Consider the following 60,948-nt stretch of genomic DNA (forward strand, 5'->3'; position numbering starts at 1 on the left):
CGCATACCTTAGCGAGCGCAAATTCTTAAGATTTAAGAATTTTCTGTTTTCGTCTGATCTGAATGAATGCATCGAAAGGTATTGCTTTAAATGAGAGGGGGGAAAGTCTCATTTTCCATAGCATGCGTGCATAGGGTCCGAAATTCTGCCGTAGCGCTGCCGGCACTCATTTGCTCCCATTTTGCCTTATTAGACAGCCCAAACTTAACCCTGAAAACTTAACCACCATGGTGATGCATATCTGCATCATACCGATTTAGTTCAATTATTTTTTCGTGTGCGTAATAAAATGATCAAACATGAATTTGATGCAGTTCAACAACGTTCATTATTATACCCTTGCAGAGGGTATTATAATTTTGGTCAAAAGTGTGCAACGCAGTGAAGGAGACATCTCCGACCCTATAAAGTATTTATATCAGTATATATAAAGTATATATATATAAGTATATGTATATATATATATATATTCTTGATCAGGGTCACCTCCTGAGTTGGTGTGAGCATGTCCGTCTGTCCGTCTGTCTGTCTGTCTGTCCATATGTCTGTTACTACGCAAACTAGTCTCTCAGTTTTAATTAAAATTCAATTAAAATCCAATTATAACTCAGCTCTGCTTCTTCCCCGACATATCTCTATTTCTTAATTTTTCCTTTGCACTCTCTAAAGCTGCCGCTTTGGCTTCCCATTGGCACAGTGGTTCAAAGTATAGTGTTTTTTAACTTTTTATATATATTATTTTTTTATTTTTATTTAATAATATGGAATTAAAACTGGTCTGTTCTATGAAGTCCTGTAACAAGACAATCTCCTCATCCCAGCCTACCATCCATTGCTGGCTATGTGAAAACGTCGTGCACGCCAAGTGTGCCGGGTTCACTGCCTCAGTCTCGGATGCCATTTGCCGTAGGTCTGGTATTCATTATTGTTGTGAAACTTGTCGTGCTGTCTAAGACGAAATGAGGTCGCTCATGAGACAGACTAAGAATGGATTTGAAGAGTTGTTCACTGGTTTTCGTAAAATCAATAGCGCAGCCGCTCATATCTTCGGCCACCTAAAGGGCTAGAACTGAGAGCAATTCGCCGCCCGAATTTCTCAAGAAAAATGCCTTCAAGTGATACCACAGGTCCTTGTGAATGAAACCCCCGTCAGAGTCACCCAAAAGGGTATTTCACAGTCCGGACCACCGGCACCGCCTGATGTTGCAGTTATTGTACCTGCGACACCAAAAACCCTTACAGGTGATTTCTCCATCGAAACATATTTTTTTTTTCTCGGCTTGACCCTGATACTTCAGAGATTGATATTCGGAGCAACACCTTTGCTCTTCGATCATCTCTCCATTCAGCATATCTTCATTAAGCGTCGCTCCACCACCACGAATTTACTGAAGTTGACATCGCTTGTCATAGATGCCACTTATCATAGGCGGCTGAGGGATTCGCGGCAAAACTAGCGCCACGGTATGACGGTCCCTACACGGCTGTTGTCGCCGGTGATTGCCATCTTACGGCACGGCAGGACAAACAAAGAAAAGAGGGCGTACGTTAGTGAGCTTAAGTGCCATGATGTAGAATCACTGGCAAAGGAAGGATGAACACAAAACAAAAACATCAAACACTCAAAAGTGTATAAAAATATGGGTATACCTATATAGAGAAAAAAAGTAGACCCAAAGAGGAGGAAAACAAGTAACGGGAGCCTCAAAGGGATGTTTCCAGTAACGGCAACTGGATTTGCTATAAAAGTGGAGTGGATCTAAAGGATCAATGGCGGTCTCGTCCGACGAGAGCAATCTGGAGGTGGTCGGCGAGCCGTCGTGGAGCCTCCGGAAGGCGAAGACAGTGTGGGCAGTTGAGCGGACAGCGGCAGGACTGAAGTGGATACCCGTCGGATGCGGAAGAGCGATGGAAGAGCGAGGTGCTGGTCCTGTGCCAAAGAAAAGAGAGAGCCCGCCAGCGGCTGGCACCGATGAAGTCGGCTGTGGACCTGGCCAAGGGCAAAACTGGCGCAGACCGTCTGGTAGAGGAACTCTCGAAAGTGGGAGAGTATGAGGAAGAACGGGCGCGAACGAGCGCTGAGGGTGGAGGAGGAGGCTGAAGCAGCGGCGATCACGGCGGTCAGTGGAGTGGGCGAAGAAAAGGGCAATCGACGGAAGAAAAGTCCGACAGGCGACGCCCTGGCCCATGGTCCTAACGCCGCGCCCAAGGACGGAGAGTGAGGAAGAGGACCACGGCTCCATAAAGGGGCCATTGAAAAGGCGGGCGCCAGTGAGGCCGGGGTTCGGCCGGCAAAAAAAAAAAACAAAAAAAAAAGTAAATAAAAAGACAAAATATATATTATAAATGGGATGAAATAAGTATGAGTATAAGAAAGGGGGAGAAAAAAAAATAATATAACAGTTTGGGAAAAATAAAAAAATAAATAAATAAATATAGGCAAAACAAGAAAGGAAAGCTAACTTCGGGCGGAGCCGAAGTTGATATACCCTTGCAGCTAAAACCGGATATATCCGGTTTATATATATATATATATATATATATATCGCAAACATCGGATATAGTTGGCCGATCCTTATAAAAATATCATAATAAAACCAATTAATTTTAATACAAAATCTAAAAAAAAAAGTCCCAAGCTTGTTGATATATCTACCAAGTACCATTTCCGATCGTTCAGATATATGGCAGCTATAGGATATAGTCGGCCGATCCTAATGAAATTTGGTAGGTTGGATCAACTGACCAAAAATAGAATCTGTACTAAGTTTCAGCTTTCTATTTTCAAAAACACGAAAGTTGGGTCAATTCCGATCGTTCAGTTATATGGCAGCTATAGGATATAGTCGGCCGATCCCTAGGCAATTTGGCATGTCGTAATGTGTTTCCAAATATAGCTCCCGTGTCACTCTCTAACTCTAAAAACACCGAAGTTATACCATTTCCGATCAATCAGTTATATGGCAGCTACAGGACATAGTCGGCCGATCCCGGTCGTTCCGTCTTATATACTGCGTGCAAAGGAAAAAAGGGTGTGTGCAAAGTTTTAAGACGATAGCTTTAAAACTGAGAGACTAGTCTGCGTAGAAACAGACAGACAGACGGACCGACGGACAGTCGGACAGACGGACATGCTCATATCAACTCAGGAGGTGATCCTGATCAAGAATATATATACTTTATAGGGTCGGAGATGTCTCCCTCACTGCGTTGCACACTTATGGACAAAATTATAATACCCTCTGCAAGGGTATAAAAATAAAACACATTGTAAATATAGATTTAAACATTAAAAAACAAAACATTATAAATAAAGGGAAAAAAATGACAAGCACAGGCAGCTCCCAATCCTGGCGTTAATAACAAGGTGGTGATGGAGATGCCACAGGTCAAGCCGGTGAGGGCTATGAGTTAGTTAGCGCCAGTCGCTAGCGAGGGGCCTGCGAATGTAAGATCTATGATGGATCCTCCTCCGGCTCTGCTGTAGGCGTGCAGGTGTCCCTCGTTTAGTAAAACGAGATCGCGTGAGGCAAAGTTTTCTCTCACCACTCTTCCTCTTGCATTCGTTCTCGGGCAGCCCCAGTCCTGTGCCCAGGCATTGAAGTCCCCTGCTACAAGGACATCAGAACGTCCTGGTTTCATTTCCCAGGCAGTCCATAATGCTCTCGAAATCACTGTTGGTTAACCTAGGTGCCAGATAGCAGCTGTAAATCCATGCCCCGCCTATCCGAACCCTTTACACCTGCGGCCACCTGACCGCCTTATTGTCCTTTTTTCCACATTGGAAGCAGCAGCCGCTCCTGCCCTTTGAGCTCTTGCTAGCGCTTGCGATGCGCCCCATCCCTAGGCACCTATAGCAGCGAGCCACGACATCGATCTCCTTTCTATGGCATTATGTCCACTCAACCTTAACCTTACCTGACTATAAATAAGCATTTCAAATTAAAAAATTTTCCAAAAATTCGTCTTCTACATATATTTCTATTAAAACGGATTTTCAGAGTTAAAATCTAAATCACTATCACTATTGCTAGCATCAAAATCGGGAACATTGTTATTATATTGTTTGATGATTCCTAAGGTTCGATTACTTCTGCTGGTAGGGGTGGTTTATGTGCTTCAATATGTGTGAAAAAAGGGTTAATAAAATTTGTTTATGTATACATTGCACTTTAATGACACATAGTTACTTTTCCACTAGTTTTTTTTTTTTTTTTTATTTTAACGTTGCTTTTATTTCGTGAATTTTCTCTTTGCGAGACTAACAAGAGTTGTATCAAATCGTATATTTTTAACTTAACTAACAGTCATATTGACTGATACGGAGTTAGACGGCCCTAAAAATCGATTGCTGGGTTGGGAGGTCGTTGCGCCTAAGGCGGGATACGCTAGAAACCCGAGTCAATCCCCGAGCTAGAAAATTTGGGTGCGAAGACAGTTTTTCTTTGTATGACTCTTTTTGCTTCTGGATTTCGTCTTTCACTGCGAGGATGCCCAGATCCCGGTGGACGTTTTCGTTGCGAACATACCAAGGTGCCCCTGTGATAGTTCTCAAGATTTTTGATTGTGCGCGCTGTATGATGTCTATGTTGCTGCTGCTCGCGTTCCCCCATAGCTGGGAGCCATACGTCCAGATTGGCTTTAGGACTGAATTGTACAGTAGTAACTTGTAGTCCAGGCACAGTGGCGATCGTGAGTTTATGATCCAGTGGAGGCTGCTGGCTTTCAGTTTTAGGTGCATCTTTTGCATTCGATGTGCTTGCGCCAGGTAAGTCGTCTATCAAGGTGAACGCCAAGGTACGTTACGTCGGTAGCTTGAGGATCTGCATACCGTTTAGAAAAGCGGAGGGCATGTTTGTCTATTAAGAGTAAACGTTATATGCTTACACTTTTGTTCTTTTATTTTAATGCGCCAGATTAGCCAGTTGGGTTATTGCCTGCATTGGGCATCTGGAGCGACTAAGGATAGCGGTATCGTCGGCGAACGTTGAGGTTGTTAGTTGTGCGCTCGTAGGAATATCCGCAGTATACAAAACATATAGACACTGGCCGAGTGCGCTTCCTTATGGAACTCCAGCTTCGATGGTGTAGTCGCCCGAAGTAGCTGCGTTGCATCTCACTGAGAATACCCTATTGTAGAGGTATGATTCCAGTAGCTTGTGGGTGTATGTTGGCAAATACGTTTTAATTTTGTGCATGAGTCCGATGATGTGCATGGGGAGGACTTTGGCTGAATTACTGGCAGGAGGAATGAATTTGAGGCTGGGTTTGGCTGGAAGACACTTTGGAGATGTGTGGCGAATGTTTCAGCTCGGTCTTCGTCGCTGCGAGCCCAGCATCCCGAAGAGTTTCTTATCGGGGTGGTCGTTTCAATTGTGCTTGTTGGCGAGAGATTCTGGATGTACCTCAGCTGCGCATTTTCTTCCTGTTGGTGAAGAGCCTGGTCGAGTGATCGGGTTGCATCCTTAAGGCGTTGTTTTGAAGCTGGTGATCTGCTGTTTTGCCTTTTATATACTTTTTGTTTTTATTAATATCAACAACATTTAACATACATACATACATAAGTATAACCATACTAATAAGGGGGGGGGGGGGGGGGGGGGGGGGGGGAAAGGTGGTTGTTCATGGATGATGGATAGTGAGGGATTGAGTGCGGGCGGGACGACCGCTAGGCATTGCTTCGCCCGCCACAGGCCCCAACTCTCCACCCTACCGCCTCTCCTGCTCGATGCTCCTGAGCCTCTGCATTAATGCTGCAGCAAAAGTTGCTACTGCGTCCCAGAGCATCTGGTTCTCCAGCATTACCTCCACTAGGTTTCCCGGGTGGATTGATCTACCCGCCGTCATCTCCAGTCGGTGGCGCTCTCGTGCAAACCGCCGGCACTCAAAGACAACGTGCCTGGCGTCCTCGATTATCGAACTCCCGCACTCCGGGCACCAGTCATCCTCCGTGTGGCCAAAACGCTTCAGGTATTGCCGGAAGCAGCCATGTCCACTCAGGACCTGGGTCAGGTAAAAGTCGACCTGCCCATGGCTTCGCAGCACCCACCTTCTAAGGTTAGGAATGAGGGTGTGTGTCCAACGTCCCTTCGTCGACGCGTCCCAGCACTCCTGCCAGGCTGTGAGCGACCTCTCCTTGGCGTCCTCCTTTGCAGCTGTATTGGGGGTGCCGCCCGCACCCTCATTGCGAGCACGGGTTTCCTTGAGCTCCTTGAGCTCACGAGCGCGCTCCTTCAGCGGAACCATCCCCGCAATGACCAGAATGGCGTCGTCGGAGACTGTCCTGAAGCCGGACGCGACTCTTATAGCACCCAGCCTGTAGACTGCATCTACCCCTCTCCCGTAGCTGGGCGTATTCATCGCCTCAGCCCAGATGGGTGCTGCATACAAAATTTGCGCCGAGGCAACGCTCACGAGGAGCCTTCTCCTGTTCTGCTTGGGGCCTCTGGTGTTTAGAAGGATCCTGGCAAGGCCCCTGTTAGTGGCTGCAGCCTTGCCCTGGATATAATCAAGGTGCTCGCGGAAGGTGAGCCGGGCGTCGATCATCACGCCCAGGTATTTTATGGCCCGCTGGGAGGTTATGGCCATACCACCAACCCGGATTGTCGCCGTTTCCAGCACCTTGCGGCTGCTGACCAGCACCGCTTCGGTCTTTTGCGGGGCTAGGCTTAGACCGGCATTTTGGAGCCACATCTCCATTGTCTCGATAGCCTTGTTCGCCGCTCTCTCCGCTTCCTCCCTGTGCTTGGCCACTATCACCAACGCTACGTCGTCTGCGAAGCCGACGACGTCGCATCCCGCTGGGAGCTGCAGCCTCAGGATTCCGTCATACATGATGTTCCACAGCAGCGGTCCTAGGACCGATCCTTGGGGCACACCCGCCGTAACGTCATAGGACTCCGTGCCCATGTCCGTGTCGACCAGTAGCACTCTGGAGCTAAAGTAGCTACTGACGACGTTCATTATGGCACTGGGAACGTTGAACCGCCTTAGGGCTGCCAGTGTTTTGCTCCAGTCCGCCGTGTTGAAGGCGTTCCTGATGTCCAGGGTGACTATCAGGCAGTATTGCTTGGAGCCACCTTTCCACCTGGTTCCCGATATTGCGTTGCGAGCAATGCCGACCACCTCTGCTATGGCATCCACCGTTGACCTTCCCTTCCGGAATCCATACTGCTTGGGAGACAGCCCTCCCGCCTCCTCTATGGCAGCTTCGAGCCTCGCCGCGATCACCCTCTCGAAGACCTTGCCCGTTGCGTCCAGCAGGCAGATTGGCCTATAGGACGACGCCTCCTCCCTTGGTTTCCCTGGCTTGAGGAGCAGCAGGAGCTTCTGTACCTTCCACCTGGTGGGAAAAGTGCCTTCGCGGATACATTTATTGTAGAGCTCCGCAAAGCTGCCCGGCTGCAGAGCTAGAGCCAGCTTCAGGGCTCGGTTAGGAACCGAGTCCGGGCCGGGTGCTTTGTTCGGGGCCAGGCCTCTCCCTATGGCCAGTACTTCCTCTTCCGTTACCTCCTCATTCGCTTCATTGTCTGCTGGGGGGGTGGGAAGCTGGGTGACCTGGTTGCCGGCTGGGAACAGTGCTTGCACTATGGTCCTTAGCACGTTCGGGTCCGTGGGGGACTGGTTTCCTGCGCGCAGCCTCTTCACCACTATCCGGTACGCGTTGCCCCATGGATTTTCTTCCGCCGAGTCGCATAGCTCCAGGAAGCATTTCCTTTTGCTGTCTCGGATGGCCACCTTCAATGCTTTGCGCCGGTCCTTGAAGGCTAGGAGCCGCTCCTCAAAGGCGTCGCTGCCTCTCGCACGCTGCATGAGCCTCCTTGCTCTCATGCACTCAGCTCGGATGGAGCCGATCTCGACGCTCCACCAGTAAACGGGAGCGTGGTTCCTGCGGTAGCGGCTTCTCCGCTGCATGCTCGCCATGCACGCTGCCTCCAGCTTAGCAGCCAGGGTATCAGCCATTTCGTTGGCTCCGCTTGGTAAGATGTTGCCAATGTCGCGCGCTGCCTCGGTGAAGATCCTCGCTTGGAGCGTACCGACTCTGTAGCCTCGTGGTTTCGGGTCCCTCGGTCGTTCTTGAGGGTTACCAATTGAGCACAATATTGCTTCATGGTCGCTGGCCGTAAAGCTGCCGCTTATCCTCCAGTTAGCGCCATTCGCTAGCGAGGGGCTTGCGAACGTCAGGTCTATGATGGAACCTGCTCCGGCTCTGCTGAAGGTGTGCTGGTTTCCTTCGTTCAGCAGGACGAGATCGAGTGAGGCAAAGGTTTCTCTGACCACTCTCCCTCTCGCATTCGTCCTCGGGCAGCCCCAGTCCTGCGCCCATGCGTTGAAGTCCCCTGCTACAAGGACGTCAGAACGGCCTCTGATGTCATTTCCTAGGCAGTCCATCATGCGCTCAAACTCAATGGTGGTTAGGCTAGGTGCCATGTAGCAGCTGTACAGCCATGCCCCACCTATCCGAGCCCTTACAAATCCCTCCGCACTGTGCACTGAGTGCATTGTCGCGCCGGTTGCGCCGCAGCTCCAGATGGCGGCCTTCCCCGAAAGGTCAACTGCCCAGCGGTTGTCCGAGCCAGTCCTATGGGGCTCGCTTAGGAGCGCTATGTCCGCCTTCGTCTCCCTCGCCGTCTGCGACAGCACATCTTGGGCCGCCCTACAGTGGTTAAGGTTCAGCTGAAGCACTAACATCCTGTCGTCCTAGGTCCACCTTCTTTCGCTGACATGGGGCAACTTCTGCTTCCAGTCTGATGCCTCACATCCTTCCGGCCCTTATCTTCGCACGAGAAGCATCGTGGGTCCTTTTTGCAGGAGGCCGCCCTGTGGTCCGAGTCTCCGCAGCGGAAGCAACAGCCGCTCCTGTCCTTCGAGCTCTTGCAAGCGCTTGCGATGTGCCCCATCCCAAGGCACCTGTAGCAGCGAGCCACGACCTCCTTTTCCCTCATATGGCATACCGACCACCCAACCTTCACCTTGCCCACAGCAATGATGGTCTTGGCAAGGCTCGCGGGGAAAGCCACGATAGCGGTCTGCGTCTCGCCATAACTGCTTCTCAGCTTCTTTACCTTTAAGGCGCCTTGGTCCACCGCTGCCTGCTGCGCGATAGCCCCGACGATGTCCTCTGAAGTAGCTAGTGCGTCGAGTCCTCGTAGCTCGACGAGTGACTCCTTGGTCTCCTCCGAGTACGCACGCACCTCTGCCTTGCTCCCTAGGACCTCCTCGATGCAACCTTTAAGGGCCTTTGTGGAGTTCTCCTTCTTCCTGGCCAATTCCAGTAGCAGCCCGCCCTTGGCTGTCTTCCTCACCTTCTTGACGCACGGGCCAAGGTCGTCAAGCTTCCCGTCCTCCCTGCGAGTTACCATGCTTAGGATCTGACTGTACGTCATGCCTGCTGCTTGGATCACTATGGCGTCGGGTCTGGCTCGTCTCCTCTCGGGATTTCTCGGCTTGGCCTTCGTCCATTCGGACCTTCTCCTGATTGCTTCGCCGTCGCTTCCTTTGTCGGCACCCGGGTTCGCAACAGCTGGCTTGGACCTTGCCGCCTTGTTGGCCGTTGCTACTTTGGCGCCCGGGTCCCGGCGTGCACTCCGGGCTGTTTTGCCTATCACGACGCGTGCGCCTCTTTTCTCGCACGAGATGTTCGATTTGCTGATTAGATTTGAAGTGTTTGTTTCGGTCTACATCTTTCCTATGAGGAGTAGAGATTTTAGCTGCCGCAACGAGTACTTCTTCCAGGGCGCTCGTAGTGTAGTCGATGTCCGATTCCATGTTAAATTCCGGGGCGAGTTCTATGTGGGCACTCACGTCCTTTTTGTATTTTAGCCAGTCCGAGACTGCTTTGGCACTTATTAGATTGCGAGGTATGTTTTTTGTCACTGCAAAATCAATAAGGTCTGGGAGCTTTCGTGAGTCTGTTGGCCAGTATGTGGGACTTCCAGGGGAAACGTAGTCCAGTTTATTTTTCACTTTTATAATTGCATTGTACAATTGTCTTCCTTTGGGAGTCACTAGACGTGATCCCCAGTGCGTATGTTTGGCGTTGTAGTCTCCTGCGGCTATAAATCGATCCCCAAGTGAATTGGAGAAGTCCATAAATTGTCCTTCCGAGATTGAGAAACGAGGAGGGCAGTAAACGGCAGCGATTGAAAGGATTCCGTTGCTTGACTGAATTTGTATTGATGTGGCCTGCAAGAAGTTTGTTGCAAACCTTTTGTGAAAGTGGTGTTTAATGCGTTCTCTGATTAGAACTCCAGTTCTGCCGTGGGCTTTCCCATCTGGATGATCTGTGCGGTAGATTGTGTAGCCTCTTATATGAAAGTTGTATTAGTTTTTAAAATGCGTTTCCACTAGTAGCATAACGTCAATATGGTTTTCGGTCAAGAATTGTGACAATTCTAGTTAATGCCGTGAGGCACCATTGGCGTTCCACATTGATATTCGTAGCGCCTGCATAGATTATTTAGACTGTTGTTGTGCTACGAGCAGCTGTATCACCATGTTCTGGTTTTGAACAAGCGTTTGCATGGTCGTTTTCATGAATGACATAAGCTCCATCATACTTTGTTGGAGGGTAAGCATCATAGTTTCCGTTTTGCTGTGTGGCTGTTCTGGGGCCTGTTGAGCGCTTTGAGAGTTAAGCTGAATTGGAATTTCCTTTCCAGATCGCTGAGCATCGGAATAGGAGAAGCCGTTGGTGGTGTTTAGTGGACCGAATGAGGATCTCGCAGCTTTTGCGAAGAAGACGTCTGGCGTAGTTTTTGACGCAATGTACGCATTCTGTGGATTTTGGTTGCGCGTTTTGGTCGCTTGACGCATGCGACTCTTTAACTCCTTATACACCATACATCCTCTATAGTTTGCCGTATGGCTGCCTCCGCAGTTTCCACATTTCTTCACGGTACTGTCCTTGTTTGTAGTGCAGCAAGCGGACTTGTGGGCGTCCCCGCAGACTACACAGACAGCCCGAAGTGTGCAGTAAGACCTTGGGTGTCCATACTCTTGACAGTTAGTGCATTGCACTGGACCGTTGCGTTTATGTGGCTCTTCAACAGTGATTTTCCGATGCAAAAGATATTGCAGGTTGTAGATTGGGTGGACTTCGTTCATCTTCAGCGACCTGCTTTCTGGCTCGAGCTCGACCTTGAAGAGGGGTTGTGGCTTTTTATCTTTATTTAGAATGTTAATAACATTCTTGGCGGCGAAGCCCTTTTCTTTAAGGGCGGTTTTTATTTCCGCGGCGGTAACATCAGGTTCTATTCCCTTTACTACCACTTGTAGGCTTTTCAGCTGGTACGTGTAATAGTTTTTCTGTACAGTGTCCAGATATTTGGACACGATTCGGAAGTGCTCTTCATTCTTGGCTTGCACCTTTGTTTCATGGATGTTCCCTTTGATAAGCGAAACAACATGAAAGTTGTCACGTTCCTGATCCTGATCAAGAATATATATACTTTATAGGGTCGGAGATGTCTCCCTCACTGCGTTGCACACTTATGGACAAAATTATAATACCCTCTGCAAGGGTATAAAAATAAAACACATTGTAAATATAGATTTAAACATTAAAAAACAAAACATTTTAAATAAAGGGAAAAAAATGACAAGCACAGGCAGCTCCCAATCCTGGCGTTAATAACAAGGTGGTGATGGAGATGCCACAGGTCAAGCCGGTGAGGGCTATGAGTTAGTTAGCGCCAGTCGCTAGCGAGGGGCCTGCGAATGTAAGATCTATGATGGATCCTCCTCCGGCTCTGCTGTAGGCGTGCAGGTGTCCCTCGTTTAGTAAAACGAGATCGCGTGAGGCAAAGTTTTCTCTCACCACTCTTCCTCTTGCATTCGTTCTCGGGCAGCCCCAGTCCTGTGCCCAGGCATTGAAGTCCCCTGCTACAAGGACATCAGAACGTCCTGGTTTCATTTCCCAGGCAGTCCATAATGCTCTCGAAATCACTGTTGGTTAACCTAGGTGCCAGATAGCAGCTGTAAATCCATGCCCCGCCTATCCGAACCCTTTACACCTGCGGCCACCTGACCGCCTTATTGTCCTTTTTTCCACATTGGAAGCAGCAGCCGCTCCTGCCCTTTGAGCTCTTGCTAGCGCTTGCGATGCGCCCCATCCCTAGGCACCTATAGCAGCGAGCCACGACATCGATCTCCTTTCAATGGCATTATGTCCACTCAACCTTAACCTTACCTGACTATAAATAAGCATTTTAAATTAAAAAATTTTCCAAAAATTCGTCTTCTACATATATTTCTATTAAAACGGATTTTCAGAGTTAAAATCTAAATCACTATCACTATTGCTAGCATCAAAATCGGGAACATTGTTATTATATTGTTTGATGATTCCTAAGGTTCGATTACTTCTGCTGGTAGGGGTGGTTTATGTGCTTCAATATGTGTGAAAAAAGGGTTAATAAAATTTGTTTATGTATACATTGCACTTTAATGACACATAGTTACTTTTCCACTAGTTTTTTTTTTTTTTTTATTTTAACGTTGCTTTTATTTCGTGAATTTTCTCTTTGCGAGACTAACAAGAGTTGTATCAAATCATATATTTTTAACTTAACTAACAGTCATATTGACTGATACGGAGTTAGACGGCCCTAAAAATCGATTGCTGGGTTGGGAGGTCGTTGCGCCTAAGGCGGGATACGCTAGAAACCCGAGTCAATCCCCGAGCGAGAAAATTTGGGTGCGAAGACAGTTTTTCTTTGTATGACTCTTTTTGCTTCTGGATTTCGTCTTTCACTGCGAGGATGCCCAGATCCCGGTGGACGTTTTCGTTGCGAACATACCAAGGTGCCCCTGTGATAGTTCTCAAGATTTTTGATTGTGCGCGCTGTATGATGTCTATGTTGCTGCTGCTCGCGTTCCCCCATAGCTGGGAGCCATACGTCCAGATTGGCTTTAGGACTGAATTGTACAGTAGTAACTTGTAGTCCAGGCACAGTGGCGATCGTGAGTTTATGATCCAGTGGAGGCTGCTGGCTTTCAGTTTTAGGTGCATCTTTTGCATTCGATGTGCTTGCGCCAGGTAAGTCGTCTATCAAGGTGAACGCCAAGGTACGTTACGTCGGTAGCTTGAGGATCTGCATACCGTTTAGAAAAGCGGAGGGCATGTTTGTCTATTAAGAGTAAACGTTATATGCTTACACTTTTGTTCTTTTATTTTAATGCGCCAGATTAGCCAGTTGGGTTATTGCCTGCATTGGGCATCTGGAGCGACTAAGGATAGCGGTATCGTCGGCGAACGTTGAGGTTGTTAGTTGTGCGCTCGTAGGAATATCCGCAGTATACAAAACATATAGACACTGGCCGAGTGCGCTTCCTTATGGAACTCCAGCTTCGATGGTGTAGTCGCCCGAAGTAGCTGCGTTGCATCTCACTGAGAATACCCTATTGTAGAGGTATGATTCCAGTAGCTTGTGGGTGTATGTTGGCAAATACGTTTTAATTTTGTGCATGAGTCCGATGAGCCAAACTCGGTCGAAAGCTTGAGATACGTCGAGGAAAATAGCGCTGCAGTATTCGCTGCAGTTAACAAGCATTTTTCAAACAACTTAGACAAACAAGATAGAAGGCTTATTGGTCTGTATGATGGCGGAATTGTGTGGTCTTTTCCAAGGCTTCGGTATGATTATAATGATGGATTTCTTCCACTTTTTTGGGAAATAGCCAAGATTAATGATTCCATTAAATAGTTTGCAGACAACCTCTATAGCGCATTTTGGAAGTTCGATCAGCATCTTTGGGGTCAATAGGTCACCACCGGGAGCCTTTTTTGATTTTAGCCCACTTATGACTTTTTCAATCTCGTTCGTCCGGAATGAAGATGCGGCTGGCTGAGGGGAGGACTTTGGCTGAATTACTGGCAGGAGGAATGAATTTGAGGCTGGGTTTGGCTGGAAGACACTTTGGAGATGTGTGGCGAATGTTTCAGCTCGGTCTTCGTCGCTGCGAGCCCAGCATCCCGAAGAGTTTCTTATCGGGGTGGTCGTTTCAATTGTGCTTGTTGGCGAGAGATTCTGGATGTACCTCAGCTGCGCATTTTCTTCCTGTTGGTGAAGAGCCTGGTCGAGTGATCGGGTTGCATCCTTAAGGCGTTGTTTTGAAGCTGGTGATCTGCTGTTTTGCCTATCACGACGCGTGCGCCTCTTTTCTCGCACGAGATGTTCGATTTGCTGATTAGATTTGAAGTGTTTGTTTCGGTCTACATCTTTCCTATGAGGAGTAGAGATTTTAGCTGCCGCAACGAGTACTTCTTCCAGGGCGCTCGTAGTGTAGTCGATGTCCGATTCCATGTTAAATTCCGGGGCGAGTTCTATGTGGGCACTCACGTCCTTTTTGTATTTTAGCCAGTTCGTTTTTGGCGTCGTCAGGCTGAAGGGGTGTTCGGTTTTTTCTGGGCTTTGAAGAAGCGTTAGAAGCACAGGCGGGTGGTCAGATGATAAGTCCGAGACTGCTTTGGCACTTATTAGATTGCGAGGTATGTTTTTTGTCACTGCAAAATCAATAAGGTCTGGGAGCTTTCGTGAGTCTGTTGGCCAGTATGTGGGACTTCCAGGGGAAACGTAGTCCAGTTTATTTTTCACTTTTATAATTGCATTGTACAATTGTCTTCCTTTGGGAGTCACTAGACGTGATCCCCAGTGCGTATGTTTGGCGTTGTAGTCTCCTGCGGCTATAAATCGATCCCCAAGTGAATTGGAGAAGTCCATAAATTGTCCTTCCGAGATTGAGAAACGAGGAGGGCAGTAAACGGCAGCGATTGAAAGGATTCCGTGGCTTGACTGAATTTATATTGATGTGGCCTGCAAGAAGTTTGTTGCAAACCTTTTGTGAAAGTGGTGTTTAATGCGTTCTCTGATTAGAACTCCAGTTCCGCCGTGGGCTTTCCCATCTGGATGATCTGTGCGGTAGATTGTGTAGCCTCTTATATGAAAGTTGTATTAGTTTTTAAAATGCGTTTCCACTAGTAGCATAACGTCAATATGGTTTTCGGTCAAGAATTGTGACAATTCTAGTTAATGCCGTGAGGCACCATTGGCGTTCCACATTGATATTCGTAGCGCCTGCATAGATTATTTAGACTGTTGTTGTGCTACGAGCAGCTGTATCACCATGTTCTGGTTTTGAACAAGCGTTTGCATGGTCGTTTTCATGAATGACATAAGCTCCATCATACTTTGTTGGAGGGTAAGCATCATAGTTTCCGTTTTGCTGTGTGGCTGTTCTGGGGCCTGTTGAGCGCTTTGAGAGTTAAGCTGAATTGGAATTTCCTTTCCAGATCGCTGAGCATCGGAATAGGAGAAGCCGTTGGTGGTGTTTAGTGGACCGAATGAGGATCTCGCAGCTTTTGCGAAGAAGACGTCTGGCGTAGTTTTTGACGCAATGTACGCATTCTGTGGATTTTGGTTGCGCGTTTTGGTCGCTTGACGCATGCGACTCTTTAACTCCTTATACACCATACATCCTCTATAGTTTGCCGTATGGCTGCCTCCGCAGTTTCCACATTTCTTCACGGTACTGTCCTTGTTTGTAGTGCAGCAAGCGGACTTGTGGGCGTCCCCGCAGACTACACAGACAGCCCGAAGTGTGCAGTAAGACCTTGGGTGTCCATACTCTTGACAGTTAGTGCATTGCACTGGACCGTTGCGTTTATGTGGCTCTTCAACAGTGATTTTCCGATGCAAAAGATATTGCAGGTTGTAGATTGGGTGGACTTCGTTCATCTTCAGCGACCTGCTTTCTGGCTCGAGCTCGACCTTGAAGAGGGGTTGTGGCTTTTTATCTTTATTTAGAATGTTAATAACATTCTTGGCGGCGAAGCCCTTTTCTTTAAGGGCGGTTTTTATTTCCGCGGCGGTAACATCAGGTTCTATTCCCTTTACTACCACTTGTAGGCTTTTCAGCTGGTACGTGTAATAGTTTTTCTGTACAGTGTCCAGATATTTGGACACGATTCGGAAGTGCTCTTCAGTCTTGGCTTGCACCTTTGTTTCATGGATGTTCCCTTTGATAAGCGAAACAACATGAAAGTTGTCACGTTCCCGATCAACGACGCAATTTTGTTGACCAGGGCACTCGAGCTTTTTTCCCTAATATAGATTGGAGGGGGCTTGAGTTTTTTTGCGGTGTCTTGGGCTGGTTGGTTTTCCTCAACCTCCGCCAGTAGGGCAAATCTGTTAGTAGTGGATCTGCCTGGTTCTTTATCGATATTCAGGACACAGTTAATTTTTGTTTTATTGCCTGCCGGATTACTCTGTGGGCTAAGCTTGCGCTTAATTTGGATGTAGCGATCCATTCCAGTCTGTGTGGCCGTTGCCGCTTTGGTACTTTGTGAGGTTGTTGTTTTTGTACTCGCTGTAGTCGTTGACGTCGCGGTACTTTGAGTTGGAGAGGTTTTCGCTGTTGTTGCAGAAGTTGTAGCGCTGCTAGTTGTTGGTGCGAAATTTGTTTCCCATATTGGAGGGGGGATTTAACACTGCGAACTCCATGACGCGGGAGTCGGAGTGAGCAGAGCGGGTGAGCAAGACCGTGCCCTTTGGGTTTCAGCGGTCAGTAAAGCCGGGTTGCTTATAATCGCCGATTTTTCCACTTCGGTATCGCGGGTTGAAAAGTAAGAGTAGAAGCCGTTTCTTTGGCTCACTGAACTTCTACGCTCGTTCTTTTGATCGTTGCTCAATGGGCTCATTGCGTGGCTCTTACTTTTTTTTTAACAATGCACTAGTTTTGGTTTAGCACATAACAACTGCTATAAAAAGCTTTTCTGTCGCTTTTAGTAAATTGTAGTTCAGCGTCTTTTCGCTTATATTGGGTTACCCCAGTTTTTTTGATTAGCTGTATTATGGTGCAGTTTTCCCGGAGCTCGGACAAAGCACGTCCGCTCAGTTCGGTAGTTCGTATACGTATGCCACTAGATGGCACAAAATTTTTTATAATCCACAACAGACGGGTTAGTAGGTTAGCTTTTTTCTACCTTTGGACAACACCAATAAACGCATAAAAAGAACACGTTGTCAAGCTTGAACAAAGTCTTTTTTTAATAAAATTATTATACATACATACATTTGTCTTTCTTTTTTATAATTTAAGTCAAAATTTGAACCATGGAGAGATACACCATCCAACAACGTGTTAAAGTTATCCAGACTTATTTTGGAAATGGGCTTTCATATCAAAATGCATATCGTGCACTTCGTGTTTTTTTTGGTCAATTTGATCGTCCAAATGTGCGTACTATCGCAAAAATCGTGGAAAAATTCGAGCGAACCGGGTCTGAAGATGATGTGAGAACACCAGTGCATGCTGAGAGATGATAACGAACTTTTTATGGCCCGGACGATATGGATGTGGACGATTCTGGATTTAGCATGACGGTGCCACTTGCCACACAGCTAACGAAACAATGGCTCTTTTGCGCAACAAATTCAATGGCCGTGTTATCTCACGTAATGGCGATGTCAATTGGCCACCAAGATCATGTGATTTGACACCGTTGGACTTTTTTCTTTGGGGTTATTTAAAAGAAAAGGTGAGATAATTCGGCACATTAACGGCATAGAACCTCCATTATGCCTCAGGGACATCGAAAATTTGGACCATCGGATGGAGGTGTGCCGCCGTGGTCGCTGCGCCCATTTGGCCGATATTTTGTTCCATATATAATTGAATAATACCAATATATCATAATAAAAAAAATTACAATAATTTCCTAAATAGTTTGTGTTTTATTCAAAGTCAACATCGGCCCTTGAAATTTAACCACCCTTTACTATTAAATTTTTATACCCTTGCAGAGGGTATTACAATTTTGCCCAAAAGTGTGCAACGCAGTGAAGGAGACATCTCCGACTCTATAAAGTATATATATTTTTGATCAGGATCACCTCCTGAGTTGATATGAGCATGTCTGTCTGTCGGTCTGTCCATCTGTCTGTTTCTACGCAAACTAGTCTTTCAATTTCAAAGCTATCGACTTGAAACTTTGCACACATCCTTCGTTCCTTTGCACGCAGTATATAAGACGGAACGGCCGGGATCGGCAAACCAAATACTATAGCTGCCATATAACTGATTGATCGGAAATGGTAAAACTTCGGGGTAAAAATAAAACTTTGGTTTTTTTGAAGATAGGAATTTGGGAATTTTTTTTAAATTTTTTTATTGTAATAAATTGGTTATTTTATGATATTCTTATAATGATCGGCCTATTTCCGATTTTGGCGATATATAGTAAAATTGTTTACTCGAGTCGAACTAATTTCCCGTCAGTTGACTAAAGACAACGCTAAGAAGAATAAATTAACGAGCAACGAATTTAGTTTCACGTCTTTATTCAAATGAACTCAGCTTAAGACTAATTTCTTGTGACAAAAATCTTTCTTGTGCTGCCCTTTGTTTACAAAAGTATGGGAGCGATTGGGATATGGATTGTTCATAAGTTTGGGAGTAAGAGTGCCGCTCAGTTGTTTACATTGATTCAGCCTACGCTGCATATTCTTATGTTTTGGTACATAACTGAATATGTGAATATGTCACTTCCCTCCCCTTAAAAAGGGTTGCCTATGCTTGGGCTGGCATTTAAGGGTACAATGTAGGCAACTGGTCTCGTGCCGGTTCTGTTTCTTGTTGTGGTTCTTGATTATTTTTATCTTGTTTTCTAAATTTAGTACATAAAATGGTGAGTGGATTTAGTGTAACAAATTTTGATAGGGCAAGAAAAATAATAAGAACAATAACTACAATTATTATAATTACGTAAAACTAAGAAACTAACACTACACTAGTTTCTGAAATAAGTTTTAAAACGTCATTGTGTTCCACCATTTTTATCTTGGTTACATTAATCGGTGAATACAATGGTGTTAAATCAAATTCTAGACTTATCGAATTTTCGCTTAAAATAACATTTTAAAATAACATTATATTTTTAATACATTCATTATTAACTTCTTCATTATCTTGATTATAAATTTTATTCTCATCTTCAAAATATGATTATTGTTCTGAATAGTCTAGCTGATACCCATTATGGTCGGGATAAGGAATTATTTTAATCGTGTTAATGGTTTTGTGATTAATAGGGATATGTGAAATAAGTAGTAATTCATTATTTTTATAGTCAATCCAAGTTGATGTTTTAATTAAAAGTATGTTTTGACTGTCAATGCTTTCTAGTTTATCGTAGTTGAGCAACTTTGGATTAAAAAGTCCAAGACGGGAAAGTTGCATGCCCATTTCTATATCTTCAATATACTCAATAAATACTCAACAAGCGTGTCAATACTATTTTATTTGCGGTTATTTTCGTAATAAGTAAGTTTCTGTAATCCTTCATTCACAAACTTTATAACATCAGTTAATTTATGAAGTTGAATTGAATTTTCTGCAATTATATCTATTTTTTGTCAATTTTTATTCTATCATTTTCATCAAGTGTGCCAAAAAGAAATTTAATGGATGAACCTATTATGTCAAATAGTCCACGTTTCTGCCTATTTTGCTGATGAATAGTTATACCATTTAATTCTTTTAGTAGTTTATTGTACAAGTACTTCATTCTGGACGAGTCTGTGATTTTTTTACCGAAAGAGTTTGTGATAATATTGATTTCCGTTAAATTAATTCTTAGACAGTGATGTTCATATATTACCGGTATTTGAATTGGAATGCTTGAGAAGAGTAAATAGCCAAGGTCGGAATCTGGGTTGGTTATTTGAATTTGTTGAGTGTGGCCCGTGGTGAATAATAGAAACAACATCATTGTACAGAAGGTTCCTGTGGGAGTTTAACGGCATTAGTTATCTTTTGTTTCTTAAATTGTGTTTTGTAGTATTTGGTTTCTCTATTTCGATTAGTAATTTTGTAATGGTCTTCGTCTATTTTTTCCACATTTTTATTTGCTTTAAATGGATTTTCTAGTTTACCCTTTTGAATTGGTCCTTTTCTGTATCTGGTGTCAATGTTAAATTCCTGTCGATCTTCATTTAGTTTATCTATTTTCCTTTCTTTAATATTTGAGTGTCTAATATTGGATGCCCAGCCTATAAGAATATTTGAGCAGGTGTTTGTCCAGTGTTTGTCCTGTGTTCTGTTTTAGCCAGATTGCATATGTTGCATTCATTTATTATGTTCTGGATTAATAATTGGCTATTGGGAAAGAAGTGATTTTCTTTAAATACCAGGATGTAAGAGTTTTTCATGTGATTGAAGTATAATTTCTTTAAATTCGGCATATGAACAAACATTCTTTAAAAGGTAGAGGCTGCGAATTACTTTAGTGTCGGTGGTATTATTAATTTCTCTGTGTGCTCTTTGAATAAGTTCAAAATCTACATGGCTCTCATTGTTATTTGAATAATTTTCAAAAATTATTTGTTTCTTGAAATAATTTATTGGTTTTTCTGTTAAATGAATAAGGTTGCTATTGTCTTCGTCTGCACTATGTTGAGTAACTTCGCTATGATGATTTTCTTCAATTTTAATTCTTGATAATGAATCAGCCACTTAATTTTTTTTTCCCTTTAATATAGTCGATTTTAAATTGGTGTTCATTTAATTTAGCTCTCCATCTCTGTAACTTGGCATTTGGTTCTTTTAATGTATGCAGCCATCTAAGAGGTTGATGGTCACTAGCAATGAGGAAATGTCGTCCTAGTAAATAATGTCGAAAAGTTTTAGTGGCCGAAACTATGGCGAGTAACTCCTTTTCGATAGCACTGTAATTTAATTCGTGTTCATTGAGTGTTCTGCCAATAAAGGATATAGGATGGCCATTTTGAGAAAGCACGGCTCCAAGGGCTAAATTACTAGCATCTGTGGTTAAAGTGAAATTTTTTTCGAAATCGGGTAATTGAAGAATTGGTTCTCTAATAATTAAAGCTTTAAGTTTTTTGAATGCTTCTATGTAGTCGAGATTTTTTGTATCTATCTTTGCTCCTATTTTTAAACATTTGGTCATGGGTTTGGCTATGTCTGCGTAGTTTGGGATAAATTTACGATAATAGCCGGTTAATCCAAGGAATGCTCGGATCTCTTTTACTTTTGTTGGAATTGGATATGAAACTATAGCTTTAACTTTAAGGGGGTTTGGCTTTATGCCATTAGGGGTTACGATGTGACCAAGAAAGCTAGCTTCTTTTTTTAAGAATTCACATTTGTCTAACTGCAAGCTTCTGCAAGTTTAAAAAAAAAAACTAGTTGTAATGAATTTAAATGTTCAATAAGGGACGTGGAAAAAATTATAATATCATCTAAATATACTAAACAGTGTTTGTTAGGTAACGGTCGAAGAATATTATTCATGCACCTTTGAAAAGTAGCTGGTCCATTTCTAAGACCAAATGGCATTCGGAGGTATTCATAATGACCGCTTTTGGTGGAAAATGCGGTTTTAGATATTGATTCTGGGTCCATTTCTATTTGATGAAATCCCTTTGCTAAATCAATGGAGGAAAAAGAAAAAAAATAGTTGACTTATTGGTTTATTGTCGTTCTTTTAAGACCTCTAGAAGATCAATTAGGCTTGGTATTATTTTTAAAACGAGTAATTTCTGACCCCACCTCAAATTTGGATATCAAATTTTGCCGTCGGCAACAACAATTTTCGTTTTGGTGAACGACCGATAAGTTTGACACCATAAGTTATCGCCTAAGCTGCCATACTTTTGATAGAATAAAAAAGCAAGTTAAAAATACTTGTATAATCAAATGGATGGCGATAAATTTGTAGAAATTGGGTAAACTATGTTTTTAAAAATTAATTAATTTAATTTAATTAGTTATGTTCTAAAAGTGTATAAAAAAAATGTTGAAAACACCGGAATGAAATGAAAATGAAACCCATTGAAAAGGTGGCATCCCCTTAACTTGGCTTTTCTGGCTTTTCCCCTTAATTCTTTTGGCTACGAAAGATGTAATTGAATATAAAAAAGGCATTTTTTCGCGTTGTTTGCTGCTGACCAAACCTCAAATCACCTGTTTCGGCAGCAAGAAGTTATGAGTAATGAAACGTTTCGATAGCAAAACGATAACTAATAACTTGTGAAAACCGGAGCACCTAAAAACGAAAATCTCGGTTTTGGTCCCAAAACGAAAACGAAAACCGAAAGTGAAAACCGGAGCATGCCTGTATATTTAATTTTACCAGAAGCATCATTTTTTTTTGGTACTACCCAGGTAGGACCATTGTATGGTGAATTACTTTCTCTAATTAATCCCTGATTAAGCATTTCTTGCACATGGTTTTCGACTTCATTTTCGTGTGCTTGAGCAAGTGGGTACTGTTTTGAATAAATTGTGTTGTGTTGTATTTAGTACGTGTTTAATGGTGTTTGTAAATGTTAGATTGTCTCCTTCTTTATATTGAAGATTTTTGAATTTGTTTAATAAACCTATTAACCTTGTAGTTTCCTCCTGATTTAGGTGATCTAGTCGAAATAATTCAAAATCTATTTTTTTTATTGATTCCTAAGCTGAATTTTTATTTGTTTCTGGTGCCTTTTGAATATAAAAATTTTGGTTTTTATCTGATTTTGAAGTAATTAATTTGTATGTTTTATCAAAAAGGGTTACTGTGCTATTTTTATTATTTATAATTGATTGTGCATTTTTCAACAATTTTCTGCCAATTAGTATATCATAATTATTAGAAAAACTGTGTACATAAAATGGTTCATTTGTTATAAAAATACTATTGCTGGGTAACATAATCAAGTCGTTCAACGTAATAGGACCATTTGATGTCAAAACTTCACATCTAGTATTTTGTATAGGAAGATGAAATATATTTTTATTGGTTTTATTGTGGATCCTGTGTGTATAAGGTATTTGTATGTTATTTCTATGTACTGGTGTTGTCCGGGGCTGTTAACCGAAAATTTTCGTTTGGCTCTGAGCTATTTTGATATTGATAATTTGTATTTTGGATAGATTGTACCTGTTGTTGCCCTTCATTAATCATCCCATGGTATTGATTGTAATACTGTTGTTCATAATAATTGGGTTGTAAATTGAAATCTCAATTCGTCAATAGACATTTTAGTTTGCTCACTGTCCGATGGTCTTAGTCGTTTGGTAACCGGGAAGTTAGTTTTTTTAGAGGTGGAAGGTTGTTGCTGTTGAGGGTATATATTTCCTTTAAAATGTGCTGTTTGAGGAGTTTGAATTTTATTGGAATGTTGTGGGAAAGTATTTTTATGAGTTATCGGTTGTGTGTTCATGTATTGGTTGGGACCGAAATGATTTGGTATATGCCACATGGCTTGGTTGTAAGGAATTTGTTGTGTAAAGGTGGGTCTAAATCAGTGGTCGGCACCCCAATACATTGATATGATTTTACCGCATTAGTGTTAGTAACGAATAGCAGAAAGTGGGCTTTGAGCATGACGTTTCACACATTTATACTGTGTGTGTGTGGCAGAGCTCGGGCAGAGAAATTTCCTATGCCCCCGAGATAGGGCCGTGCCGACCTCTGGTCTAAATGATTGATATGGGATTTGGGTATTTGTATTAAATTTGTGTGATTTCGAATTCTGAGTAGGGTTTGCATTTTTGTTACGGTTTTCTGTATTTTTTAATATGTTCTTCATATATTCCCTCATTTTGTGCTATAGTTATTAATGATCTTAAATAGTTGTATTGGTAATTTTCTAACCAGTATTTTTATGGAATCTTTAATCGCCTGCACATAAATAAGAAATTCTGATTGGTTAGATGCAATTTTCCAGATGCAATTTTGAAATTAGTAGTTGACGTCGTCTTTCTGCTTCTTCGCAGAATGCTCTCAGATTTCCCTTATAAGGCGTCTCCCTGAAGTTCTCCAGTAATTTGTAGTTCGGTGTCTGCGGCTTAAATTCTCCAATTAGCCTTTACCTAAGAGTAGGCCAATCTTCGATGTTTTTAAGGCCTAATGATCGTGTTATGTGTCCGTCTAGGATTCTTTCAATAGCTCCAAGTAGAATCCTTTGTTGTCGTACATCATTCGTTTGGAAGAGTAACATTACATAGTCCACTCTGCTGATGAAGGTGTAGAGGGTTTCTGGATCACCCTTAAATGGCATGATGTCTTTAAGTAGCCGACGAGCTTCAGAAAGATTGTTGTCGTTTAGCGCCACGAAAATCGTTTTTATTTTTATAAATATTTTATTATTATTTTTATTTTGATTTCACTTATTTAAGTTTTAGTTTTGTTGTTTTTAATTTTTCTTTAATTTTTATATGTTACACTTATTTCTCTTTTTTAACTTATTTTGATTTCACTTCCACTTTTTGTTGGACAACCGAATTGGTATCCAATCCAAGTTGAAAGGGTTGAAGGGTCGCGTAATTGTTAATCGAGAACTGAATTATAGGTTCTTTTTTTAGGTTCTTTTTTTTGGATACTTTTTGTATCCTACCGACTGCGCCAGTAAAATTGTTTACTAATTTTATGAGTCGAACTAATGTCCCGTCAGTTGACTAAAGACAACGCTAAGAAGAATAAATTAACGAACAACGAATTTAATTTCACGTCTTTATTCAAATGAACTCAGCTTAAGACTAATTTCTTGTGACAAAAATCTTTCTTGTGCTGCCCTTTGTTTACAAAAGTATGGGAGCGATTGGGATATGGATTGTACATAAGTTTGGGAGTAAGAGTACCGCTCAGTTGTTTACATTGATTCAGCGTGGGATCGCCTACGCTGCATATTCTTATTTTTTAGTACATAACTGAATATGTGAATATGTCACTTTACATTGATTCAGCGTGGGATCGCCTACGCTGCATATTCTTATTTTTTGGTACATAACTGAATATGTGAATATGTCACTATATATCCAGTTATAACTGCAAGGGTATATCAACTTCCGCCCGAAATAAGCTTTCCTTTCTTGTTATTATTGAAATAGATTTACTGTCTATGAAAAATTTTAATTTTCGTCGAAAAATCGTCTGGCTGACCCAATATGCAATGCTTGAATTCAGATTCAAATAAATTTTGGGAAGCTCCGTAAGGCGCAACTTGAAAGTATCCCTTTTTTTTTTTTTTTGTTTTTTTAACGTTTTGAATGTTGAAATTTTATTCTTAAGATTAGCGCACTGCTACCAAATTGACAGTTTAATCTAATCGCTTTTTACAACTTTTTAACAATACTTAGTCTAAGCGTTACTTAGGGCAAGTGATTAAATGGTTTTTTTATTTTAACTTATTTTTATTTATGTTTATGCCAGGGTGACGATATGGCTAAGTCAAGATCCGGTTTGGTAGGTCTTGAGGGTGGTGTCTTTTTAGTCTTCTCTTGACTCGATTACTTGGATCAGCGCTCCTAATAGCAGCGGTACCAAGTTGTTTAGCTAGGCTGTTGGGGTGCTCATTTAGACGTTAGACGATGTATTTCCGAGCAAGTTCCTGCAGCTTGTCTCCGATTTTAGGCACGTTCAGATCTCGTTCGATGTCTCTGGATCGCATAAACCACGGAGCTCCAGAGATCCTTCGAAGAATTTTCGCTTGCAAAACTTGGATTTTGTTCAGGTTGGTTTTTGCAGCGATACCATAAACCTGGAGTCCGTAGAAAAGACTTGGCGCTAGTATAGACTTGTAAATCTGCACCTTACATCCAAGTGCGAGCTTATTGCGTGGTGTGAGGAGCCAGGGCATCCGAGCCACTCTTGCTCATTCACTTCAGTGATTGGAGTTTTTGTAGTCATATCTGAAGCGTAGATAGAGTATAGAGTAGAGCCGAGGACGCTACCTTGGGGAACACCAGCAGAGATCGGTTTGGTGGACGACTTTTATCCATCAGCAGATACGTGGAATGTGCGTTCTTCCAGGAAGCTTTTCACGAGCTGGAATAGCTGTGGCGTAAGAAGACTTTTGGCTTTATACAGGAGCCCAGGGTGTCATACTCTGTCAAAAGCCTGCTGAATGTCAAGGAAGGCAGCTACTGCATACTCCTTCTTCTCAAAAGCTTCTAAGGCAAAGTTAACAACTCTGTGCAATTGCTCCATGTTGAGTTCCATGTTAAAGACGAAAGCCTAACTGGAATTCCGGGATCGCACTGGTGACATTCTCAAGAGTAAGTTGCCTCTTCAGAATCAGGCTTTTCTATGATTTTTCCCAGGGATGGTTAAAGACTAATGGGCCTGTATGAGTCCACGTCAGTTGGCGATTTTCCTGGTTTTGGAATCATATGTATGTTTGCCGATTTCCAAACCTTCGGAAAGTATCCCACAGTTAGTATGCTGTTGAACAACGTCACCAGGAATTGCAAGGCTTGATCCGGTAAAAGTCGGATCGTCCTATTGTCCAAAAGGTCTTCACCAGGAGTTTTATTTGGCGAGAGTTGACCTACAAGTTCTTTCACTTCTGTCAGTGAGACAGGGTTAGCAGGCAGACTCATTTGGAATGGAGATTCTAGGAACTCTTCAACTTGTCGACGTATACTTTCAGGCGAGTATTAGTAAGGCTTGAAGCGTTGCTCAAGGTTGTTAGCAAACACTTCAGCTTTCTCTAGGCTCGTACAGCACCAGCCACCTGAGGGATTTCTTATGGCTGATTTTGGGGTGGGCTGAGCCTTATACCGTTTTGTGATACGCCACAGCGAGTAGTTAGAACTAGCATCTGTGTCTAGGTTTTGCAAAAATCTGTCTATAGATGCTTGTTTTGCTCTGGCGAGCGCCTTACTTAGACAGTTAGCCAGCCGATTATATATCTGATGGATTCGGACGTCTCCCGTTCTTGAATATTCTCTTCTTACTCTTCGCTTTAGATTGAGGAGCGCACCAATTCTGGGTGGTAGCTGGGGATGTATAGATGTCTCTGTATGTTGATGATTGCTGGGTGCAGCTATCTCAGCAGCCTGGTTTATCATGCGCATGAAAAGGCTGATGGCATTGTCAATGTCAGAAGGTTCCTGGATTTCTATGCTAACCTCGCTCAGCTGTTCTAGGTGGACTTTGAAAGCGTTTAAATTAGCACCTCTGGCAAGGAGTCGCGAGCGCTGTGGTTTTCTCTCATGTGTTGCGTGCAGTATGGCCATTATAGGAGTGTGATCCGAGGATAGTTCATGGATTGTTCTTACTTGTAGCCTGTCTATAGCGTATCCATTGATAATGAAAAAATCAAGCGCTGTTGGTGTTAGTAGGGGGTTATATAGGTAAAAAGTGGGTTCACCCGTGGAAAGTACTTGGTAATGCCCGTTCGCAATGACTTCTTGCAACAGCTTACCCCTTCTACAGGCACGTAAGTTTCCCCGGCAATGAACTTACTTCCAAATCCGGCCAGCAAGGATTCGAATTCTGATTGAACCCATGTTTTTGATGGAGGTAGATATATTGCCACTAATCTGACATTCCCTTCCGAAGTCTGTAATTGGACGCTAGCTATCTGTCTGTCGTTGCTAGAGACGGAGGGCAGGGGGATGTGACTTAGGGAATCCTTTATAATAACTGCAGAGCCACCTCTGCTGTTGCCACTGGGGTGGTAAGCACCCCAGTAAGCACCCTTAAGGCTTCAGCTGATATGAATCTACGCGTAGCGCATGCTGGATGATTGGTTGTCGGGAGTCTAGGTCTCGGCTTTTGTTTTTATTTTTTTCTATTCTGACTGGGCAGCTTGAATCTGTCGTGGCGTGGTTACCACCACAGTGTACGCACAAGTATGAGTCGCTCACATAGAGTAAGGAACCAGTAGCGTGAGGCCCACTAAATTTACCACAAACTGGGTCCAGGACACAGTAGTTTTTCGAGTTCCCAAAAATTTGACATCTTTGACATTAAGGCAATTCCTTTCTGCGGGAAGCACGCTCGACAGTGACTCTATATCTCCTAAGATTTTTTATTTTTAGGGAATCTGCTACGTTTGCACCCTGCTTTAGGTTGACATAAAACCAGTTTTGCCTAGTTTTAAAATTTATTGTGGCTTCATTATCATTTTCGTTAACCTCTATGTTCTTCCAATCTATCTTTTTGGGGCAGTATATGTTAAGGACCTCAAAGCCGTTGTCAGTAAATCCCTGTTCAATCTGTGATTTCGGAACATTTGAATGGATTCCTTTGAGAACTACTCTGAAGGCCTTGTCTTGTTTTAGCTGATGGTGCCAAAATTGCCAGTTAAGCGATGTCAATGTTTTTACAGCTACCCTAAAAGCGTCACAGTTGGCTGCATATATTCTAGAAACACCAAATTTGGAAGTACGAATGTTGTAGTTAGTGGAGCCAATGCTATGATCAAGAGACTTTTCCAATAAGACCGTTTCCAATAAGACGTAAGCGATACGTTCGGTACGCAAATAGCTGGTATCTTGTTGGATTTTGCGGATTGATCGTCACCACCAGGTGGAATTGTATCCCCACTGATAGAGTCAACATCCTCCAGGTCCTGTTCCATTTGTTCTGCTTCAGCAGCCAGAATTGTGAATCGATTGTTACACAATGCGTTTGCAGAGGAAGAATCGGTCGGCTTGTTGATCGCCGTTGTGGTCTGCAACTTAGTTTTGCGGATCGGGGGCGGAGTGCAGACAGGTAAAGAGGGCTGAGTCACGTCTATTCGTTTTCGGCTGACTTTTCGTCCAGGAGCTTGGAACAAACATTTACTTGGCTTATTCGCTAACAGAGTTGATACATTTGTCAGCGGAGACGTAGTTGAGCATATGCTGCTGGCCGCAGTCGCAGCCACGGTGTAAGTAGAGGTATTGCCCAAAATTGTTTTGGTGTTTGTAATGGTGCAGATAACACTAGTAGAAGAGTTACTGCTGATTGTCACCATGGAGCTGGTGATTGCTGTTTGATCAGGCATACCTGCAAGGTAGGCGGAATGATCTGAATGGCGGGCGCGGATTTGGGATCTTATATCTCCAGGGTCTGCACCAGCTATTTGTCTCATCTTCTCAAATTTATCGCTTCTATTGCTAGGCTGCAAGCGAGCAGATGACTATTCCATTATATCACTTGACTTTATACTTATGACGTATAAAGGAAATGATGTTCATTGTTCAATCAAAGTCTGCAGAATAAGTTATAAACAACCTCCCGCTTACGCAACGCGCAGAGCGAGGGGTATAGACACCACGCTTTAGGTCTCGCTTATCGCTGTTGGATTTCTCGACAATAGCAGCCACCGCTTTGCAGTGGTCGAAAATAGACTTCGTGTGAAAGGTGTACACACGAGCGGGAACGGATTGAAAGAGGTAATTATCGAACACACGTCTTTACTCTACGAATGCCGGGGGGGAACTGCCTTTTTTACTGAAAACTCTAAACGAGTAAAAAGTCAAACATGTTTTTCGATCTCAGTATTAGGCATAAATCTGAAAATATCATCGATACGGAATTTAAAAAAAATGCAACATCCCTAGTGAGGATACATAGCTGTATGAGTCTGTTTATTTATGAGGCGGGATCCTCGAGGAGAGTCCTACTATTGGCTCTTATCTTTATTTAGAGTTGACCTTACAGGAATGGCTTTCTCTATCCGCACCTTGCTACCCGTTCGGTAGCTTTAAGCTAGGCATTTACGGCGTCATATCACTAACTTTTCGGACCCAACCGAAGATTTGTTTATTTATTGTTGGAATCCTTGTAGCTATTTTAAAAATGAAAGAAGCCCGAAGGAGGCTATTCTACAATAAAGTAATTAAGGTAGAGTTAAATGACAAAAATTTAAAGAATGGCCCAGCTCAGTATCACAGCCAAATATTTTTTTTACAGTTATTAAAAATAGGGAACAAATTTTTCCAAAAACTTTATTTTAAAAAGCTGCATTAAAAATATGCATTATAAATATATATAATCATTCATTTGCGAGATATATTAAAATATATTACTTGAGTCACTGAATTTTGATCGAGAACAAGAAAAGCTATCTATTTTTTCGAACAAAAAGTCGTTGGCGTGTTCTATAATCTTCATGTACAATATATTTACATGTATTTAATATTTATGTTACAAAGTTTGAAACGTAAATATTAAAAATGCTTTTGGACTTCTATAAATATACAATTTTCGTGTCACCGTTTTTGTTACCATACTCCTCCGAAGCGGCTAAGCCGATTCTCACAAAATTTTGTGAGCGTATTGAGTAGGTCTGAGAATCCGCCAAAATCTATTTTTCATCCTCTTAAATCCTGTTCGACATACCAAAAATCGCACATAATGTGAGTTACTACCTCATCACACTGACAAACTCACGCTACCATAGCATTTTAACTCAATTTAAACTGGGGCAAAAATCCTTCATCATTTAGTTAATACATTAATTCTATTTATTAGTGTTTTGTATAGTGAGCAATGCCAAAAAATTTGGTGATTTGAGGGGGTGATTTGAGCCGTGATACAAGTAGATCTCGAAATATGCGAAATAGAAGATTCGAAAGAACCGAAGAACAAATCCAGCAACAAAATACTGATGTACATATTAGAGTAGCACAATTCCACGTTTTCACTTCCCCCCTTTTTGTATGTTCTCACTCACAATTCTAATTGATAATTAAACTCACAATTTTAATTGATAATTTAATTTAATATTAATTGTTTCATTTTTTTTCTTTTATGTTTTCAGTTGATCTCACTCTTAAATTTAAAACATAGATTAACCTAACACCTAACCAAGGCACCTTGGGACGAATACAGATAATGGATTAATACAAAAACAAGAAAGGAAAGCTAACTTCGGGCGGAGCCGAAGTTTATATACCCTTGCAGTTAAAACCAGATATATATCTCAAACATCGGATATAGTTATAGTATATACCAAATACCATTTCCGACCGTTCAGTTATATGGCAGCTATAGGATATAGTTGGCCGATCCTAATGAAATTTCCTAGGTCGGATTAACTGACCAAAAATATAATCTGTACCGAATTCCAGCTTTCTATCTTCAAAAACACGAAAGTTGGGTCATTTCCGATTGTTCAGTTATATGGCAGCTATAAGATATAGTCGGCCGATCCTTATGAAATTTGGCATGTCGTAATGTTTTGCCAATAGCTCTCATGTGAAATTTGAACTCTCTATCTCTAAAAACACCGAAGTTATACCATTTCCGATCAATCAGTTATATGGCAGCTATAGGATATAGTCGGCCGATCCCGGCCGTTCCGACTTATATACTGCGTGCAAAGGAAAGAAGGGTGTGTGCAAAGTTTCAAGACGATAGCTTCAAAACTGAGAGACTAGTTCGCGTAGAAACGGACAGACAGACGGACAGACGGACAGACGGACATGCTCATATCAACTCAGGAGGTGATCCTGATCAAGAATATATATACTTTATAGGGTCGGAGATGTCTCCTTCACTGCGTTGCACACTTTTGGACAAAATTATAATACCCTCTGCAAGGGTATAAAAATAAAGAACAAAAATATAATTTAAATAAATAAATATAATAAACAACAGACAGGGTTTGAGGAACTTTTAAAATTCAAATTCTCAAAAAAAAAACCTGGGGGCCACCCAGGAAGAGTGACCAATTTTTTTCCGTGAAATTTTCGCCTTCGGGTGGCTCCAGTTGGAAAATGAGCTCCAAATCTTATTTATTCGAAATGTACTGAAGAACTACAATTATGATTTAAGAATCGTTATGATCTTGGCTTCGATTTCATTTTTTTTCTCGTACTTACATCAGAGCTCCGTAGAAAATTCTTTAGAAATTTAAACTGAATTTTTCCCACGTTTCCTTCTCCTGTTGCCATTCATTTTCCTTTTTATTTTCTCCTAGTTCCCTGCTTTCCTTGCAGTCACAACGGTTGGATCCCGCCGGTTCGTCCTGGCTTCTTCTTTCTCGGGTCCAATCAATTCGCCCAATTGTGCCATCTCTATTACCACCATGCCTTCTCTAGCTATCGTTTGCAGACACTATCGACACCTAACAGCACACTACAGTTTCCTGAGCTTGCGAGGATAACAGGAGTGGAAGAAAAAGTGTCGACTGCTTTGATGCTTAGACCAAACCCTGAGATACCTGTTGATTCAGGAGCTAGCCGGGCTCTCATTGCTTCAAGTCTTTGGCATGAAAGACGCCTATTGGCTGCCCTTGTAGGTTCTCCAGTGCATTAAGTGAGTTGCCAAGAACTTTGAATACCCTACACTTCACACTTCACATATTTTTTGCAGAACTTGGCGTTGATGTTCTTGAGGAGGTTGCTGAGTACGAAACTCCTCTTATACACTTCTTGCCCCAGTTAGTACTTCACTTCCCTGGATTTTAAGTTGTGCCTCTTCATATGCCTGGTGAATTCGTTCCTGTATCCCGGAGCGCTGGAATTTTTGTCTCTCCTACCTTCGAAGCTGCTGAATCTCCGACTCGTTCAACGCCTTAAGCTTTCGGGCCAGCTGGTAATCTCCACCGTTCAAAAACATATGCTGCCCGAACATTGCGAAATACGGGAACACCCCTGTCGAGCAATGTGATGCTGTCCTCAGTGCCGCCTGTACCTCCGGTAATTGCTCATCCCATCGGGCATAATCCTCGCCAATATTCACTCTAACGGCAGCGAGTACCGACTGATTGACGCGCTCGGAAGCATTTGCTTGCGGTGAGTATCTGCCCGTTTTCATGTGTGATATCCCGTAAAGCCGCATCATATCCTCCAATTCTTTAGAGACAAATTGCCCGCCATTGACTGTATGTATAATTTCAGGAACTCCAAATAGCGTGAAAATATGTTTTTTACTTAATCCAGTCACCGCCACCGACGTTGCTTTTGTCATAGCTTTAAGCCAGACAAACTTTGTGATGTGGTCTATCACTATAAACAGCATGGTGTTGCCGCGCCTGGATGGGGGGTATTTTCCGAGGAAATCCAAATACAACTTCTGCAACGGTCTGTCTGTTTCCACTTCTTTTCCCATCGGAGGTCTTGTAGTGTGCGTGGTGTGCTTATTTTCTTTACAGCGATGCAGGAAGTAACCCATTCGTTCAGCTGTACCGCCATGTTCAGCCAATAGTACATTCGCTGAAGCCTCGCTAATGTCTACCGGATTCCTCCATGAAGTGCTATCTCCCCTCCATGCGCTTGCTGCTCTAATGTACTTGTTAGTTCTTCGGGGATCCACAATTTAAAGTCGAACTCCTCGCTGTCCTCCCGGCAAAAACGAGTCTTCTTAAAGAGTAAGCCTTCTTCCACCCGTAAGTCTGGGAATCGATCTCTTTGCTCTTTAACTAGTTTCATTCTTTCCAGGTACTCCTCACTTGCGAATGCCGTCGTCTCCATGTTTAACAGGCTCAGCTCTTCTACATCGTTGGGGCGTGAGAGAGTATCAGCCACCACATTGTCCTTTCCTTTTTGATGCTCAATGTTAAATTGGTAAGGCTGTAGCGCTAGAAACCATCTGGCCAGTCTCCCTTCCAGATTTTTAAACGACATCAGCCACTTAAGTCTCGCGTGATCCGTCAATATGGTGAACGGCATCATCTCTATGTATGGACGGAACCTTTCAACAGCTTTGACTGCAGCCAGACACTCCTTCTCGGTTACACTGTAATTCAGCTGTGCGCTTCTCAGCTTTGCCGAAAAGAAAGCAATCGGTCGTTCTGCTTTATTGTCGTTCTTCTGGAACAACACCGCGCCGATACCTTCATAGCTTTGTATAAAACCTTCTGTACCAATTCGCGGTGCCAAGGAAACTGCGCAACTGTCGGACGTTTTTTGGGGCTTCTTTTCTTTAATGGCTGCGATTTTCCGTGGATCTGTTTTCAGAGCGCCATCTCCTAGAACATACCCTAAATACCGCAAGTATTTAAAGCAGAACTTTGACTTCTGCAACCCGATGGTCAAATTCGCCGTCCGTAAGCATCTTCCCACTTCTGCTAGCAACTCACAATGCTCCTCAAAGGTTTTCGAGATCATTAACTGGTCATCCAGGTATACGAACACTCGGTCTCTGAGTCTCTGTGGGATGACTCTATCCGTCAACCTGCACAGTTTTTGCGCCGCATTGAATAACCCAAAAGGCATCCTCCGAAACTGATGCAGCGGCCTACCAGGTATAGTGAAAGCCATATACGGACGACTCTTTTCATCCAGTTTCACTTGCCAAAACGCATGTTTCAGGTCGATGCTGCTGATGAAAATAGTGGCCACCCAGTTTTTGGCCAGAGAATATTTTCGTCCAAGAACATCAGCCTAGTTCCGTGAAGAAAAAAGTGTTAAAACCAGCAGGAGTTAAAATACCCGATATCAGATCCACTGACCAACCTTCCACCTCTTCTTCGTCCACTAACCCAAAAAACTAGTATCGTCATTTACACATACCTATCAGAATACACATACCTATCAGAATACTTATAGCCTTTACATAAACTTGGTTAAAACCGGAGATCTTTAGCTCCGAAGTTTTTCCAAGTAAGTACACTACCTTTAGAAGGGATCGACCTCAGCGAAGGGGGATGGAGTCCTCATTTCGGTAGACTCCACTCTTGTTTCTGAAGAGGTGAAATCACAAGAGTTTGGTGACATTGAGTTTATTTGCATTAAAATCATTTTGTCCGAGAAATCTTTATACATTACAGTTTTGTATATACTGCCTTCGTCAAAACCGCCCACATACATACAAAGCCACAAAATTTTTTTGAGTCATACATGTATAGAGTGATAAAAATAGAATCGTATGCATGAGCGTTCCCCCCTCACCAACAAGCTCGACGAAAAAAGTTGACCGTTTTGGGCCCTGATGTCCCATCTATGTACTTTATAATCTTTGGTTTCTTCTTCCATTTTCTTCAATTGAGAAAAATGCTTCTTTTTATACTTCTAATAACACAGTGCGACAAAAAAAAATTGGAGGAACTTTTAAAGAAACCGAAAAAATGGCGTCAAAGTCCGAAAAACAGGACAAAAATTCAAAAATGTCAGTTTCTTGTGTAAAAATGTTATCCTTTTTGTTTTAATTAATTCAAGATCTATGTTTGTTTTCAAAAGCTACAACATTTAACTTTTGAAAAGCGTCGAAAATTTTTCAAATCGCTTTAAAATAACGCGTTTAGCAATTTTAAAGAGCAAAAAAGTCGCGAAAAACTGTTTTTTTCAAATAAATTAAGATTTTGAGGGTGTTAAAAATATTTCAAACACGGTTTTGTGTTATATTCGAACTAATAAACAATTCCTACTAGGTCTCTATAAAAGTTCCAATTTTTTTTTTTGTCGCACTGTGCTATCGACCCTATCGAGAGCCGTATTGACGGCTAGCGCTTTGTTGTCGTCTTCTATGCCGGCATACTCAAAATGGTACCATCTTCCGAAAAATCTCACATTGCACCTAATTTTCTGAAGCTGTATCGTGTTTTTTTCGCGAATTCTGCACACTTTTATATTCATGCTTCTCGTCGTCCGCTCTGCGTGACGCGACGTCTTTACCTCTGCCCTGATCCGCAAAAGACTTTACCTCCCTTTACGTCGGCAAGAGTTCTTATTGTTTAATGAGATTAGCTTATCTCACACTTTAAAAAATAACAAAAAGTGGTGGCTGCCAAATATTTCAAAAAAGGCGAAAAAACGAGAACGAAAAAATTGTCTTGCCTTTTCAACGTTATAATTTCGATTATATTTTTCTCTAATCTTAAGCCTAACTTATCTGTTTGCGGCGAAGCGGGGCGAATTCACACAAGGGCGAATATATCGCTCCGCCCTAAGCTAGCTTAGAGTAAATTTGGAGACTAACAACTACAAAATATAATTCAACTATAAACTATAATATAAATTTTTGACAACTTCAATATAATAACAAATCAATTAACACCGGCCCCGTTTTAGGCCTCCATCAGGTTCAACCAACTGGCAGCCGCGCCAGCTTGTGGACCCGGGAGTAAGCGCCCCGCCGTCGCTTGGGTCCTAACTCAGAGCTCCCCGGGGTCGTGAGTTCAGGACGGTCTCGACTCCAACGAGGACGGTCTGCAGCTCCTCCGCAGTCAGTCTGGCGTTCCCTACCGCTCGTAGGAGTAGGGGTTTTGCAGACTTCACACCTGCCTCCCATAGTCCGCCCATGTGCGGAGCCCGCGGCGGTATGAACGCAAATACGCATCCGTTTTTTGATGCGTATTGCGTGACCGCGTCGACCTCGTCCTCGATTCTCCGACGAAGGTCTGCGAAGTGGCGACTCGCTCCGACGAAGTTCGTCGCGCTGTCGCAGTGCACGATCTGCGGACATCCTCGGCGCCCAACGAACCTTTGAAAAGCCAACAAAAAGGAATCAGTTGAAAGGTTGGAAACTACTTCTAAATGAACTGCCTTGGACGCAAAACAAACAAATAAGGCAATGTAGGACATATAGGGTGGCCTACCACTAATTTTCAATGTCGTATCAATAGGGCCACAAAAATCAACACCACATATGGAGAATGGGCGGAGAGCACGAATTCTATCTAAGGGTAAATCACCCATGATTTGAGTCATCAGACGAGGCTTGCATTTACAGCAGCGTATGCATGACCGTACTGTCTGACTGCAGACTTCCTGCGCATTTACGATCCATACGCGCTGTCGCAAAAGACTCACAAGTGCTCGTGGACCCACATGAAAATTCGACTCGTGCAAGTATTGGACGTAGCTCTGAACAAATTGAGAGCGTTTTGTCAACAATACTGGAAACTTGGCATCGTACGCTATAGGAGCATTAGCTAGTCGCCCCCCAACCCGCAACAACGAAAAGGTAAGCCCAGCATCTGATGATCCGTATAGAAAGGGATTTAGCTTTTGTAGACTAGGGCTAACACTTCAATTTTTCCGGATCTTTTCTATTTCATCTTGACAGTCGTGCTCTTGGACTATTTCGACTATGTTCTTAAAGGCTTCATTATATTCGACAGGTGAGGGAACAATATCAGACTTCACTACTAATTTCTTCGATTTCCTTATAAAGCGGAACATATAAACGAACATTCGCAGCAGTTTTAAGTGAGAGGTATAACCTTCTATCACTTCCAATAAATCTACGTATCTAAGTAGATACGATTGCGGTTAATTCGACCGCATTGTTTTTCGCTTCCATCTGTAGAAGTTCTGGTGACAGATCAAACCGGGGGCTCGTCGGCCACTTATTTTCCGGTTCCTTTAAAAACGATGGACCTGTAAACCAGATCGTTTCTACAGTCTCCTTTACGTCTCCACCTCTGGACACTATATCTGCCGGGTTCTGTTTAGTTGGTACATGCCACCACGTGTTATCATCTGACCACTCTTGACCGGCGCTACTTTGGACTTTGAAACTTTAATACCTTCTGCAGATTTGCAACGAATATAGACGCAGGCTCCATAGGCTCTCATCGATGCGTCGGAAAAGGCATGAATTTGAATCGGTGACATCGGCTCGGTAATCACGAATCTCAGAATTGAGATGTCTTCTAATTGCGACAAGGCAAATTGCATTTTGTTCCACGCTGTTTGTAAGTGCAGTGGAATTGACTCATCCCAATCTAGCTTATTTAGCCAAAGTTCATACAATAGGATCTTTCCTTTTATGAGTATCGGGCTTAATAGGCCAAGGGGGTCAAACAACTTCGATGTCACCGAAAGGATGTTCCGCTGTCGCTCTTTGACCCATGACTTAAGCATCAATTTCAGATTTAAATACATCTTCTTTAGGAACCCAAGCGATTTCTAATGCTTTAGTCAGTTCTGAGTCGGAAAGTGTTATTGGCTTAACCGTGCTCTCGGATGCAGTAACTTCAGGCGAGTTTGAAAACCACTTGCTCAATTCAAACCCAGCGTTTTGAAGAACCTGAGTTACTTCAGACTTAATTGTCTTTAGCTCCTCAATGCAACCAGCACCCGTTAACATGTCGTCGACGTAAAAGTCGGACCCAATAACTTCGGCAGCTCGAGGGAATGTATTTTTCACAGATTCACTCAACCTCTTCAAACACCTTATGGTCAGGAATGGGGCTGGCGCAGTGCCATATGTAACGGTGTTGAGTTTGCACAGTTTCAGACTCTGATGGGTCTTTCCTCCACACTATTAACTATTATCGCCTATGTGCTTTATTTACCATTACTTGGCGATACATATTTTTTATGTCGGCTATCAGAGCGAATCTGTTCAGCCGGAACCTAAGAAGAATTAAATACAACTCTTCCTGGATGGTAGGACCAACCATCAACAGATCGTTAAGACACTTATGTGTTGATGTCTTACAAGACGTATCAAACACGACTCGTAATTTGGTCGATGTGCTTTGAGGCCGTAAGACACACTGATGGGGTATGAAGTAGTGTGGAGTAGCAAGAACATCATTGCTTGTAGGGGACATATGACCTAAGGATTCGTATTCTTCCATAAATTCCACATACATTCTCTTTAAATTCGGATCTCGAGATAATCTTCTCTCGAGCGACAAGAAACGGCGTTTGGCTACCTCCAACGAGTTTCCCAAAACGCTTGGATCCGATTTAAATGGAAGCGTGACTTCAAATCGACCTGAAGGCAGTACAACTGTATTTTTCTGATAATGTTCCTCACATAACTCTTGTTCAGGTGACAAAAGCTTTTTGGAAGTTGGTACTTTTTCCAACGACCAGAAATTTTTCAAATTGCCATCTATCGACTCGAGTAATTCTTCTTGGCAATTCCGGATAGAGACAGGCTGTTGAGGAGTTGAGGTATTTGCCTTATATTTTCCCGATACTATCCATCCAAGGAGAGTTTTTTGGAGGATGGGATGGTTTGGCCCTTGTTTTATTTGGCCAACGGACAACAGTTCGAAAAATGACTCAGCTCCAATTAACATGTCTATCCGCTGAGGTTTGTAGAAATATGGGTCTGCTAACGGCAAGTTCTTTGGTAGGTACCAATCTTTCACGTTCTCAGGGTGATAACCCGAGATAGTTCTCAAAATCCAAAAGTCGAACGGAAACTCACTACCTTTAATTGTTTTCACCACAGTGTGTATCTTTTTCTTAACCTGGGAATTAGCTTGACCAATTCCAAGCAAGTTGATACACGATTCCTATCTACGGATCTGTTGAGCGTTGAGCAAGTTCTTCAGTAATGAAGTTCATTTGTGACCCAGAGTCAAGTAGTGCTCGGGCCAATATGTGCTCGCCATTTTTAGTTCTAACGCTTACGATCGACGTCGCTAACAAAACCCTTTCTAGAGATGACGCATGCAAAGCATGTGACGTAGAAGGGCCATCAAGATGTAGCGCTGGAGGAGGATGTTCATTTGGTGGTGGTAACGCCAAGTTATTTTCGGTCACAGTAAATCAGTGCAGAAGTTTGTAGTGCGATCTTGCACAAATTTGACACCTTGTCGATTTACACTTCGCAACCTTTTACACTTTTCGCAGACAATTTAAACATAATGAGGCTGACTTGACAAACTCAAACCGTTGCATTACAGCAAGGCGAGCGAACGGACTACACTATGACTATGGCAAGACTATGGTCTTGTGCGTTGCAATAACTGCAAGCTTGTTTATTGGAAGCGGAGCAAGCCAACGAACTCCTATTGTGCTGCTTCCCGCACCCAATTTTCTCCTGTTTTGGCTTGCCAGTCTCTTCAGCGGACAGGTGCTGGTACCTACGATTTAATATTTTTTCGAAATCGGACCACAGCGGCAATTCCTCATAATCCAGTGACTCTTCCCATTTTTCTCTGGTCACTGGATCTACTCTACTCAAAACTAAGTGAATGATCATTGAGTTTGCAATTTTAGTTTCATCTCCTATTGATAATAGCACTAACCATACAGCATATAGACAACCCATTTCATACAACGAAAATGGACGCGAAAATTTCTTGCGACAGGCCCCAGCAGGCCCCAGAGCGGATTTCTTACGCTCTCTTACGCTCATCGTTCGTTCATCTTACGCTCATTCTCTCATTAAATTTTTTCTGTTTCTCAGTCTCTAAACGGAGCGCGATGAAGAAGGTTGGCCTGCGCTTCGATCAACCGAATGTATGTATGCGTGTCACACATTCACTTACATGGGTGTATGTGTGCGTGCGATTTCGTTTCGAAGCCAGCGCACAAAATTTTGATTTTTCTTACTTTTCAGGCTTGCTACCCTAACCAAATTCGGGTATTCGTTATTTGATGAAATGACGAAAGAAATTATATTATTTTTTATATTATATTTTTTATTATTTCAGCATACATTTTTAATTTATTTAGGAATAAGATTAAGTGTTAGTAGTTAAATGTTTTCTGTATATATATTTTTACGAATCATTAAAAATCAATATACTGAGAAAGTGTCAGAGTATATTTCAGTCGGAGTCACTTAAAACGCCGATTGCTTTTAAGTTTTTGTTGTTCTGCAAGAGGCTTGTGCATGCCTACTCTAACGATGGAATGATTTTTAGGGGAGGGTGAAGACACGAAAACAGCTGATGGACTTGTTTACCTTTTTTGTTTACAATTTTTCAGGCACTTGTTATTATTTTGGGTTATTGTGAGATTTTATTAAATTATTGTCGTTAATTTAATAATTTCCCTATATATTTTGGAACTTTAAAAAGTCGCCGCTCGAATTTGTTACAGATATATATACATATATATAAATATATAAATATATAAATATTTACGTACTTATATATGTATATATATATATATATGTATTTATGTCGGTATCCAGGGAACACCACGAGGAGGCCATTGCGATTGCGATGGAGTCTTCAATGAAGACTTTCGAGCGGCGACTTTTTAAAGTTCCAAAATATATAGGGAAATTATTAAATTAACGACAATAATTTAATAAAATCTCACAATAACCCAAAATAATAACAAGTGCCTGAAAAATTGTAAACAAAAAAGGTAAACAAGTCCATCAGCTGTTTTCGTGTCTTCACCCTCCCCTAAAAATCATTCCATCGTTAGAGTAGGCATGCACAAGCCTCTTGCAGAACAACAAAAACTTAAAAGCAATCGGCGTTTTAAGTGACTCCGACTGAAATATACTCTGACACTTTCTCAGTATATTGATTTTTAATGATTCGTAAAAATATATATACAGAAAACATTTAACTACTAACACTTAATCTTATTCCTAAATAAATTAAAAATGTATGCTGAAATAATAAAAAATATAATATAAAAAATAATATAATTTCTTTCGTCATTTCATCAAATAACGAATACCCGAATTTGGTTAGGGTAGCAAGCCTGAAAAGTAAGAAAAATCAAAATTTTGTGCGCTGGCTTCGAAACGAAATCGCACGCACACATACACCCATGTAAGTGAATGTGTGACACGCATACATACATTCGGTTGATCGAAGCGCAGGCCAACCTTCTTCATCGCGCTCCGTTTAGAGACTGAGAAACAGAAAAAATTTAATGAGAGAATGAGCGTAAGATGAACGAACGATGAGCGTAAGAGAGCGTAAGAAATCCGCTCTGGGGCCTGCTGGGGCCTGTCGCAAGAAATTTTCGCGTCCATTTTCGTTGTATGAAATGGGTTGTCTATATGCTGTATGGTTAGTGATAATAGTGACCCATAGATCGATGGCACTGAGTCGATGAGACCTCTCAACGACGACGCAGACGGCTGGGAAACTTTCGGAAGGCTGAATAATTTGCTTATTTGGTTCGCAAAGATGAGACATTCGTTATCGTAAACTCTTTTTAGACTAGCAATGGCTTTGTCATAATTACTCTCGGTGACTTGGAATGCCTTGATAGTTCCTAAGGCTTCACCAGAGAGGCAAGAAATTAAATGGTTAAATTTCTCTATCACAGGAATGTTCATGTCCTTGTCTACTAATGTCTCAAAGAGACTCATGAAATTTTTAAACTCCGAATAGTTTTCATTGAATTTTGGCAATGCCAAACTGGGAAGTCGAGCTCGAGTTGGGGCTGCAGAAATTGCAGTTGCTGGTGGGGACTCTTCAGCTAACGTAAAGGCATTTAATAATGACATCACCCTTGCCTTAGTTGTTATCTTTAATTCTTCCAACTCGGCTCCAAGTTCATCTTCCTCATCTAATTGCTCGATCTGGTCTTGCAACTCATTTGCCTTAAATGTTGTCTCATTTAAAACCTGAAGCCATCACTCTAGCTCGGTTTTCACTAAAGGAACTGACCCAGCTTCCAAACGTTCCTCTAACCGGCGAATGCTTTTTACCCTGACATTTAATCTTCTTCATAATTCTTCTTCTAATTTATTTTTTTTTTAATAAACAGACAACGAAAAAAAATTTAAAATTTTTTGTTTTTTTAATTTTAAATAAAAATTTTTTAATTTATTTGTTAATTAGTAAAAATAATATATTTTGACTATATTAAAAATTTTTTATTTTAATTTTTAATTAATAAATTAAATTCAAAAACGAAACCAACGAAAAAAGATATTTAATTTAATATCTGGCGAAAACGAAAAATAATTATTAATATATAATTAATATAAATTATTGTGGCTATATGTGGCATCACATATATTGTGATGTGGATATGTATTTATGTTTTTTGTCAATTTTAGCCACAGTTTGTTAATAATTTTAACTAAACTATTCAAAATTTTAGCTCTATCTACAAATACCTGCGGTTCTGCCTTGGGATCTTTTAATCCCGCTGCCACTTTCCTTGCGCAGTCAATACAGGTGCACGGCATGGAGGTAGATGGTTTCCTGTTGGCGATGATCCTGCGGTGATAATCCTGGATTTCTTCTTGAGGCGGTTTCACGACGCGGTAAATTTTGTTTTTTATTTTGCACTTCACGGACGCGTCGCGAGCAGCTCTTTGACTTTTAGTTTGTGTATAATAACACAGTGTCACTGTCACTTTTATGTTTGTTTATTTTTTAAATATTTCTCACTATAGTCCACCCGGGGGCGCCAAAATGTTTAACGAGATTGATTTATCTCACACTTTTAAAAATAACAAAAAAGGGGTGGCTGCTGAATATTTAAAAAATACGAAAAAAACGATAACGAAAAAAAAAGGTCGTGCCTCATCAACGTTATAATTTCGAATGTATTTTTCTCTAGTCTTAAGCCTAACTTATCTATTGCGGCGAAGCGGGCCGAATTCGCACCAGAGCGAATATGAGCTTTCGCTCCCGTTCCGCCCTAAGCTATCTTAGAGTATATTTAGAAACTAACAACTACAAAATACAATTAAACTATAAACTATAATTCAAATTTTCGACAACTTCAATATAATAACAAATCAATTAACACCGGCCCCGTTTTAGGCCTCCATCAGGTTCAACCAACTGGCAGCCGCGCCAGCTTGTGGACCCGGGAGTAAGCGCCCCGCCGTCGCTTGGGTCCTAACTCAGAGCTCCCCGGGGTCGTGAGTTCAGGACGGTCTCGACTCCAACGAGGACGGTCTGCAGCTCCTCCGCAGTCAGTCTGGCGTTCCCTACCGCTCGTAGGAGTAGGGGTTTTGCAGACTTCACACCTGCCTCCCATAGTCCGCCCATGTGCGGAGCCCGCGGCGGTATGAACGCAAATACGCATCCGTTTTTTGATGCGTATTGCGTGACCGCGTCGACCTCGTCCTCGATTCTCCGACGAAGGTCTGCGAAGTGGCGACTCGCTCCGACGAAGTTCGTCGCGCTGTCGCAGTGCACGATCTGCGGACATCCTCGGCGCCCAACGAACCTTTGAAAAGCCAACAAAAAGGAATCAGTTGAAAGGTCGGAAACTACTTCTAAATGAACTGCCTTGGACGCAAAACAAACAAATAAGGCAATGTAGGACATATAGGGTGGCCTACCACTAATTTTCAATGTCGTATCAAAAGGGCCACAAAAATCAACACCACATATGGAGAATGGGCGGAGAGCACGAATTCTATCTAAGGGTAAATCACCCATGATTTGAGTCATCAGACGAGGCTTGCATTTACAGCAGCGTATGCATGACCGTACTGTCTGACTGCAGACTTCCTGCGCATTTACGATCCATACGCGCTGTCGCAAAAGACTCACAAGTGCTTGTGGACCCACATGAAAATTCGACTCGTGCAAGTATCGGACGAAGCTCTGAACAAATTGAGAGCGTTTTGTCAACAATACTGGAAACTTGGCATCGTACGCTATAGGAGCATTAGCTAGTCGCCCCCCAACCCGCAACAACGAAAAGGTAAGCCCAGCCTCTGATGATTCGTATAGAAAGGGATTTAGCTTTTGTAGACTAGGGCTAACACTTCAATTTTTCCGGATCTTTTCTATTTCATCTTGATAGTCGTGCTCTTGGACTATTTCGACTATGTTCTTAAAGGCTTCATTATATTCGACAGGTGAGGGAACAATATCAGACTTCACTACTAATTTCTTCGATTTCCTTATAAAGCGGAACATATAAACGAACATTCGCAGCAGTTTTAGGTGAGAGGTATAACTTTCTATCACTTCCAATAAATCTACGTATCTAAGTAGATACGATTGCGGTTAATTCGACCGCATTGTTTTTCGCTTCCATCTGTAGAAGTTCTGGTGACAGATCAAACCGGGGGCTCGTCGGCCACTTATTTTCCGGTTCCTTTAAAAACGATGGACCTGTAAACCAGATCGTTTCTACAGTCTCCTTTACGTCTCCACCTCTGGACACTATATCTGCCGGGTTCTGTTTAGTTGGTACATACCACCACGTGTTATCATCTGACCACTTGAGCGGCGCTACTTTGGACTTTGAAACTTTAATACCTTCTGCAGATTTGCAACGAAGACGCAGGCTCCATAGGCTCTCATCGATGCGTCGGAAAAGGCATGAATTTGAATCGGTGACATCGGCTCGGTAAACACGAATCTCGGAATTGAGATGTCCTCTAATTGCGACAAGGCAAATTGCATTTTGTTCCACGCTGTTTCTAAATGCAGTGGAATTGACTCATCCCAATCTAGCTTATTTAGCCAAAGTTCATACAATAGGATCTTTCCTTTTATAAGTATCGGGCTTAATAGGCCAAGGGGGTCAAACAACTTCGATGTCACCGAAAGAATGTTCCGCTGTCGCTCTTAGACCCATGACTTAAGCATCAATTTCAGATTTAAATACATCTTCTTTAGGAACCCAAGCGATTTCTAATGCTTTAGTCAGTTCTGAGTCGGAAAGTGTTATTGGCTTAACCGTGCTCTCGGATGCAGTAACTTCAGGCGAGTTTGAAAACCACTTGCTCAATTCAAACCCAGCGTTTTGAAGAACCTGAGTTACTTCAGACTTAATTGTCTTTAGCTCTTCAATGCAACCAGCACCCGTTAACATGTCGTCGACGTAAAAGTCGGACCCAATAACTTCGGCAGCTCGAGGGAATGTATTTTTCACAGATTCACTCAACCTCTTCAAACACCTTATGGCCAGGAATGGGGCTGGCGCAGTGCCATATGTAACGGTGTTGAGTTTGCACAGTTTCAGACTCTGATGGGTCTTTCCCCCACACTATTAACTATTATCGCCTATCGGCTTTATTTACCATTACTTGGCGATACATATTTTTTATGTCGGCTATCAGAGCGAATCTGTTCAGCCGGAACCTAAGAAGAATTAAATACAACTCTTCCTGGATGGTAGGACCAACCATCAACAGATCGTTAAGACACTTATGTGTTGATGTCTTACAAGACGTATCAAACACGACTCGTAATTTGGTCGATGTGCTTTGAGGCCGTAAGACACACTGATGGGGTATGAAGTAGTGTGGAGTAGCAAGAACATCATTGCTTGTAGGGGACATATGACCTAAGGATTCGTATTCTTCCATAAATTCCACATACATTCTCTTTAAATTCGGATCTCGAGATAATCTTCTCTCGAGCGACAAGAAACGGCGTTTGGCTACCTCCAACGAGTTTCCCAAAACGCTTGGATCCGATTTAAATGGAAGCGTGACTTCAAATCGACCTGAAGGCAGTACAACTGTATTTTTCTGATAATGTTCCTCACATAACTCTTGTTCAGGTGACAAAAGCTTTTTGGAAGTTGGTACTTTTTCCAACGACCAGAAATTTTTCAAATTGCCATCTATCGACTCGAGTAATTCTTCTTGGCAATTCCGGCTAGAGACAGGCTGTTGAGGAGTTGAGGTATTTGCCTTATATTTTCCCGATACTATCCATCCAAGGAGAGTTTTTTGGAGGATGGGATGGTTTGGCCCTTGTTTTATTTGGCCAACGGACAACAGTTCGAAAAATGACTCAGCTCCAATTAACATGTCTATCCGCTGAGGTTTGTAGAAATATGGGTCTGCTAACGGCAAGTTCTTTGGTAGGTACCAATCTTTCACGTTCTCAGGGTGATAACCCGAGATAGTTCTCAAAATCCAAAAGTCGAACGGAAACTCACTACCATTAATTGTTTTCACCACAGTGTGTAGCTTTTTCTTAACCTGGGAATTAGCTTGACCAATTCCAAGCAAGTTGATACACGATTCCTCCCTACGGATCTGTAAGCGTTGAGCAAGATCTTCAGTAATGAAGTTCATTTGTGACCCAGAGTCAAGTAATGCTCGGGCCAATATGTGCTCGCCATTTTTAGTTCTAACGCTTACGATCGACGTCGCTAACAAAACCCTTTCTAGGGATGACGCATGCAAAGCATGTGACGTAGAAGGGCCATCAAGATGTAGCGCTGGAGGAGGATGTTCATTTGGTGGTGGTAACGCCAAGTTATTTTCGGTCACAGTAAATCAGTGCAGAAGTTTGTAGTGCGATCTTGCACAAATTTGACACCTTGTCGATTTACACTTCGCAACCTTTTACACTTTTCGCAGACAATTTAAACATAATGAGGCTGACTTGACAAACTCAAACCGTTGCATTACAGCAAGGCGAGCGAACGGACTACACTGGGCAAGACTATGGTCTTGTGCGTTGCAATAACTGCAAGCTTGTTTATTGGAAGCGGAGCAAGCCAACGAACTCCTATTGTGCTGCTTCCCGCACCCAATTTTCTACTGTTTTGGCTTGCCAGTCTCTTCAGCGGACAGGTGCTGGTACCTACGATTTAATATTTTTTCGAAATCGGACCACAGCGGCAATTCCTCATAATCCAGTGACTCTTCCCATTTTTCTCTGGTCACTGGATCTACTCTACTCAAAACTAAGTGAATGATCATTGAGTTTGCAATTTTAGTTTCATCTCCTACTTATAATAGTGACCCATAGATCGATGACACTGAGTCGATGAGACCTCTCAACGACGACGCAGACGGCTGGGAAACTTTCGGAAGGCTGAATAATTTGCTTATTTGGTTCGCAAAGATGAGACATTCGTTATCGTAAACTCTTTTTAGACTAGCAATGGCTTTGTCATAATTACTCTCGGTGATTTGGAATGCCTTGATAGTTCCTAAGGCTTCACCAGAGAGGCAAGAAATTAAATGGTTAAATTTCTCGATCACAGGAATGTTCATGTCCTTGTCTACTAATGTCTCACAGAGACTCATGAAATTTTTAAACTCCGAGTAGTTTTCACTGAATTTTGGCAATGCCAAACTGGGAAGTCGAGCTCGAGTTGGGGCTGCAGAAATTGCAGTTGCTGGTGGGGACTCTTCAGCTAACGTAAAGGCATTTAATAATGACATCACCCTTGCCTTAGTTGTTATCTTTAATTCTTCCAACTCGGCTCCAAGTTCATCTTCCTCATCTAATTGCTCGATCTGGTCTTGCAACTCATTTGCCTTAAATGTTGTCTCATTTAAAACCTGAAGCCATCACTCTAGCTCGGTCTTCACTAAAGGAACTGACCCAGCTTCCAAACGTTCCTCTAACCGGCGAATGCTTTTTACCCTGACATTTAATCTTCTTCATAATTCTTCTTCTAATTTATTTATTTTTTAATAAACAGACAACGAAAAAAAATTTAAAATTTTTTGTTTTTTAATTTTAAATAAAAATTTTTTAATTTATTTGTTAATTAGTAAAAATAATATATTTTGACTATATTAAAAATTTTTTATTTTAATTTTTAATTAATAAATTAAATTCAAAAACGAAACCAACGAAAAAAGATATTTAATTTAATATCTGGCGAAAACGAAAAATAATTATTAATATATAATTAATATAAATTATTGTGGCTATATGTGGCATCACATATATTGTGATGTGGATATGTATTTATGTTTTTTGTCAATTTTAGCCACAGGCAGTTTGTTAATAATTTTAACTAAACTATTCAAAATTTTAGCTCTACCTACAAATACCTGCGGTTCTGCCTTGGGATCTTTTAATCCCGCTGCCACTTTCCTTGCGCAGTCAATACAGGTGCACGGCATGGAGGTAGATGGTTTCCTGTTGGCGATGATCCTGCGGTGATAATCCTGGATTTCTTCTTGAGGCGGTTTCACGACGCGGTAAATTTTGTTTTTTATTTTGCACTTCACGGACGCGTCGCGAGCAGCTCTTTGACTTTTAGTTTGTGTATAATAACACAGTGTCACTGTCACTTTTATGTTTGTTTATTTTTTAAATATTTCTCACTATAGTCCACCCGGGGGCGCCAAAATGTTTAACGAGATTGATTTATCTCACACTTTTGAAAATAACAAAAAAGGGGTGGCTGCTGAATATTTAAAAAAGACGAAAAAAACGATAACGAAAAAAAATGGTCGTGCCTCATCAACGTTATAATTTCGAATGTATTTTTCTCTAGTCTTAAGCCTAACTTATCTATTGCGGCGAAGCGGGCCCAATTCGCACCAGAGCGAATATGAGCTTTCGCTCCCGTTCCGCCCTAAGCTATCTTAGAGTATATTTAGAAACTTACAACTACAAAATACAATTCAACTATAAACTATAACTCAAATTTTCGACAACTTCAATATAATAGCACAGCAATAGCATAGCACATTAACATGGGCTTTCAAATCAAAATGCATATCGTGCACTTCGTGTTATTTTTGGTCAATTTGATCGTCCAAATGTACGTACTATCGCAAAAATCGTGGAAAAATTTGAGCGAACCGAATCTGTAGATGATGTGAGAACACGTGCATGCTCGTACAGCTCGGTTAATGGGCTGGCGACATCATTGGGCCGTAGTTTTTCAAAATGAGGCCGGTCAGGCAGTGACTGTGAATGGTGTTTGCTATCGTGAGATGATAACGAACTTTTTATGGCCCGGATGTGGACGATATGAGCATGACGGTGCCACTTGCCACACAGCTAACGAAAAAATGGCTGTTTTGCGCAACAAATTCAATGGCCGTGTTATCTCACGTAATGGCGATGTCAATTGGCCACCAAGATCATGTGATTTGACACCGTTGGACTTCTTTCTTTGGGGTTATTTAAAAGAAAAGGTGTACATCGGTAAGCCAGTAACAATTCAAGAGCTAAAGGATGAGATAATTTGGCACATTAACGGCATAGAACCTCCATTATGCCTCAGGGACATCGAAAATTTGGACCATCGGATGGAGGTGTGCCGCCGTGGTCGCTGCGCCCATTTGGCCGATATTTTGTTCCATATATAATTGAATAATACCAATATATCATAATAAAAAAAATTACAATAATTTCCTAAATAGTTTGTGTTTTATTCAAAATCAACATCGGCCCTTGAAATTTAACCACCCTTTACTATTAAATTTTTATACCCTTGCAGAGGGTGTTACAATTTTGCCCAAAAGTGTGCAACGCAGTGAAGGAGACATCTCCGACTCTATAAAGTATATATATTTTTGATCAGGATCACCTCCTGAGTTGATATGAGCATGTCCGTCTGTCTGTCTGTCGGTCTGTCCATCTGTCTGTTTCTACGCAAACTAGTCTTTCAATTTCAAAGCTATCAACTTGAAACTTTGCACACACCCTTCGTTCCTTTGCACGCAGTATATAACCAAATATTTTTTTTAAATTTTGTTATTGTAATAAATTGGTTATTTTTTGGTCATTGAGAGTTTTCAATGCCGGGAAATGAAAGACGAATTTAATTATAGTACGTTATATTTTATTTATGCTGCAGGCAGATAAAACTGGGATCAACCATTGTGATCATCCAGTTTATGGTGCTAAGCAGTGACTAATAATATGGACAGAGAGTGCGGCTCGACTAGACATACGCGAAGCTAAAGCTCTCGATAGTGGAGAGGGCGGCCCGACATAGTGATTGCGAAGCTAAAGCTCTCTTAAAATAGGCCCGTTAAAGTCGAGCGGCCGAGAAAGAGTCGGCTTGCGACCAACTAAGGCGATATATCCATACTTTAGCTTAATAAATAAACTGTAACTAAATTATTACACTAAACATTACATAAACATTATTTAAACATAAACATTAAACGCCGTGCTGCTGCTTGACCCGACAGTTATTTTATGATATTCTTATAATGATTGGCATAGTTCCGATTTTGGCGATATATATCCAGTTATAACTGCAAGGGTATATCAACTTCCGCCAGAAATTAGCTTTCCTTTCTTGTTATTATTGAAATAGGCTTAGGTTAGTTTAGGTTGAGGCGGCGATGAGGGGCCGGTTCTGACCCCCATCCACTTGAGCCGCTGGGGCTCCTTGTGATACCTCACAGGCAAGGATCCTACAAAAGGACCTCTCCCTTCCCACTACTTATGTGCCCAAGGGTTCTCTATCCTTCCTGAAACGGCTCGCGGTCCCATCCAGATTTACGGATGAAGGCTACGAGTCTGTGTGGAGTGACCTCCGCGAGATCTGTAAGGTCTGTAAGTATTGCTGCGCCCAAGAATTTGAGTCGGATGCGCCCCAGCGCAGGGCATTGACACAGGAGGTGTGCGACTGTCTCTTCCTCTTCTTCGTCTCCACAGCTCCTGCAGTAGTCATAATGTGGCACCGCTAGTCTAGCCGCGTGTGCTCCTATTAACCAATGTCCCGTAATGGCCTTGATCGCCAGACTACAGTCCTGCCTATTCAGGGCGATAAGCATCATTGACCTCTTCCTAGATCAGGTTGGCCATATCATGCAGGAGTTCCTGCAGTTTTGGAGGTTTCTCCATTTCCACAGTGATGCGCGGTCAAAGTGATCCCTGCATTTTAGCCTACACGTAGCTAAGGGGATACCTACTGGTTCCTTCTCCGGTAGGAGAGGATTGGTAGTACCTGCTCTGGCTAGTTCGTCGGCGGCGCAATTACCCTCGTGGTCCCTATGCCCGGGCACCCATATGAGGTGTATGTCATGCTGCTCTGCCATCACGTTAAGAGATCTGCGACAGTCATTCACTGTCCTGGAGTTGGATGAAAGACCGTCAAGGGCTTTGAGTGCCGCTTGACTGTCTGAAAAGATACAGATTGTGTCCTGATTTCCAATAAGTGCTGGGGATCTGAGTGCTTCTCCGATAGCTATTACTTCTGCTTGGAAAACACTACAGTGGTCGGGGAGTCTGAAGGACTCATTTAAACACAGCTGTTCGCAATGGAAACCGCCTCCCACATGGCCATTCAATTTTGAACCGTCTGTGTAGATATGGAGGGAACTGGCTGGTCCCGGGATTTGTGTGTCCCATTCCTCCCTTGTTGGAATGTAGACCTTGTATTTTAAGGTGGGATTCTGTAGTCTGTAGACCCCGTTGGCGTGCAATGGTGCAGATCTAACTTGGTATGTCCGTAGTCAGTCCTTTTCCATGCGCCCGTCTCTCGTAGCCTGATTGCCGATAGCGTGGCCATCTTGACTCCCACTATCTCTACCGGTAATAGGTCGAGTATGAAGTCTAGTGCGTCCGTCGGAGTGGTACGTAGGCTGCCCGTGATACAGACCTCCGCCATCCTTTGCGTTTTCCTGAGCTTCTCCCTGATTGTGGAGTTGGTGAGAGCAGGCCACCATACCACCACCCCGTAGAAGAGGATGGGTCTTATGACCCCTGTATAAAGCCATCTTATTATTTTTGGTGACATTCCCCATTTAAGGCCAATGGCTTTTCTGCAAGTATAGAGCGCGATGTAGTCGTACCTTGAACTTGGTACTTGGCGCTATCGCTAATAGATAGTGTTTCTCCTAATAGTTTTGGAAGCCTTAAGTTTGGTATTTTGTACTTCCTGGTGAAGAGAACGAGCTCTGTTTTGGATGGGTTCACACCTAGTCCATTTCTAGCTGCCCACGTTGAGAGGACCCTAAGTTTGTCATGCGGTCACATAGAGTCTGGGGAAATTTTCCTGAGAAGGCAATTGCGACATCATCCGCGTAAGCGATAACTTTGCAACCACCCCCTTCTAGGGATCGCAGTAGGCTATTAACCGCCACGTTCCAGAGTAGGGGTGAGAGTACGCCTCCTTGCGGGGTGCCTCTTCTGACGTATCTATGAATAGATTCTCCTCCTAGTGACGCCTCAACAGTCCTGTTTACCAGGATCTGCTTTATAAGGCGTACGGATTGATCATCTATTCCTAGTCCTGTCAGAGCATTGGTTATCGAGCTTGGTAGGATGTTGTTGAACGCACCTTCTATGTCTAGAAAAGCAATGAGTGCGTATTCCTTATCACTAAGTGCCTTCTCGACAAAAGTAGTGATTTCGTGGAGTGCCGTTTCCGTGGATCGGCCCTTCCTATACGCATGCTGTGATCCCGAGATATCATCTGGAGGCTGATTAGTCTCTCCATTGTCTTGAGAGGGAAGGACGACAGGCTTATCGGTCTGAAGTCCTTAGGGGTGCAGTGTGATGGTTTTCCCGCCTTGGATATAAATACGACTTTCGTCCGCAACCACATTGCGGGTACGATGCCTATCCTGAAAATTGCTGAGAAAGCTATCTTGACCCAAGATCTCAGGTTGGGACCGGCTTTAATTAATTGAGCCGGGACAATGCCATCTGGGCCCGGGGATTTGAAGGGCTTGAAGCTATTTATTGCCCAGCTGAGATATCTATCATTCAATAGGTATTCAAGTGGGTTAGTGGTGGGGGGGCTATTCCCCTGTGTCTGCATTTCCAGGGTTGTGTCTTCTCGAGAGCATCCCGGGAAATGTGTCTCTATGAGAGCCTCTAGGGTTTCTTTGCTGGACGATGTCCAGTTGCCCTCTGAGGTTTTAATGTATCCTACATTTGGTGCAGTAGTTGCAAGGACCTTCCTGAGTCGAGAGGCCTCTGATGTTTCCTGAATGTTCGTGCAGAACTCGGCCCAGGCATTCCTTTTTGCCTTGGGAAGTTCTTTGTTATATCGCCTAAGGTCCGCTTTATACGACTCCCAGGCTGTCTCCGAGTTTGTTTTGCTGGCAAAATTGAAGGCCTTGCGGGCCTTAGTTTTAAAGAGCGCAAGTGTTTGCGACCACCATGGTGGTTTCTTTGACTTGCTTTTGCCCGATCTGATTTTGGGACAAGCTTTATTGAATGCCCTGGCGCACGCTGCCGTGAGCGTGTCCACCATGGTATCCAGGGCTACCCTACTATCAACATTCCCTGTTGGAGGATTTCCCAAGGAACTATCTAGCTTCTTTCTATATAACTCCCAGTTCGCTTTTCTCGGGTTGCGTACCGTTAGTCGATTAAAGTTCTCGAAGTTGACCACTAATTCTATGTATCGGTGGTCTGAGAATGAGTGTTTCTCTAGGACTCCCCATTTAACAATCCTGTCTGCTAGGGATTCAGAGTAAAGAGTGACGTCAAGTACTTCTCTTCTGTTCTTGACTATGAAAGTGGGTTCTGTACCCCTGTTTCCCACCAAAAGATTGGAGCCTAGGATAAAATCGAAAATTGACTCACCCCTCTCGTTTGTGTCAGTGCTGCCCCACTGATGATGATGGGCGTTAGCATCGCAACCTATGATCAGGTCGATCTTGTGCTTCCTGCTGTCTTCCACCAGCTGTTTGATAAGCGGGTGCGAGGGAAGGGTCTCCTGGTCGTGTCCCATATACGCCGAACATATCCTTAGAGGGCCATTTGGGCTCTCTACGGCTGCGGCTACGTGGTCTTCATTGCTGAAATTGGGTAGCAAAAAGAGGTTAAGGTTCTTTTTTGCGAGGATGCAGGCTCGCCTTTTACCTGTAGTGTTGGCTTTGCAGAGCCTGAACTCCGACGCCCCCAGCCCAAGAATCCTGTCTCCTAGGATCCAGGGTTCCTGGATGAGGGCCACATCTGCTCCACTCTCGGCGAGGTGGAGAAGGAGGGCAGCTGACGCTGCTTTACTGTGGTGGAGGTTTATTTGTAAGATCGTCAGGGACATCCTTACAAACCTCCACCACAGGTATCTCTGCCTCGGAGCCCAGCAGAGAGTCCTCCTCTATTCCGACACCACCAAGCGCCCTTGCCAAGTCGCTTTCCTCCGAGGTGTACCCTTCTAGGATGTCCTCCTCCTCATCCAACATTCCCTCCGGGTGCCCCTCTTCGGTCGGCCACACTGTGAGCCACACTCGCGCCCTCGGTTCGCTGGGGATCTCGTCCCAGTCAACCGCCACCAGCTTAGCTCCAGGGTAGACCTCTCCAAGCGATGCAACCATCCGCTTGTAAGTCTCCACCGATCGCGCGTCCACCGATCTTCTATCCTTGTAGGATCCTCTACGCTGCTTCGAGTGAGACGCTTCCGGACCAGGGTTCGCCTTAGGGGCACCGCCGGTTTGTTTAGAGGTTGACCCTGGGGTCTTCCTCTCCACACCGTTCGGTGGTTCCATAGCTAGCCCCGCTTTGGAGGAGGCTGCCTTTGCAACCTCCACCGCACCGGCGCGTCCCGCCTCCAGATGTTGTCCCTCTGTGGGGGACTTCTCCATCTCAGAAACTCCTTGGCTTTTGAGGGCATTGGAGTTTGACGGGCCATTGACCCCATTTCCGGTCTTTTTTAGGGAGTTCCGCTTTCCACTTTGGTTTTTGTTAGTTAAAGAATTCATGTTTTTGTCCCACGAGTAGGCGGGGAGGGGTTCGTCCATCATGACATAGCCCGCTTGTCACAATAAGCCTGGTTAAAACTGGAGAGTGAAGAGTATAGTCGCACTACCAGCGGTGTACACAGTTACGGCACGCAATTGCTTGCGCGTAGGTCCCCCTGTTGTACCCGTTGGCTGACGGCTTTGAAATAGGCTTACTGTCTATGAAAAATTTAAATTTTCGTCGAAAAATCATCTGGCTGACCCAATATGCAATGCTTGAATTCAAATTCAAATAAATTTTGGGAAGCTCCGTAAGGCACAACTTGAAAGTATCCCTTTTTTACTGAAAACTCTAAACGTTTTTACTCGTCAAACATGTTTTTCGATCTCAGTCTTAGGCTTAAATCTGAAAATATCATCGATACGGTATTTAAAAAAAATGCGACATCCCTAGTGAGGATACATAGCTGTATGAGTCTGTTTATTTATGAGAAGGGATCCTCGAGGAGAGTCCTACTATTGGCTCTTCTCTTTATTTAGAGTTGACCTTACAGGAAGGGCTTCCTCTATCCGCACCTTGCTACCCGTTCTGTAGCTTTAGCTAGGCATTTACGGCGTCATATCACTAACTCTTCGGACCCAACCGAAGATTCGTTTATTTATTGTTGGAATCCTTGTAGCTATTTTAAAAATGAAAGAGGCCCGAAGGAAGCCATTCTACAATACAGTAATTAAGATAGAGTTTAATAACAAAAATTTAAAGAATGGCCCAGCTCAGTATCACAGCCAAATATTTTTTTTACAGTTATTAAAAGTAGGGAACAAATTTTACCAAAAACTTTATTTTAAAAAGCTGCATTAAAAAGAAATGTAAATATATATAATCATTCATTTGCGAGATATATTTAAATATATTACTTGAGTCACTGAATTTTGATCGAGAACAAGAAAAGCTATCTATTTTTTCGAACAAAAAGTCGTTGGCGTGTTCTACATGAAGATATATATTTACAAAGTTTGAAACGTAAATATTAAAAATAAGGTTTTAATTGGCACATTTAATTTATTTACGCTTTTGGACTTCTATATATATACAATTTTCGTGTCACAGTTTTTGTTACCATACTCCTCCGAAGCGGCTAAGCCGATTCTCACAAAATTTTGTGAGCGTATTGAGTAGGTCTGAGAATCCGCCAAAATCTATTTTTCATCCTCTTAAATCCTGTTCGACATACCAAAAATCGCACATAATGTGAGTTACTACCTCATCACACTGACAAACTCACGCTACCATAGCATTTTAACTCAATTTAAACTGGGGCAAAAATCCTTCATCATTTAGTTAATACATTAATTCTATTTATTAGTGTTTTGTATAGTGAGCAATGCCAAAAAATTTGGTGATTTGAGGGGGTGATTTGAGCCGTAATACAAGTAGATCTCGAAATATGCGAAATAGAAGATTGTTGTATGTTCTCATTCATTTTAATTGATAATATAATTTAATATTTATTGTTTCATTTTTTTTCATTTATGTTTTTAGTTGATCTCACTCTTAAACATAGATTAACCTAACACCTAACCAGGGCACCTTGGGACGAATACAGATAATGGATTAATACAAAAAAAAAAATAAATAAAAAAAAAAAAAAAATAAAATAAAAAAACAAATATATAATTTAAATAAATAAATATATTAAACAACAGACAGGGTTTCAGGTACTTTTAAAATTCAAATTTTCAAAAAAAAAAACCTGGGGCCACTCAGGAAGGGTGAACAATTTTCTTCCGTGAAATTTTCGCCTTCGGGTGGCTCCAGTTGGAAAATGAGCTCCAAATCTTATTTATTCGAAATGTACTGAAGAACTACAATTATGATTTAAGAATCGTTATGATCTTGGCTTCGATTTCATTTTTTTTCTCGTACTTACATCAGAGCTCCGTAGAAAATTCTTTAGAAATTTAAATTGAATTTTTCCCACGTTTCCTTCTCCTGTTGCCATTCATTTTCCTTTTTATTTTCTCCTAGATCCCTGCTTTCCTTGCAGTCACAACGGTTGGATCCCGCCGGTTCGTCCTGGCTTCTTCTTTCTCGGGTCCAATCAATTCGCCCAATTGTGCCATCTCTATTACCACCATGCCTTCTCTAGCTATCGTTTGCAGACACTATCGACACCTAACAGCACACTACAGTTTCCTGAGCTTGCGAGGATAACAGGAGTGGAAGAAAAAGTGTCGACTGCTTTGATGCTTAGACCAAACCCTGAGATACCTGTTGATTCAGGAGCTAGCCGGGCTCTCATTGCTTCAAGTCTTTGGCATGAAAGACGCCTATTGGCTGCCCTTGTAGGTTCTCCAGTGCATTAAGTGAGTTGCCAAGAACTTTGAATACCCTACACTTCACACTTCACATATTTTTTGCAGAACTTGGCGTTGATGTTCTTGAGGAGGTTGCTGAGTACGAAACTCCTCTTATACACTTCTTGCCCCAGTTAGTACTTCACTTCCCTGGATTTTAAGTTGTGCCTCTTCATATGCCTGGTGAATTCGTTCCTGTATCCCGGAGCGCTGGAATTTTTGTCTCTCCTACCTTCGAAGCTGCTGAATCTCCGACTCGTTCAACGCCTTAAGCTTTCGGGCCAGCTGGTAATCTCCACCGTTCAAAAACATATGCTGCCCGAACATTGCGAAATACGGGAACACCCCTGTCGAGCAATGTGATGCTGTCCTCAGTGCCGCCTGTACCTCCGGTAATTGCTCATCCCATCGGGCATAATCCTCGCCAATATTCACTCTAACGGCAGCGAGTACCGACTGATTGACGCGCTCGGAAGCATTTGCTTGCGGTGAGTATCTGCCCGTTTTCATGTGTGATATCCCGTAAAGCCGCATCATATCCTCCAATTCTTTAGAGACAAATTGCCCGCCATTGACTGTATGTATAATTTCAGGAACTCCAAATAGCGTGAAAATATGTTTTTTACTTAATCCAGTCACCGCCACCGACGTTGCTTTTGTCATAGCTTTAAGCCAGACAAACTTTGTGATGTGGTCTATCACTATAAACAGCATGGTGTTGCCGCGCCTGGATCGGGGGTATTTTCCGAGGAAATCCAAATACAACTTCTGCAACGGTCTGTCTGTTTCCACTTCTTTTCCCATCGGAGGTCTTGTAGTGTGCGTGGTGTGCTTATTTTCTTTACAGCGATGCAGGAAGTAACCCATTCGTTCAGCTGTACCGCCATGTTCAGCCAATAGTACATTCGCTGAAGCCTCGCTAATGTCTACCGGATTCCTCCATGAAGTGCTATCTCCCCTCCATGCGCTTGCTGCTCTAATGTACTTGTTAGTTCTTCGGGGATCCACAATTTAAAGTCGAACTCCTCGCTGTCCTCCCGGCAAAAACGAGTCTTCTTAAAGAGTAAGCCTTCTTCCACCCGTAAGTCTGGGAATCGATCTCTTTGCTCTTTAACTAGTTTCATTCTTTCCAGGTACTCCTCACTTGCGAATTCCGTCGTCTCCATGTTTAACAGGCTCAGCTCTTCTACATCGTTGGGGCGTGAGAGAGTATCAGCCACCACATTGTCCTTTCCTTTTCGATGCTCAATGTTAAATTGGTAAGGCTGTAGCGCTAGAAACCATCTGGCCAGTCTCCCTTCCAGATTTTTAAAAGACATCAGCCACTTAAGTCTCGCGTGATCCGTCAATATGGTGAACGGCATCATCTCTATGTATGGATGGAACCTTTCAACAGCTTTGACTGCAGCCAGACACTCCTTCTCGGTTACACTGTAATTCAGCTGTGCGCCTCTCAGCTTTGCCGAAAAGAAAGCGATCGGCCGTTCCGCTTTATGGTCGTCCTTCTGGAACAACACCACGCCGATACCTACATGACTGGCATCACACTGAATCCAGAAGTGTTTCCGGAAGACCGGGTGGATTAAAACCGGCGCACAGCTCAGTCTCTTGCATCAGCCTCTGGAACGCTACCTCCGTTTTGGGTGTCTACTGTAGCCCTTTTCCTCTTATCAGGCAATCGGTTAAAGGAGCGCTTATCTCGGAAAAATTTTGTATGAACCTTCTGTACTAATTCTAGGTGCCAAGGAAACTGCGCAACTGTCGGAAGATTTTTGGGGCTTCAATTTCTTTAATGGCTGCGATTTTCCGTGGATCTGTTTTCAGAGCGCCATCTCCTAGAACATACCCTAAATACCGCAAGTATTTAAAGCAGAACTTTGACTTCTGCAACCCGATGGTCAAATTTGCCCCCCGTAAGCATCTTCCCACTTCCGCTAGCAACTCACAATGCTCCTTAAAGTTCTTTTTTTTTTTTTTAATACTTTCTTAAAAATATTTAATCATTTGTGAACTATAATTTAGCTTTTTGATAAGAATTATGTTAAAATGTCTTTACAGTATCTTTTTCTATATTTTCGAGCCTGGAGAATCTTAGCCTGTCTAAGAACAGCTAAACGTTTGTTTAACTGGTTCTGACAATAAACTTACGTACATGCTTAGTTGTTTACTAACATACTGGTATAGATGTCGGCTTAAGCTTTGTATGTAGCCATTAATATAAAGGCACTTGGAGAAAAAGTTTGGTGATTTCAAAAGTTTATGTTTGACCAAAAACAATACCAAATTTAAAAATTCAACTATTTGAAAGCTAAAATTCTAATTAGAAAAGATTAAAAGTTTTGTTTTCAAAGTGCAGAAATCCAGACACGTGCTCGTCTGCTGGCCGAACACTGATGGCTGCGGATGGTCTCCGGCGGGGGGCACCAGCCATGGAATCGTATCGTTTGCCGTTTGGCGTACTGGGTAGTATCGTATAGCTTTGCATATGGGCTGCGTGCGTTTGTGTTGCTCGATATATACAAATAAACATAAGCATCCAGCAGGCGAGCAGAAGCGATTACCAGGCCGAGTCGAGCCAGAAAAGCGTGTGTGTAGTGTGCAATGCTCCGATGTTATTGTTGCTCCCAGTATATTGTGTGTGTGTAGAAGGTGCAGCGGGCTGTGGGGGCTACCCCCCAGCTACCCCATGAAAGCCGTTCGCCATCTATCTACATGCCAAGTGCCGTCTGTATGTAATGAACAGCAATAGCAGGCAGAGGCATTGCGAAAGCCGAAACCAGAAATGGAATGAAATGGTCTTCGAGATCATTAACAGGTCATCCAGGTACACGAACACTATGTCTTTGCGCCGCATTGCATAACCCACAAGGCATCCTCCGGAACTGATACAGCGGCCTACCAGGCATAGTGAAAGCCGTATACGGACGACTCTTTTCATCCAGTTCCACTTGCCAAAACGCATGATTGAGGTCGATGCTGCTGATAAAAATAGTTCCATCAACTCGGCTGAGGATGGAATCTGTATTCTGCAACAGATAGGTATCCTCCACCGTCAATGCATTTAGCTTCCGTGGGTCCAACAGGCTGTGCCTGTTCCTGCCGGCTTTTTGCACCAACGTCGTCCGGTTATTCCACGGACTCTCACTCAGCTCGGTGAGTCCTAATCCTTGATGCTCATATGTCAAGAAGCCTTCTTTTAGCTTATCCAGACGTTCCTGTTGCTCGTTAGTTAGGATGTGAGGCTCTACTGGTTCCCCTTTGCTGTAAAATTCGGTTTCCACGTTCTCGGGCGCGATGTGGAACTTCCTCCAAAAATCTACGCCCAGATAGAGTTTCTGCTTCAAAGAGGGGCAAAGCAGGATCGGGATGTGGTGAGTTTGACCACTAACCATACAGCATATAGACAACCCATTTCATACAACGAAAATGAACGCAAAACTTTCTTGCGACAGGCCCCAGCAGGCCCCAGAGCGAAATCTTACTCTCTTTCTTACGCTCACCGTTCATTCATCTTACGCTCATATTCTCATTGAATGCTTTCTGTTTCTGAGTTGCTGAAAGGAGCGCGACGAAGAAGGTTGGTCTGCGCTTAGATTGTTCTTTGTATGTATGCGTGTCACACATTCACATATGTATACGGGGGCATGTGTGCGCGCGATTTCGTTTCGAAGCCAGTGCACAAAATTTTGATTTTTCTGTTCAGGCTGTCTACCCTAACAAAATTCGGGTTTTCGTTATTTGGTGAAATGAGGAAAGAAATAATATTATTTGTTTTATAAAATTTTTATTATTTCAGCATACATTTTAAATTTTTTTAGGAATGAGATTAGGTGTTAGCAGTAAAATGTTTTGTATATATGTACATATTTTTATGAATCATTAAAAACAATATATTGAGAACGGAGCAGGGTATATTTCAGTCGACATCACTTAAAACGCCGATTGCTTTTAAGTTTTTGTTGTTC

The 60,948-nt window shown here is 42.7% G+C and overlaps 2 long non-coding RNA genes across 2 annotated transcripts; both read left to right on the forward strand.

The window, feature by feature from the left end:
* The first annotated feature begins 22,074 nt into the window (after positions 1-22,074).
* LOC138926876 (uncharacterized) lies at positions 22,075-58,041 on the forward strand. Its single transcript, XR_011443568.1, has 4 exons — positions 22,075-22,185; positions 56,655-56,992; positions 57,050-57,471; positions 57,577-58,041. It is a non-coding gene; the product is annotated as an uncharacterized lncRNA (long non-coding RNA).
* LOC138926877 (uncharacterized) lies at positions 31,715-32,754 on the forward strand. The gene is made up of 3 exons (XR_011443569.1): positions 31,715-32,044; positions 32,102-32,523; positions 32,629-32,754. It is a non-coding gene; the product is annotated as an uncharacterized lncRNA (long non-coding RNA).
* Positions 58,042-60,948: the final 2,907 nt, after the last annotated feature.

Source organism: Drosophila bipectinata, chromosome 4 (assembly GCF_030179905.1).
Source record: "Drosophila bipectinata strain 14024-0381.07 chromosome 4, DbipHiC1v2, whole genome shotgun sequence".
In the NCBI taxonomy this organism is placed as follows: Eukaryota; Metazoa; Arthropoda; class Insecta; order Diptera; family Drosophilidae; genus Drosophila; species Drosophila bipectinata.